Below are 72089 nucleotides of genomic sequence, written 5' to 3' on the forward strand. Positions count from 1 at the left end.
GTAGACCTGATATCACTTGTCTTTGTGCAAGATTTCATGCTGATCCAAGAGAACCTCATTTAAGAGCCGTGAAGAGAATTTTCAAGTACCTTAAGGGTACAGCTGATCTGGGATTGTGGTATCCTAGAAAATCAGATTTTAAGCTAATAGGTTACTCTGATGCATATTTTGCAGGATGCAAAATAGACAGGAAAAGCACTAGTGGAAGCTGCCAATTTCTTAGAGGCATATTGGTTTCTTGGTTTAGCAAGAAACATAAGTCAATTTTCACATCAACTGCAGAAGTAGAATATATTGCTGCAGGAAGCTATTGTGCACAGATTCTTTGGATGAAGAATCAGTTACTGGATTATGGGTTAGAATTTTCTAAAATCCCTATTTACTGTGATAATCAAAGTGCTATTGCTATGACAGGTAATCCAATTCAACACTCAATAACAATGCAATCAGCATTAGGTACCATTTCATAAGGGAATATGTGATGGAAGGTACAGTGGGATTGCATTTTGTTCCAACAGATCAACAACTAGCAGATATCTTCACAAAACCACTATGTGAAGCTACTTTTACAAGACTGGTAAATGAACTTGGAATGGTTTCAGGTTCTTTCTCTAAATCTGCTTAGTTTCTGTTCTCATGCATCAGACTTTATGATCAGTGTTTACTGATTGTTTTATTTTCATATAATCTGTGCTTAAATTGAGAATTCATTAAATGCTAATTGTTATCTGATATGGATCTTTAAACTTTGATAGTGTTTTGAATGTTCTGTGACTATTCAATCCAATGAGAATAACTGTGCTAGAAGCTGACCTAGTAGTCTTTAACATACTAAAAATCCCATGTTTGAATTAGTTGTTTATGTGGAAACTCATTAACACAAGTAAATTCTGATTTTGAGTTTAGTCAAGTTTACTTTGTGTATCTTATTACTAAGTCACAAACTAGATTATTGCTTCTTATCTGTCAGATTCTGATGTCAGTAAATCTTAAGGATGAACTAAATGCTGATAAGCCTCAATTATCAAAAGAAAAGAAAAGAAAATAAAAAGTCAGGTGCTCCTTTGAGATCTAGAGTAAACATGTGGAAGGGAAGACTCAAGTGCATTGCTGGTTTTAAGTAATATGCATTAGAAAAGCAAATAAATTTTCTTGGTGACTTTTCACATTCTCTGATTACTGGAGAAATGACAACAATATAAATTCTGATAAGCAGTCGTGACTCACTTACACTGAGAAGCCACTATAAAAAGGAATTTCAAAAGATGCATAAAATGAGCACAAACAGTTGAGGTGGACTCTTGCATAAATTTGTTCTTGAGTAGACTTCATTATTGATGACAGATTTTAAGCACTTTTCTTAGTTATGCCTTATTTCTAAGATGTACTGAAGTTTATCAGACTTTAATCTTTATCTGATATTCTGTTGTATGCACACACTTTCACTCCATATAAATAATGAAAATTACTGTGGTGATTAAGTTGTTTTTGACAAACAGTTACGTGTCATTTGCATAAATTCTGAGGACAAGTTCTGATGAAAGTTCTGATGATTAAACTATGAAGAATCAAGTCAGTATTTGTATGAAGAATCACAGAAAAAGATACTCACTTTTTGAGTTCAGAAGCCATATTCTGATGACTGTTAAAATCTGATATAAGTTTAAATTCTGATATTAAATCATGATGGAATCCTTGATGCTTACGTGGCATTATTCTTTACTTTACTTATTTGTGGTAAAAACTGAAACAGTCATATTTAATCAGAATATATTTGGGTAAGATAAAAACAGTCATAATCATTATGGGTTAGTGGTAAACGTGTTTGTATTGAAAAACTACATGTGCACAGTAATTGTTAATTATTTCCCGTGCCCATTAACTCCTGCTTTAACTTTTTACTGACTATTATTATTACACATCGGTCTAGGGAGACGAGGCATCATTATTTTTACTCTTAATCGTTAAACAGTCCTTGCATCCCTTGGTATTCCATTGGCTATTTAAATGTCTGATCATCCTTCGGTAAAATCACATCTTTTCAATTCTCTCTAACAATGGCACATATTAGTTGTTTTACTGCTATGACACAGACACTGTGACCATTTTTAGAAATGGAATTCCAACTTCATATCCTATCAACAACATTCCATATGACATCTGGATTCAACTTCCAGACAACATTAAAAATGATCTGTTGTCTTTCCAAAGAGAAGTTCATCTCCGTATTCTTAAACAGCAGGAGAAAATCATTCGTCTTGCTGTTCTCTTTGTTGAAAGTAGGAAGAAGAATTAAATGTCATCCATCCGTATCTCTTCACCATCAGCTTTGTCAGGCTTCTTAGATCAAGGCTGTTGATGTTAAGCATCTTAGAATAGGACTATCTTGTAATTTTTGCATGTAATCTATAAATTTCATGAAATGTACTCGTTTGATATATTAATGAAATTTCCTTTAATTGCAAGATTTAGTCTATGTTTCTCTCATATTATGTGACTGTGAATGTTCTAATTGTAATTTGTTAATCTTTACTTCATCTTTTTGAACTATATCTTTTGATGAATGTTTTGATTAAAATTATGGTCAATAATAAATTGTGATGATTTGAAAAACAGTTGAAGCACGGGTTCATGCATCAAAACCTATGATAGTTGGAGCTGAGAATATTACTTCTCAGAAAGAAACTGCAACTCAAGTTCTGATACTTTGAAGAGGAAATCTGTAAGTTCTGAAGCTGTTAAAGCAACGCCTTCACTGGCAAGGAGACTAAAGAAAATGAGGGTAGAAAGGTACAAGGCCAAGCCTGTATCTGAGGATTCAACTGAAGCTGAGGAAGGGGATCGGGAATCTCGGATCTCATCAGAACCTGTGGTAATTGAAGCTCTGCCATTCCCTACTCAAGCTCAGGATACTGTGTCAACACCTCCTGTCTCTCCTATTAAAGCTACAGATGATGCTGGAAAACAAACTACAACTTCTGAAATAGATATTCATAATTTGAATACACCAAATATTCTTTATCTGGAAGCTCCATCTACAGAAGCTCAGCAATCTCCAACTCATTCTCCAATTTTAAATGCTGAGATACCATCTACATCAACCACACCAGCTCTGGAGATAAATTCTGATGCTCAGAATTTAGATAATGTTATTCCTGAATCTCCAGTTGCTTCACACACTCTTGTGCTGTCAGAACATAATGAGTCTTCCTCAACATCTGAAGACAGTATTTCTGTTGAGACTCCAGTTCCCATTCTAGGCAAGGAAGCATTGGTGAAGAAATTTGTTGAAAAGGAAACACCTATTCCTTGGGAGGATACTCACAGAGGTGTGGAGTACCAAGAAGTGGAATGACACTGATTTTATTCCAAGTTCTAATGTTTTGATAGAGCATATTGCTAAAGCTGATGAGTTGCTCACAAATGCTGATTTAAAGACACAATTCAAGATCACTGCTCTATCTACCAAACATCTTCAAGGTCTACATTCTTCTACTCATGAGAAGGTTGATACACTAAAGGAAAAATCTGATAAGCTAGATCTACAGATCAAGCTTGATAAGAACAGGTATGTCAGACCTACTCTTGAGAAAATTGAAGCCATTGAGAAGATTCAAGAGAAGCAACATGCCCAAATTGCTGAAGTCCTGGCTAACCAAGTTTCTCAGAAAGCTTAATTGGATGAAATCCAATCTTCAGTAGAACTTCTTCTATCTCTCTTACTTCCTGATGATGCCGAAAAAAGGGGAGAAGGTAGTTAAGTCCAGTAGTTAAGTCCAAATGCTCACCTACTCAAATACTGAAGAAGAAGGATTATAAAGGTAATGATCAGGGAAACTCTGATAAGAGTAGAGGTCAAGGAAAAGTTCAAGGAAAATCTTCTACACAGAACAAGTCAAGTTCTGATGCTGTGAATGCTAAAAGTCTGAAGTCAAGTTCTGATAAATAAGGTCTGATGTCAAGTTCTGATATTCTGATTCAGTCAGGATCTAAAGACTCACAGAAGTTTTTACAAACTATGAAGCTAAATGGGAAGCAAACTACTGTTTATTACAAAGATCCTAAAATCCAGACACTTGATGAGGAGATAGCTAGAAGATGTCCAATACTAGATCATAAACTAAGATTGATCCTAAGTCAAAAGGAAAAGAAAAGGTTAGTGAACCTTTAAAGATTGAGAAAAAGATAAGTTCTTCCATTCCAGTCTATCAAACTACAATGCATGATGATGATTTGATAGAAGATGAAACTGTTCAAATTCTGAAAAGAAGAAAGTTAATTGAAGAATCTAAAACAACCTCTAACACTGCTCAAGTTTTTCAGAATGAAGAACAGCAAACTATAGAAGAAACAACAAATTCTAATCAAGTTAATTTGGAAAAGATGACAATTGCTCATAAGAAGAAGCTGTTATGGAAGAAAGCTACTCCAGTTGAACCAAAATCCAATCTTATGATGAATCAACTCGCAACATTTGGATTGAGATCCAAGCAACCTAGAGATAAAGTTGGATTAGGTTTTGATGAAGAGAGGATACAGACAGGAGTAGAAGTTACTCTAAGAGATCCTTTCATGTTGACAGACAAACCATATGAACAAATTAAACAAAAGCACCTTGACAAAGTATTGTCTGCCCAAATTATAATAGATGCTCATGATAAGGATAATCTAATGGAGAAATTGATTATATTTCTCAATGATAGATTAACTTATAGACTAGCTGATACTGATGTGCTAAAGAAGTCTGTCAGAGAACTTCAACATATTCACTATCTTCTGGAAGTAAAATCTAATGTTACAAGAAGATGGCCAGAATACATTTTGAAGGCTATAAGAGATCTATTTAGAATCTCTGGTACAAAGACTTTTCAGTATATACCAATGAATAATGAAGGTGATGGAAAAGAAATTCCTATGCTGAAGAATTCTGCTAAGGTGGAAGTTATTCTGAAAAGAAGATGCTTATGTTATAATGAAAACTCTTCACATTCTAGAGTTATCAGACTTGGTGATGGACTTGAAAGAACATCAATTCAAGCTCTCAGAACAACCATTTATCAAATTGGTGATAGTAAAGATGAAGAACTGATGCAGGTCAAAGCACAGTTAGTTGAAGTTCTGAGGAAAGCTGAAGAGAAGCTGGTAAGAGATTTTGTTAAGAATCATTATGGATTTAGATTAATCCAGTGAAGTTGGTACTGGATTAAATAGGAATTTCTTTTCCATCTTTTCCATCATTATTAACAAAATCTCTCCATAAGATAGTGAATCTCCAAAGGTAACCACTGGGCCAGCTTTCTCAACCATATTTGATAGCAGGGCTCTATCTCCGGTCATATGTCTTGACGATCCGCTGTCAAGAATCCACACGACCGGTTGTACCTGTTTAATGCCCTGCAATACAAATGGATTAGACCTTCTTCGGAACCCAAGCTTGGTTGGGTCCGGCATACTTGTAAAATTGGCCTTTATCAGGCAAAACAACATTCTTAACTTTAATGTTCTCAACTTTCTCAATGACTGGACATTTGACCTTGTGAACAGCCTTGACAAATTTCTGTTTAGGCTTAGGCACAAATGTCTCCTTTCTAGCTTTAGGAGGACTAGCAGTCTTAGACCTATCATGCTTCCTATTATTCACATGCTGACGAGGAGTAGTCTTATCATTAGAAACATGCTTACCATTAAAATAAGCATACATCTAATTAAAAGCACAAGACATACAATCAGGAACACCACATGCTTTATGAGAGGGATTTATAATAGGCAACTTATGCATGGTAGACATGGCATTTGTGTTATCCAACTCATGTGTATCTGAGTTAGTCTCAGTTGCTTTCACAACTTTGACTGGAACCTTTGACACACTTGACTTGGAAACAGCTTTCTCATTAGCAAGATCTTCAGCACGTATTTCTTCTTGAATAATAAATGAGGTCTCATCAAATGGTTCAACAATTGATTCTTTATAGAGGGGTTCATCAACACCCTTAAGCACATGTGGTACTTCCCTGCCTTTAGCACAGACATGAGGAGGGGAGTTTATGCCTAATTTTCTAATAGTAACATTGTAATTATAACCTATTCCAGATGTTTGATTAACAGCTTGCTTATTGTAAAACTCTTTGGACTTTGAACAAGAATTAAAGTAAGCTTTAACCTTAGCCTCAAGACCGGTGATCTTGTCGTCGCGAATAGTTTCGAGTTGTCTATAACAGTCAACTCTATTCTCTAGAAAAGATACTTGTTCTTTTAATTTATCTTGATTAATGTGCACAAGTCTTAATTCATTGACCTCTTTCTCAAGGTCTTTGATTTGTTGATTTAACATTTCATTATCACGACGAGCACAATCTAAGGAACCTCCTAGATGATAAACTAATTCAGCATCAGTAAATTTTACCTCTTTTCTTGACGATGAGGTGTTTGCATCACTAGCCATGAGAGCAAGATTCCCAACTTCTTCATCTTCACTGTCAGTATCATCCCAGCTTCTTCCCTTTGCCAGGTAAGCCCTTTCAGATTTACTCTTCTGATTAGAATCATAAGAGTTCTTCCTAACTTGTTTTGGTTTTCTGCATTCTGTGGCAAAGTGTCCCAACTCATTGCAGTTGAAGCATCGAATGGTGCTTCGATCAACCATCCCTGTTTTGTACCCACCACTGCTGGTGTTAGAGGATGAAGATCCACCTTTCTGGAATCTGTTGTATTTGGACTTGTACTTGAACTTGGGATTCCTCTTGAATCTGACATTGGAGAATCTCTCGACAATCAGGGCCATTGACTCATCTTCCAATTGCTCCAGTTCTTCCAAGGAATAAAAATCATCTCCTGATTGATTTGTAGTAGGAGGATTAAATTCTGCTACTATCACATTTTCTTCAGCCTTGGAAGACTGTACCATTCTTTCTGACTGTTGAGATTGTTATTGTTGTTGTGGTTGTTGTTGTTGTCCTTAGAGCAGTAGACGTGCTGACCACTCTTCCTTTCCCGTAGACTTCCTTCTGCTGAATCTGCTCCAACTCATAGGTTTTTAACACACCATAGAGTCTTTCCAAAGAAATCTCACTCAGATCTCTTACTTCTCTTATGGCAGTGATTCTATGTTCGAGATGAGTTGGCAGTGTTAAAAGGAACTTTTTGTTGACCTCCCTGATTGAATAGTATTTACCATTTATGTTCAGGTTGTTGATCAATGCATTGTACCTCTCAAACACTTCAGTGATTCCTTCTCCTGGATTGGATTTAAAGTATTCATACTCAGAGGTTAGGATCTCTAACTTATTTTCCCTAACTTCCTCCGTGCCTTCATTAATCACCTCAATAGTTTCCCAGATGTGTTTGGAATCTTTACAGTTCATCACATTTCTATTAATCAAGGGATCAAGGGAATCAACTAAAATTAATTGAAGGCTAGCATCCAGGGAGGCTTCTTCTTTTTCAGCAGGAGAAAAATCCTCAGGATTCTTTACATAAGTTCTAGCTTTGGTAATCACCACATCATCTTCTATTACCTCTGGTTCAATAACCATCGGAATTTTTGGACCCTTCTTTAACACTTCCAGATATTTGGAATTAGCAACTTGTAAAAACAATAACATCTTCTTCTTCCACATAACATAATTTTCTTTATCGAATAGTGGAAGTTTAACGGTTCCAACTTTTTGTGTAGTCATTATGAATTTTTGAGTAAATAAAAATTCAAGGAGTGAAAGAATCACAAAAGTCTAGGATCTTGATTTGTTCGTTAATCAAAAGGCTCTGATACCAATTGTTAGGTCCCAATATGTTTGTAGAAGGGGGGGGGTTGAATACAAACTATACCGTTTAATCGAATTTAATGCGGAATAAAAAGTGAAACATAATTCAAGTTAAATAAAACTATTATTAAACTTGAAAGGTGTTACAACAACGGTATCTATTACAAGGGATTAATCTCAAATTAATTATCACAAATCTAGAATAAATTCGACATGAACTTTTTCTATTTTTGCAATAAAAAGATCAAATGCTAAAAGCGATTTGATTAAGTTCTAGGGATTTCGATCCGCTAGATAGTTACACAAGAACAAGAGAATGATTTCTAGTGGTTAAGATTTAACAATAAATACTAGAAATGAATGTCCTGAGATATTGCAGTAGAGAATAATAAGTTCACTGCTTTCTATTTTTCTTTCTGTGTTCTTGAGTAGTTGGCTGTATTCAATTCATACTGTTGAAAAATCAGCTGTTGTTGTTAAGTAAACAAAACAATCCACTTGATCCAGAATGACTTTCGGCAAGACAATTCATTTGAACTAGAAAGACTTTCGGCAAGACAATCCATTTGAACTGGCAAGACAACCAAATGAACTGGCATGACTTTCGGTATGACTATTGATTGTCATACCGATTGTCTTGCTAATACAAAAGATAGTCTTGCTGAATTAATATAGAATATTAATTCAAAATCAATTCTGAAAATACATAATATTAATTCAGAAATAATTAATCAATTAATTCAATTAATCAATAAATTAATCTTTGCAGATATAATTTATTTTCTTAATTAAATTATATGACTTAATTAATTAATAGAGAATTAATACTACTCTTGAACATCAACCATTCTTCTGAAAATCTTCTGACAATTATGAATCAATTCCACACTTCAATGTTGACACTCGATGTACAGTCTGGTTCATGAGTGACTAACTTCCGTGACGTTTCTTCATGCCTTGACTTTGATACTCTTGATTTAATAAATATACAGGCAAGACACAACCAGGTCAAGGCAATTCTATCAAAACATTTAATAGGTGCCAGGGTAACGCCGTCAAAACCCTCGACTGACTATAAAGGTTTGCTCCTCTATATGAGTTGCTGACTCACACTTAAAGACTTACGTTATCACCTACTTGACACAATCCCTAACCTGAATCAGGGACTTGAACCTGTACCTCTGATACCAAATGTGACGGCCTCAACCCCGGGGTCAGGAGTTGACGTCACTAAACACAATTACCAAAAATATAAACAACAGAATTATTATTAAAATATACTAACTTGACCCTGAACCAAGATCCGATCCAGGTTCAAGTAAAATTCAGGTTCTCATTATTACAACTCTTTATTCAATATCTACGACACACTAACTTTATCCAGCAACTCTTCAGACCTCATGGTCTGATACAAACTACCTCAGAGGAGCCGGGTCCAGTAGGGGCGGGAACACGGTTCGGTCTGACTGATCTTCTAGGCATCTGCGAAATATACATAACAGTTTGCAAGGGTGAGCATAATCGCTCAGCAGTACCAAATATGAACAACAGATCAAAACAGTATTGTAACAATAATGGGAACAGAGCTGTAATCATGATATCAACATTATACAACAAAATTTAGAGAAAAGCTGGATATCGCTAACTAGCATGCTTCATTAAAACAACGTAGCAGTGTGTTGTAAAAACACCAGAGTCCAATTTTAGCACGCTAATCATTTTATAAAACCGCTGTATCAATCAATCATGCTTTCATATAATTCACAAATCCCAATCAGATACATAGCGGATATGTGAAGACAGCTGATCAGGCTATCAACACCAGACGGCTCTAACTGCCATCCCATTTACCTATTCCGGAACTCAGAGACTGGCTAGGTCTCTGACCTGCTGGACTAATCGGTTTTATAATGCGTGCAACCGAATTAGCCTCTTACGCCACCTCAATAGGTCGACTCTGGCCCCAAATGTATCCCATATCTGACCGTTTTATCCAGTTTTCAAAACACTTATACCTATCTCATTTTCAAAATCATTTATTTAGACAACACACATATAAAATTCGTTTCGCGAATCATTTCTTTTGAGACAGGTACCTTTTGAAGTTACGTTTCCCCAAAACAATTCGAAAACAGTGATTTATAATTACAGGGGATACGTAACTTAAAACGTTTCTGTTCCATTACGAGAATAAACATTTAGCTATTCATATACACTGAACCATAAAAGAATGGTCAGGGGTACTTGCCTTGCTACACTTTACAAACCCTAATATCTTTCACGCTGACTTTGATCCTGGAACAACTCGACTGGGATCTACAATTACAGAATACCCTAATTAGTTATACCGACATGCTTGATATCCTCAAATCCTAATAACCCGAATCCGACAACCCGACTCGTATTATTATTATACACATAATCATGTAATCACATCTCTCGAACGTAAATAGGGGTAACACGTAACACATAATTATATACGATTACAAATATATTTTTAGAAAATTTTGGCAGCAACTTCTTTATTTATCAGACTACCCGTCGATTATAATCGACGTCAACAATTCTCAACCATCCACAATATTATTCTGTACAACCCAACACCAAAAAAAATTAATTATTCAAATCCAAAACATATTTTACATAATTATTTATTTTATATATTTATAGAATTTAGGACTCAGAACATCGTCATCACCGTCCACCGTCCGCTCGTAACAAGTCATCGCGGTACGACGGCAAAATTCTCGGGGTACCCGGTAACTCGGATTCCAACCAAAAATTTCGCCGATTAATTATTAATAATTTTCTGCACATAATTAATATTCATCTCACGAAATCACTCGAATAAAATCCTGCAGAAATCATTAAAATTATTATTTCAATACTTTATTTTATAATCTGCAAAAACTGGACAGGATTGAAACAAAGGTCACACAGCCACAACACGCGCGGACGTGCCGCACTCACCCACGGACACAACCAACACACACCTGCACACACAGAGACACACACAACACAATCGAGCACAAAGCACACACATATACCCGAGTATACACATATGCATATCAACGGAATAATGATAGAACCAAGCCAAACCGAAAAACAGTGGCGGCTCACCAGAATTAAGCCGGAAAACAAGAACAACACTGACCGGAAACACCAAGAGGAAGAAACAGGAGGATGTATATAAATATAAGTGTATATATTTGTTCTTATGGAGAAGAAATGGATGAAGAGTAGAGAGGCTGAGAAGAGAGATTGATATGCAGCCGAGTAAACACAGGGAAGAAGGAAAAAAAAAGAAATGAGTCACCTCCCCCCATTCTCTATAGCACAGCCGCGTGTCCAATTAAGGGACACGTGGTGTTTATTTATTCCCGGTAGCCCTCTGCTCGATTCTGATACGCGGTATTACCGATTATTCCCGCGAACAAAACTAATCAGAAAAACTCCTAAATAGTTTTAAAATATTACAAATAATTAGAAGGTGCTAATATAAATTTTTTTAAATTTTTTAAGTCGTATTTGAAATACAACTGTACCCGCATTTAACGAAATAAACGAAGTAACGTGCATGCGAGATTAATCCCGAAAATTGCTAAAATAATTTTAAAATTCTCAGAATAATATGAATTTAATAAAATATAAATTTCATAATTTTTAAAGATTCCCATAATTAAATATGGATTTTACACATAAACACAATCAGAAAAACATTTAAAAATAAATAATTAATGAAATATTGATTTCTCAATTTTATAAAGTCCTAAAAATAATTATTGAAATTATAAAATTAGAAAACTTTTAAAGACCACCCCAAATATTTATGGAATTAAAATTACAATAAAATCTCTTTTACAAACGAAATAAAATCATATAACTCACCAATAAATCACATAATTCCAATCCCACATATCAACAAATCATAAATAATTAAATAACATTTAGTAACCGCTGCCAAAATCAATACACAACTTTTATTTATTTACTTAAACTTTTATTACACCTCCGAGTACAAAATAATAAATAAAATACACGAGTCGTTATACTAAATCCTTGTAATTAATTGATACCCTGACGAGATCTCTGTCACTTAATTAAATCCACAATCTTGATTTATATCACTGAGGCTTGATCAATTTCTTGAGCTTCTTCCAGTGAATTAAGTCATCAAGTCTGTAGAAGAACAATGTTGCTTAATCCTTTGACATATGTTACTTTGAGAGATCTCTATGACGATAGAACCACTATTTACTAGTTGCATCCTTATTTGAGTTGAGTTAAATCCTCGAATAAACAAATAGGCTATGATATATGCCTGTAACAGCCCGCGCTTCCGGACCATTAACTCTAAAACAGAAACTAAAAGCAAATACAATTTCTTGATTAAAAAGTCTATTACAGAGGTCACTATTACAAAAGCGCAGCTAACGGAAGCGTTCCAAAAGTCAATCTACTCCAAAACTAATGTCCTCGAACACCAATGCTATCCAAGTCGAAATCTTAGACGAAACCTGAAATTGAAAGTAATGAGCTATACAGCCCAGCAAGAGACCAATCGATCCAACTAGCAGGCCAAGTAACATGAACACATATAACAAAATACGATAATCGATACGATACGATATACGATACAAACACTTTTGATACACTTTCTTATTCTTATTCTTATTCGATACACACAATACACATAGCACATAGACAACAATAATTCCAAAATCAATAACTCATGCCAAGACCACTACAACCCGGTGATAACGGTCCTAAATTTTCTGAAAACTGTCACTACAATCCGGTGACTGCGGTCCTAAGTTCTTATTCGATATTTTCACAAACCATGGCACAAATCAAAGATCTCAAATTATCGTCCAGACATCACATATATATAATAATACATATACTATAACACATAATACTTTCAAATATATCATCACTTAGCCCATATTTTGATAATCAAATATACACGCATAATACACAATTTTGAAAACACTAGTAAGATCGATCAAAAACTTACCTTAAAATCTGACCAGATCTGAATATAGCCTTTTTGACCTACTAAACGACGTTATATTAGAAAATACGAAACACGAAAGTTGAAGATAACGAAAAGACCTCTCCGAAAAGTCCAGAATCACTGAATTCCGACTTACGATGAATTTTCTACGAATTTTACAAGACTGCTGATTTTTGCTGAGAAGAGCCCTACGAATTCTTATATAAAAAACGAGAAAGACGAATATGGTGTATTTATAACGATACAAAACCCCATATCTTAACCTACAAGTTATCCATATTAGAATTGGATCCAAATTTTAGGCCCTTTAGTCTAATTCAATTTTAAATCCTAGTCCTTATCTAATTTTAATCCTTTTTATTCTATTATTCTTTTATTAATCGAATTCTAAAAAAATTACGGGATATTACATACTACCCTCCTTAAAAAGAATTTGGTCCCCAAATTCATAACAAACCTATACGTCTACTCTCGCTAATCTCCTATAGGACAAACTTAAACTATGGTCCACAAGATCGAATCCTAGGGAATGTACTAGTCCCATAACTAACACACACCGAAGAACAGCCTGCTCTTGATACCAACTGTAATGACCCACACTCCCGGACTATTAAATCTAAATCAAAACTAAAACAAAATACAATTTACTAATACGAAAATCTATTACAGAGGTCACTATTACAAAAGCGCAGCTAACGGAAGCGTTCCAAAAGTCAATCTACTCCAAAACTAATGTCCTCGAACACCAATGCTATCCAAGTCGAAATCTTAGACGAAACCTGAAATTGAAAGTAATGAGCTATACAGCCCAGCAAGAGACCAATCGATCCAACTAGCAGGCCAAGTAACATGAACACATATAACAAAATACGATAATCGATACGATACGATATACGATACAAACACTTTTGATACACTTTCTTATTCTTATTCTTATTCGATACACACAATACACATAGCACATAGACAACAATAATTCCAAAATCAATAACTCATGCCAAGACCACTACAACCCGGTGATAACGGTCCTAAATTTTCTGAAAACTGTCACTACAATCCGGTGACTGCGGTCCTAAGTTCTTATTCGATATTTTCACAAACCATGGCACAAATCAAAGATCTCAAATTATCGTCCAGACATCACATATATATAATAATACATATACTATAACACATAATACTTTCAAATATATCATCATTTAGCCCATATTTTGATAATCAAATATACACGCATAATACACAATTTTGAAAACACTAGTAAGATCGATCAAAAACTTACCTTAAAATCTGACCAGATCTGAATATAGCCTTTTTGCCCTATTAAACGACGTTATATTAGAAAATACGAAACACGAAAGTTGAAGATAACGAAAAGACCTCTCCGAAAAGTCCAGAATCACTGAATTCCGACTTACGATGAATTTTCTACGAATTTTACAAGACTGCTGATTTTTGCTGAGAAGAGCCCTACGAATTCTTATATAAAAAACGAGAAAGACGAATATGGTGTATTTATAACGATACAAAACCCCATATCTTAACCTACAAGTTATCCATATTAGAATTGGATCCAAATTTTAGGCCCTTTAGTCTAATTCAATTTTAAATCCTAGTCCTTATCTAATTTTAATCCTTTTTATTCTATTATTCTTTTATTAATCGAATTCTAAAAAAATTACGGGATATTACAATGCCTTTTAGAGACTAATACAAAAGAAGATATGCATGGAAAGAGTTAGAGGACTGAAAGAATTGTATAAGATATCTGATTGATATATTTTAGGAGACAGAATTATATTCCATATCAATTAGATGTTATCTTATAACTGTGTACTATATAAACACAGACATAGGTTTACACTATATGTGTTATCATTATCGAGAAGATCATACATTGTAACCTAGCAACTCTCATGATATTTGTTCATCACTGAGAGAGAACAGTTCCATTATAACAGAGTTTATTATATTGAATATATATGTATAGTGTAACTTGTGTTCGAAATCGATTTGATTATATTCTACACTGTATTCAACCCCCTTCTATAGTGTTGTGTGACCTAACAGGGAATATTATTTAAATAATAATATTCAGATATTTTCTAACATATCGGGAATGATTTATTTTATTAAATCATCATTACTCTAAACATATTTTAAAATGTTTTCGAGTCTTCAAAATGATTTTAAAAGTTAGAGCGGATCCCAAAACTCATTTTCAGATTTAAGATCTTCCTTTCGAAGGGGATTTAAATACTCGCTCAAAACCTGAGGGATCCGGCTCTATGGTGTATTTTATATTCACAACAAGGTTGCTGTTTTGAGAAAACATTTTGATTACTTGCCCAACATTCGGGAAGTAAGTCCATCTATTTGAGTCGGCATAAGCAACATGGGCTCAGTGGGCGTCCATGAAAGTGTAAGTGGCTCAGTGGGAGTCTGTCAATGCGTAAGTGGCTGAGTGGCAGTCCAGCATAGGTCCTAATGCATCCAGGGTGATGACCAGTGGGGAATTCGTCCATCTACTAGTAGAAAATGTTACTTATTGGTATCTTTTCCTGATCAGCAAGATATCAGGTTTATGCCAAAATTCTCTTCTTTCCAAATTCATTGGATAAGACAACTCTGTTTATACTTTTTATGATAGAGGTTTTCAGGGAATGTATGATATATATATATATGTGTATATATATATTCGGGACTGAATGAAGTATCTCGTAACTTCATTTCTTTTGAATGATATTTCAAAGATTGAATTTATTCAAATCTTATCTTGTAGTCTCATCTATATGATGAACTTTTGAAACTGATTATACCTTGAACGGTGATAGTTCAAGTCGTATTCGGAAAAGATATAAGTATATTGGAGTATCTAGTAACTTCATCTTTTCAACTTATATCTAGTAAATGATTATCTTATGCATGACAAAAATTTCCATAAAAACGTTGAGACAAGGTTAGATATATGAGATCACCTTGCAACGATATTTTTATACAGTTATAAACTGGAACTCTGTGTATATTATGCATGGAAGAGGATTTCCAATATTTTGAAAAGTATTTATACATATATACTAAATATTTTGTGACTTGGTCGCGTTAAGATATCAAACTTGGTTCATATCTGCTTGACCAAGACTTTCATGAGTATTATGATGAGAATGCTCATATATTGTTAATCATTATACATATTATTTTGGTGGGCTTATTGCTCACCCTTGCTTTCTTCTTTTATCACACAACAACAGATAGACAAAATGAACAGGACTAAGCTCCCAATTCGCAAGCGGATAGGAAACGTTCTGCAGTTTCCTGTAGGCGTTGATGACGCTGTAGCTGAGGTAGGAACTATCAATAGGCCAGGTTTTCAACTGTTGATGTACCAGAATGATGTATATTTATGAACTGTAATAATGGCAAGGAAAAATGTAAATTTATTCAGAAACCCTTTTAAGGTGTAATGGTTTATAATTGTGGAATAAAATGACTTGTGTTATTTTTGGTATTCATCTCTGAGACTATAACTTGTGGTGTGTGTGTATATTATGGGGTCACAGTACGCAGTAGTTGGTTGCTTATTAAGATTGAGTGTTATTAAGGGTAATGGAACTCGTGACGACCCGGATCCCCGACCCCGGATTTGAGGGTGTTACAGTTACTAGCAATTCATGAAGCAAGCAGAGAATGTATTTGGCTAAGGTCGGTCATTCAACATATTCGAGAATCATGTAGATCATCAAGTATTTCAGACAGTCCTACAGTTTTATTCGAGGATAACTCGGCCTGCATCAAACAACTTAAGGAATGATATATTAAAGGGGATCGAACAAAACATATATTGCAAAAATTCTTCTACACTCATGAACTTCAAGAAAATGGTGATATTGATGTACAACAAGTTCGCTCATGCGATAATCTGGCGGATATACTTACAAAGTCACTACCTACATCGACATTTGAGAAACTGAGAAATAATATGGGTATGCGGAGGTTAAAAAGTTTGCTACATCAAAATGTCAAAATGTGAGACATTTTATTCAGGGGGAGGTTGTACTCTTTTTCCTTCGTCAAGGTTTTTATCCCACTGGGTTTTTCCTTGCAAGGTTTTAACGAGGCAATCAATCTTTGCAATAACTCGCATTTGACAATCAAGGGGGAGTGTTAAAATATTTGAATAAATATAAAGTGATTGTCAAAGCATATCGAGAAAGTCTCTCAAATCTTACTGAGGAAGACTTGCACAGCTTCTTAAGAAAGAAACTTAATCAGAAAGACTTGTAAAGCTTATCGAGGAAGACTTGTAAAGCTTATCGAGGAAATTTTATAATACTTAATGAAGAAGATTTGAATAGATTACTTAGTAAGACTTGTAAACCAACTACTATAAATAGCTCATTTAGCTAATGAAATGAGATACAACTTTCTCTGCATATCTTCTATTCTCCTACACTTCCTCTACATTAAACATAACTAATATTTTTAGTTAAGGTTTATAACAGGTCGGACATTTTGTCCCACAAGGTTATATGAGTGGAGTTAAGTGGCACGAGCTTGGTAATCTGATTGGGGGTGTCATTTTAGTTTTTGGGATGTGGGGTCAAGTTGTACCGGTCGCAGTCCCCATGTATACGTGGTCGTCGGGCTAATATTGTAATTAGGGATTGGTGATAGGGAAGAATATTATAATTAAAAATGAATCAGTAAAATATTATATCATTATTCAGCATCACACAACATACTTATTTACTCGGAGTCTATTATATATAAATTATAATATGTGAAGAGAAATTTATGGTTAGCAAGTAATTAATAATATCATGTAAATAAAGTTATTTGAATAAAAAAATAATAGTACTTTTTGATAAAATATATTGATATTAAAAATTAAATAAACCAACTCATTTTGCCAAAAAAAATCTTATATAAAAAATGGTTATAGTTTGATCGTCGGGACTATAATATTGTAATTAGAATTTAGTGATTAGGATTAATATTATAATTAGTAATTAAACACTAAAATATAATATCATTATCCAGCGTCACACAATCACCCTTATGTTCAGTCTGTTGCTATTATATTATATTATTATTATTATGTATAGAATGTAGTCTGTACAGAGAAATTTATGTTTAACAAATCATATTATCATCATCATCATCGTCATCATATAAATAAAGTTATTAGAATAAAAATAATAATAGTACTTTTGGTAAAAGATATTCATATCAAAAAATAAAAAAGTCAACTCATTTTGTCAAAAAACAACTCTTATGTAAGGTGTAAATTTAACTTTTAATATTATTAAATAATGAAAATATTTACGATATGTTTGGTTATGAGTGTCACAAATTCTATAAATAACAAATTTTGAAAATAATAATAATAAATATATAGAATTAATACAATTTAAAATAAAATACATATTTAATAAAACAAAAAAATACCCTAACAATAGATTGTAAAGTATGTTTTTTAAATGTTATCACAAAATCTGAAAATTTATAAAATATTATTAAAAACACCCTTGAAAAAGTAGTAAGGTACAAAGTGCAACCAGTTTTTCAATTTCTGCTCAAACTGCTTTAATTATGTGTTACAATCAAATTTAAAAATGTAAAAACAACTAAATGAACAAGTTTGAAAAATAAAATTCTTTTGAAAAATAAAATTCTTTTGAAAAATAAATCATTTAAAAATAAATATATACAAATATATATAACATGTTATTAGAATGTCAAAATATTTAAATAAAATACAAGAATAATTATGCATAATTGTGAAATACAATTATACAGATTAGTAACACTTAAAAGACGTAATATTTTTTTAAAATAGTAATATATTATACAAACGCTGTCATGATGAAATATAAAAATGTAATAATAACTAAATGTATAAGTACAAAATACTTAAGAAATATGAAAATTTAAGAAATAAAATTTTTGTATTGAAATTTGGTAAAGTAAAGAATAGTTATTGACTTCACAGTTTTTATAAAAAATATTTATAATCATCCCGTGCATCGCACGAGCATAAAGCTAGTATATGTAAAGGGGATTATGGGTTGATTTGAACGGTTTTGAAGATTCATATCGGACCAAATTAAAATTATCATTTTTTTTTAATTTTCAATATGAATTCAAGCCGTTATGCTTGAAAATCAAATCAATTTGATTAATTTGGTTCGATTTCGATTTATACCGTATTTTATATGTCAACAAAATTAGAAATTAATGTAAACTTTAACCTGAGAAAAAAGAAGGGAAAGTTGAAATTATAGATATTGAAAATATATAACCTTTGACAAATAAAAAAGATTAGGAAGAAAATTGAAAAATATGATTCGTATACTTTTATTAAAATAAAATAAAAAGAAAGAAAACATTATACATGTATTTAAATTAATATTGTTAGATATATTTGAGATGACATGTCTAATCTGTTGTGTTTAGTTTCAGAACTTAATATCAGGACTTACTGGAAATCAGAACTTATTGAAGTCAGAACTTATATCAGAACTTAAGGCCGTCAGGATTTATATCAGGACTTAAGTGCAGATACTTCAGATAAGGAAAACAACTGATTTAAAGGAAAGGATCGTGACTAAAACAATAGAAGATATGCATGAAGAGTTAGAAGACTAGAAGACTTGTAGAAAATAATTTCTGATTGATATATTTTAGGAGACAAAATTATATTCCATATCAATTAGAAGATATCTTGTAACTGTGTACTATATAAACACAGCTTAGGGTTTACACTATATGTGTTATCATTCACGAGGAAGAATATACATTGTAACCTGGCAGCTCTTAGTGATATTGTTCATCACTGAGAGAGAACAACTGTTCTATTATAATAGATTTTATTATATTGAATATACTTGATTACTGTTACATACTTGTGTTGATAAATCGATTTGATTGTATAAACACTATATTCAACCCCCTTCCATTGTGTTGTGTGACCTAAAAATTGGTATCAGAGCATCTCTGTTGATATACAAACAGTGAGATCCAGTTTACAATCATGTCTGAAGAAACACAAACCCCACCAAAGCCCACCAAAACTCAGGATACTCAAAACAATCAAACTCACAATCGATATGAGAGTATTAGGGTTCCCAAACTGAGAGCATCTGAGTATCCTATATGGAAGGTAAAGATGGCTATGTTTCTGGAAGCCACAGATCCAGAATACCTTGATAGAATTAATGATGGACCATATAAGCCTACCAAGCTTTCTGTTGCAATTGCTGATCAACTAGCAAAGATGATTCCAAAGGAGAAAAGTGAGTACACAACTGAAGACATCTCATATATTGCCAAGGATACAAGGGTAAGGCATCTGCTTCATAGTGCAATTGACAATGTTATGTCAAACAGGGTAATTAGATGCAAGACTGCAAAGGAGATATGGGATGCTTTGGAGACAAGATGCCAGGGAACTGATGCAATCAAAAAGAACAGGAAGACTATACTCACACAAGAGTATGAGCACTTTGTCTAAAAAGCTGATGAGTCATTAACTGATTTATATGACAGGTTTGCCAAACTCTTGAATGATTTATCACTGGTGGATAAGGAATATGATCTTGAAGATTCAAATCTAAAATTCCTTTTAGCTCTTCTTGAAAATTGGGATTTGAAGTTTACTACCATAAGAGACAACTATGACCTTGCTGAAACTACTCTTGATGAAATTTATGGTATGCTCAAGGCTCATGAACTTCAGATGGATCAAAGGAGCAAAAGGCATGGAAGAAAGTCAAAGACAGTTGCTCTTAAAGTTGAGGAGGAATCTCCTAAAGTGGTTGTCTCAAAGAGGGGCAAAGGAAAGGCTCTCATCATACAGTCTGATTCAGAGTCATCATATTCTGATTATGATGATTTAGAATCTGAAAATTTATCTGAAGTTGATGTTGATGCAGAGATGATGCAACTGTATGCTCTTATGGTGAAGGGTATCACAAAGATAGCCTACAAGAAATTCAGAAAGGGCAAGAAGTTTTCAAGGAAAGGTGGAAGTTCTGAAAAGAAAGGGTTCAGAAAGTCTGAAGGCAGAGGAGGAAAGTCTGACAGAGGAGACAACTCAAATGTCAAATGCTATAATTATGGTGAAAGAGGCCACATCTCTCCTGACTACAAGAAATGAAAAAGTGATAAAGGACAGACACTTATCACAAAGAAGAAAAATTGGGCATACACTTCAGATTCTGAATATGAGGTGAACTATGCCTTGATGGTAAATGATGATAGCAGTACTGATGCTACTGAATTAAAGGTACCTCAATCAACTCTTACTTTTCATACTGATGATATTTCTGAGCTAAGATTATATCTGAAAACCATGTTCATTAGTTTTAGAGATCAGACTTTAACAAATGAAAGATTAATATCTGAAAGTCTTGCTCTTAGAAACAGAAATGACTATTTAGAAAAAGAGTTAGTTATGTTCCATCAAACTCAGAAAGAAAGAGATGAGGCTTTGTATGTTAGAGATGAAGTGCTAAAATTGAATAAATCTCTTAAACCTGAACTGGAAAAGGAAAAGGAGATAATCAAAACTTGGACTAACTCTGGAAGAACAACTCAGGAAATCTTAGAAAATAGAAATTGGAAAGAAGGTCTGGGTTACCTAGATCATAAGGAAGAAAAGGAAACCGTGTCATCTAAACCAAACTTTACCAAGAAAGCTAAAAAGCCTAAAGTTAATCATGTTAAATTTGTAGCAAAAACTGATGTGTCAAAGTCTGATTCTAAAACAGAAGTCAAAGAAAAGTCAACTTCTGACAAATTAAAATAGGACAAACCAGCTTCAGTAAACATAGGTTTAATGACAAAGAAGCAGCTTAAGCATAAGCTGAAAGAGATTAGAAATGTGAACAAGGTAAAGAAAGCTAGGAAAAATAGGAATAAAAAGGAAGCTGTGAATAAAAGCAATAATTATATGCCTGTTCCTAATGCTCTTAGAAAGAAATGCTATAACTGTGGAAACTCTAACCATCTTGCTTCTTTTTGCAGGAAAAATAACGATATAAACTCTTTACCTCCTAGATCAGGAGTTAAGAGTCAGTCTGTTAGGTTTAAACCACAAAATCCTTGTTTTCATTGTGGTAGTTTATGGCATTCTATTTATACTTGTAAGGAATATCATAGTTTATACTATGATTATTATCAAATAAAACCTTCTTTGAAGAAAGTTAGTGTAATTCCTTCTAGTGTATATTCTGATGCAAAGTCTGATATAAAATCTGATAAGAAGCATGTTAGTATAAACTCTGAAACTAAATCCGCTGCAAATGCTAACAAACTTAAAAAGGCCAAAGGATCCAAGCAAGTCTGGGTCCTTAAAACTAACCAATAGTGGTCTTTGTGATTGCAGGGTAACAGAAAAAACATCCTAATTCTGGACAGTGGATGTTTAGGACATATGATTGGAAATAAAGCCCTGCTATCAGACTTTATGGAGAAAGCTGGCCCAGGAGTTTCTTATGGAGATGGCAACATGGGAAAAAGTCTGGGATATGGAAATATCAATCTTGGGAATGTCATCATTAAATCAGTAGCTCTTGTCTCAGGACTTAAACACAATCTGCTAAGTGTGAGTCAAATCTGTGACAGAGGTTATCATGTGGATTTCTATGAAGAACACTGTGAAGTTGTAAGTAATTCTACAGGAAAAGTGGTTCTGAAAGGTTACAGTCATGGTAACATATATGAAGCCAGACTTTCAACAAACTCTGATGGTTCTGCAATCTGTCTATTAAGCAGAGCATCAATTAAAAAAAGTTGGAATTGGCACAAGAGACTCTCTCATTTAAATTTCAACAACATAAATGAGCTAGTAAAGAAAGATCTTGTGAGAGTACTGCCAAAATCAGTATTTGCTCCTGATGGCCTTTGTGATTCATGTCAAAAGGTAAAACAAAGAAAATCTTCATTCAAGAGCAAAACTGAATCCTCAATTCTTGAGCCATCATTTGCTGCATGTTGATCTATTTGGTCCAGTCAATGTCATGTCCATTGCAAAGAAGAAATATGCTATGGTTATAGTGAATGAGTTCACAAGATACACTTGGATGTATTTCTTGCACAAGAAGAATGAAACTGCATCTACTCTAACTGATCATGTCAGACAGCTGGATAAGTTAGTCAAAGATTCTGTTAAAATAATAAGAAGTGATAATGGCACTGAGTTCAAGAATTCAATCATGCAAGAGTTCTGCAAAGAGCATGGAATAAAGCAGGAATTTTCTGCACCTGGAACTCCACAGCAAAATGGAGTTGTAGAAAGAAGGAACAGGACTCTCATTGAAGCTGCACGAACTATGCTTGATGAAGCAAAGCTACCAACCTACTTTTGGGCTGAAACTGTGCAGACTGCTTGTTTTACACAGAATGCTACAGTCATAAACAAGCATGGAAAAACACCATATGAGATGGTGAAGAAAAAGAAGCCAAACCTAAAATATTTTCATGTATTTGGATGCAAGTATTTTATTCTTAAGACTCGTCCTGAACAGCTGTCAAAATTTGATCTAAAAGCTGATGAAGGAATTTTTGTTGGATATCCACTTTCCACAAAAGCCTTCAGAGTCTATAATTTAAGAACAAGGGTTATCATGGAATCTATCAATGTATCTTTTGATGAATTAAAAGATTACTGGACTTGAAGATTTCAATGATCATGATCAGCTGAGATTTGAAAATGAAGGTTTAAATTCTGATTCTATAAATTCTGATGACCTAAATCCTGATCCTATAAGTTCTGACGGGTTCAATTCTGATGTCATTGAAACTGTGGTAACTACTCCAAGGGAAAATGCACCTGTTCAGGGGGAGCAAGCTAATGATCCTACCATATCTCAAGACTCACAAGATGTATAATCCGGGATATCGCGTGTAATTATTTTTATCAATAAATAATTTTTATATAATTATTATGTGATTTTCGGTGAATTATCTGATGATTGGTGTGAATATGTGAATGTTTATATGTGATACAGTATAAGTTTGTTAATTTTATTATGACCATAATAAAATATAGATAATTACGGTATTTTTCTGGTAATTTTTGGGCTGTTAAATGATTTTATATTGATTTATGAATTTATTAATTATTTTCTGAATAATTACAAAATTATTTTATAAAGCCGGGAATCGTCCGATTTCAATCGTTTTTACGTTTTTACAACCCGAAACTCTTCCGAAAACTCCTTTCTAACCTAATATGGTAATTCCGGACACTTTCCGTGTTTTGACTTTTTCAATCCGGATTACAGTTTGACCCGTGTGCGTCCCGGCGCAAAATTTTCTATACGATAATCATTTCGGTGAATCAACAAAACCCGTATTCTCAAAGGACGGGATAATATTACGTTATTTTCATATAAAGTATTTTATAAGAAGCCCGGTTTGGATAATTATCCAGTACGGGTATCAAATCGGGTCGTTTTTGCAGTTACTTAGCGGCTAAGTAACTAATTTAACGATGCAAAACGATCCAGAATGAACCAAAATTCTCGTAAATATAAATAGCATATTTCTTATTTCATTTTAATCGTTTATTCATTTACAACCAGTAAAAATACAGTAAATACAGAGAAAAACCCTAGAAACCGATATGTTCCTGAGAATCAAACGCACAAACGAAGGCGTTACCGAACTCTGACTCAAGCGTGCGATATATCAAAACGAAGCTCTCGAAATATAGAATCATAATCAATCATCAGTTTTTACCCAGAAATCAAGGTATTTTTTTGATTTAATTATTTTAATTCGAATTAATTATAGATTAAATTATGAATTTTTGTTCTTGATGTTTTTGATATGATTTGATGGCATAATCTTGTAGATCTTTTCTTCCTGATCAATTTGGTATATTTTATGTCAAAAATAGAGTTCAATAACATGTAGAAAAAGTTGGTTTGCTCTTTGGATTGAATGTTCTTGGTGTTCTTGAATAAAGTCACCGGAAAACTTTATATTTTGGTCGGATTTTTGATTGTTGAATTATGGGATGGAACTGAGTATACCAGAGTATGTATCTTATTGAAAAGAATCTATTCGTGTATTTAGATCGAATAACCGGCCCCGATTTTACTCGCCGAATTCTGGAAACGAAGTTCGCCGCCGGCGAACTTTGCTTGCGAATCACGGCAGGATATCACGCTGTTTGCTGAAACGGACTGCAGAAATGAATCCTGGGAAGTTATTCTTTAATTCTGCACTTTCCTGTGCATTTATGGGCAGAGGAACGAAGTCCGGCGACGTCGCGGGCGGCGGCTCGTCGGAACAGGCGGCAGGAGGGTGGGGAAGACAGCAAAATTGCTGTTTGACCCCCCTTACTTATTCGGTTTTGTAAAACGGTACCTGGCTTTTCCTGAAAATCCAAAACTTGTATTCCTGTTTTAGTTATTTACAAAAATGATATTTTCTTTTTTTAATTATTTTCAGAAAATGGTTTTATTTATTTAAAAATCCAAAAATCAATATTTTCAATTCTGAAAATTATTTTTATTCTAAAATAAATCTTAATTATTTATTTAATTAATTTTAGTTGATAATTAATTATTTAATTAGTCAATTAATTTAAATATTAATTGATTAATTAATTAATTAATTTATTAATTAATTTTTATTGATTATTTAATTGGATTAATTATTTAAAATTGATTTAAAAATTCGAAAAATAGTTTCGAGCTTCAAAATATTATTTTAAATATTTTTAAGGCTCGATAATTATTATAAAATTATTTTAAAGTCGGATTCGGGTGTTCGAACCCTATTATTTAATTAAAAATTGATTCGTTTAATTCCGAAAAATGTTCAAAAATTCGTAGTAAATACTTGGAAAATTATTTTAACCCCGAATCTTCTTTGAAAAATTATTTTGATCAAATACCTTACGTGTTATGTGATAAGTGTTCACTGATTGATGCGTTATATGCCTATGTGGTTATGGTTTGACTGTTGTATTCATAACTTTTAATCCGTACGTCGGATTTGGGTTAAATGAAGGGTAGATAAAAGGTTACGACATCTATGTGACGATTAGAATTATACGAGTATGAATAATTGATAGCTATTTATGATGCCTAGCAGAGTCAGCAAGGCATTGAAAAGGAAACCAGTGATCCATAAATAGACTCGAAACGTTGAAGGAGAAGGAAAGTGATTGATAAATAAAAGAAAGGCATAGAAAGAGAAAGAAAGTGGTTGATGAGTAAAACTATGAGATGAGTACAAGTAAAGTGGAAATCTTCGGTGATAAGGCAAGTACTTCTGAACCTTTTTCAAGATATATTGCAAATATTTTCGAACTGTTTCATAACATGTCGCTATTATTCAAAATAACTCATGTTTTATATTGCAAGTGCTTTAAACTATTTAACCTTGAACCCTGATTCTTCTTGATCTTGAGCCATAAGCCTTGTTCTTCACAAACCATTGATTATTGAATTCCCAGATACGATCCAAACACATACGATACTACTCCATAAATACATATATACCACGTACTGATTCTGATATTGAGTTTCCTAACATACCAACCCTTATTCCTTTTTTAACAGAAGACCAATTCTTGGAACCCTTGAACCTTTGGTCTTCTACTTTATGATTCTTTCCTTGATTGAAAGTCAATCTTTTGAATTCCTTGTTATACCTATAGGGTATTATGAATCATCCAATGCTTCAAGATAAATGTTGTTTATGATTCAGCTTATTGATTACATTGGTTATCATTTTGAACTATTTTAGAATTGAATGGTTTTATAAATATGGACCAGATTCGTGGTCGGACCAGATTCGTGGTCATAGTAGGCCAATGCGTGCCTTGGATCCAGTATATAGAGTAAAGCTGGGAGCCTTGCTCGGAGTTAGTGCGTGACTGATCAGCAGCCTAACCTTGGTTTTTAAAATGAAAAATGAATATCCAATTCTAATCATTTCTTATTTAGAAACTTGATTCTCCTGAATCATTTCAATTAGTGATTGTTTAACCTCAATTGCTGCTATTATTACTTGTTGAGCTAGTAAGCTCACTCTTGCAAAAAAATTTATGTTTTCAACAGCTGAAAAGGAAATTGTTGGTAACGAGGATTCCCTGTCCAGTGTACGAGCTAGGATTTCCGGTTAAGTTGGATCGAGATAGCAGGAGCTTTATATTATAGATGAGTTATGTAAGATTGTAAGTACGAAATCATTAACCACTGTAAGTTGAATTAGTTGGGGTATTGGTACGATATAATAAAAGTTAAGATTGTGGCTTGTTTTCATACTTTAATCTGTTGCGATCCATGGTTGTGTAAAGAAGGGTCAATGCATATAATACTTTATATACAGGTTTAAATATTACGGTGTGAGCCCCAAACTTCTGACCCGGGTTTGGAGGGCGTCACACAAGAAGCATCGGAACCTGTCAATGGTTTTTCAAGTTCTGATTCATCAAGTTCTGATGAGCTAAACTCTGATAATTCTGGAAACTCTGATTCTTCAATTCCTGAAGAATCCAACTCAAATTCTGAAATTTTAGAAAGCATAACTTCAGGGGGAGCATCAGAAAATGCTGACGGAGACAACATGGATCATGTGGGAGGATCCAGTTATAGAGATCAACTTCCATCTGCAAGGAAGTGGACTAAAGCACATACACCTGACTTAATAATTGGAGATCCTGAAGCAGGTGTCAGAACTAGAACTGCAACATCAAATGAATGTCTCTATAATTCCTTTCTATCTCAGACTGAACCAAAGAAAGTGGATGAAGTTCTTCAAGATGCTGATTGGGTGCAAGCAATGCAGGAAGAGTTAAATGAATTTGAAAGAAATAAAGTCTGGACCCTAGTGTCAAGACCAAATAACAGATCCATTGTGGGCCCAAAATGGGTGTTCAGAAACAAAACTGACAGTGATGGCATAATTACAAGGAACAAAGCAAGGCTGGTTGCTAAAGGGTACTCTCAATAGGAGGGTATTTACTATGATGAAACATTTGCTCCAGTTGCTAGATTAGAAGCCATAAGAATCTTTTTGGCTTATGTTGCTTACAAGAAGTCTAAAGTCTTTCAAATGGATGTGAAAAGTGCTTTTCTCAATGGAGAACTGGAAGAAGAGGTTTATTGGAAGAAGAGGTTTATGTTGAACAACCTCCAGTCTTTGTAGATCAAAAATTTCCAAATCATGTCTACAGGCTTGACAAAGCACTTTATGGCCTTAAGCAAGCTCCAAGAGTATGGTATGAGACTTTAGCTCAATTTCTTCTGCAAAGTGGATTTACCAGAGGCACAATTGATAAAACTCTGTTCTACCTCAACCATGGAAAGGACTTACTTTTGGTACAGATTTATGTTGATGATATCATCTTTGGCTCTACAAATACAAAGCTTTGTGAAAGATTTTCCAAGCTAATGCAGTCAAGATATCAAATGAGTATGATGGGAGAACTTAGCTATTTTCTGGGACTTCAAGTCAAGAAAAATGAAGAAGGTACTTTCATAAATTAATCCAAGTATACCAGAAATTTACTCAAGAAATTTGGAATGCAAGACAGTTCAACTGCATCCACTCCCATGGCCACTGCAACAAAGTTACATAAAGATACTGGAGCATCAGTAGATATTACTAACTATAGAGGTATGATTGGATCTTTACTCTATTTAACTGCAAGTAGACCTGATATCATATATGATACCTGTCTTTGTGCAAGATTTCAGGCTGATCCAAGAGAACCTCATCTAATAGCTGTGAAAAGAATTTTCAAGTACCTCAAGGGTATAACTGATCTAGGATTGTGGTATCCTAGGGAATCAGATTTTAAGCTAATAGGTTACTCAGATGCAGATTTTGCAGGATGCAAAATAGACAGGAAAAGCACTAGTGGAAGCTGCCAATTTCTTGGAGGCAGATTAGTTTCTTGGTTTAGCAAGAAATAAAAATCAATAGCAAAATATATTGCTGCAGGAAGTTGTTGTGCATAAATTCTTTGGATGAAGAATCAGCTACTGGACTATGGGTTAGAATTTTTCTAAAATACCCATTTACTGTGATAATCAAAGTGTTATTGCTATGACAGGATATCCAGTTCAACACTCAATGATAAAGCACATCAGCATTAGGTACCATTTTATAAGGGAACATGTGATGGAAGGTACAGTGGAATTGCATTTTGTACCAACAGATCAACAACTAGCAGATATCTTCACAAAACCACTATATGAAGCTACTTTTACAAGACCGGTAAATGAACCTGGAATGGTTTTAGGTTCTTTCTCAAAATATGTTTAGTTTTTGTTCTCATGTATCATACTTTATGATCAGTGTTTACAGATTATCTTATCTCCATGTAATATGTGCTTAAATTTTAAGATATTAAATACTGATTGTTATCTGATATTATTCTATATACTCTGATAGTGTTTTGAATGTTCTGTGACTATTCAATCCAATGAGGATTATTTGTTAGATGTTGACTTAGTAATCTTTAACAAACTGTGTATCCCATATTTGAATTAGTTGTTTATATGGAAATCCATAACACAAGCAAACTCTGATTTTGATCTTAGTTAAATTTATTTCTTGTATCTTATTACTAAGTCTCAAACTAGATTATTGTTTCTTATCTGTCAAATTCTGATGTCAGTAAATCTTAAGGATGAACTACATGCTTGATAAGCCTCACTTATCTGAAGAAACAAAAGAAAAGAAAAATTGAAATCAGCTACTCCTTTGAGATCTAGAGTAAATATGTGAAAGGGAAGACCCAAGTGCATTGCTGGTATTAAGTTATATGCATTAGAAAAGCAAATAAATTTTTCTTGGTGACTTTTCACATTCTCTGATTACTGGAGAAATACTTTGATAATAGCAAAAATTTTGATAGCAGTTGTGACTCATTTACACTGAGAAGCCACTGTAAAAAGAATGTCAAAAGATGCATACAATGAGCATAAACAGTTGAGGTGGACTCTTGCATAAATTTGTTCTATAGTAGGCTTCTAATTAAAGACAGATTTTAAGCATTTTTCTTAGTTATGCCTTATTTCTAAGATATTTGAAGTTTATCAGAATTTAATCTTTATTTGATCATTTTCAAATGCACACACACTCTCACTCCATATGAATAATGAAAATTACTGTGGTGATTAATTGTTTTTGACAAACAGTTAAGTATTATTTGCATAAATTCTGAGGACAAGTTCTGATGAAAGTTCCGATGATTAAACTCTGAAGAAACCAGTCAGTATTTGTGTCAAGAATCACTGAAACAGACATTCACTTTTTGAGTACAGAAGCCATGTTCTGATGACCATTAAATTATGATAATAGTCAAGTTCTTATGCAAATCCTGATGGAAACTCTGATGCTTACGTGACATTATTTAATTACTTGGCTTATTTTTATTATTTACTTTAACGGTTATATTTTGTCAGAAAATAATTAAGTGAGATAAAACAGTGATAATTATTTGGTTTATGGGTTGCGTGTTTGTTTTGGTAACAATATGTGAGCAATAATTACTGCACGTTTATCGTGCCCACTCATTACTTTTTGACTGTTTCTATGCTGCCAGGTGTAAAAAGTCTGTTCTGCTACACAAAATTAGCCGTTGTCACGTGGGGTGTATAAATAAGAGAGTTAAAAGATTTTATAATCTTTTACCTACTATTTTTACTTTCTAATCTCTCTTATTCTCTCTCTCTCACTCTCTAATATTCTCTGAAGCTTTTTCTTACAGGCATTTTATCAAACACCTTTCGTACACACAACTTTCACTTAATTTTTTACAGAAATGGCACCCAAGGACATCATCTTTAATGGAGCCAAGTTCATTCCCAACAACTACATGGCTATTCTTAGCAAGGATGATGCTCCATCAGATCTTCATTTTGTTCAAGACTTTCGGGCTCGAAGTGAGATTGGGTATGCTCTGACCCAACCACAAGTATCATTTTTATAAAAAATGAGGTGAGGCTGGGTCCCCAAGTATCATTTTCATAAAAGGGGAAGAAGAGCATCTGGTAACATTATTAACAGTTCGACAGGCTTTGGACTTACCAGAAAATTGCACTTTCAATGCTCAGATAGGGGAGCCACTTCTACAGGGTATGATGGCCAATCTTGGATATGAGAAAGGTTTGTCCAAGCTGGGACAACTGAAGAGGCCATACATTAGAAGAGAGTGGAGTTTCTTCTTTGACTACATCACCAGAGCTTTTACCAACAAATGCTCCAACTTTGATGCCATTCTTATTCTCAGTCAGCAAATAGGGTATGCACTTCTAAATCAAACTCACTTAGATTATGCTACTGCTATTCTTGGTTTTATTGGGGATAGAATGAATGAGGACCCAAATACTGTGTACCTTGCTTGATTTTTTCAATTAATTTATAATTTTTGTTGTCCTGATAAGCCTCAAAACTATAGTGAGACAATTTAACCAATTAAGCTTGCTAAAAGGGCCTTCACAGACTTATTATCTACTGATAATAAGAAGACTATACTAAGACCCCTCCAAATTCCTCAATCAGTCAAATAGTTCTTAGTAAATTCTGATCATCTCACATACAGTACCATATATCCTGATGTAGCAACATCTCAACCTTCATCAGTACCTACAAACAATACACAACCAGCTCAATCCTCTCAACCTCAACCACAGCCTACCATCAGAACTTATTTCCAACATGTACAATCTTCTCAACCTCAACCATCTGCTACAATATCTAGACCCAAACCTTCAAGAGCAAAATCTGTTCATAATTTTCCACCAAGAAAAAGAAGGATGATTCTTAGGGATGAATCAGATGAAGAGGAGCAAGTCCAGGTTCATGCATCAGAACCTGTGACAGTAGAAGCTGAAAAAGAAATTTTTCAGAATGAGGTAGCAGCTGAAAAGGTAACTCCTCAGAAGGAAACTAAAGTTGAGGGTTCTGATATTTTAAAGAGGAAAATAACTACAAGTTCTGATGCTGCTCAAGCAACTCCTCCACCATCCAGGAGATCAAAGAAAATGAGAGCAGGAAGGCATATGGCACATCCTCACTCTAAGGATGCTCGAGAAGCTGAGGAAGGGGATCAGGAATCTCTGATCTCATCAGGACCAATAGTGATTGAAGCTTTGCCACCTCCACCTTAATTTAAAGACATTGTTCCAGACACAGTGATCACACCTCATGTCTCTCCTATCAAAGAAAATGTTCAAGTTGAAGATTCAGGATTAAGTCCTGAAATTGACCTTCATAGGCTGATCATTCCATCTGTCCTGTTTCTGGAAGCACCAAAAGGACAAGTGACAATTCCACCTATTTCTCCACTAAATGCTGAAGTTCCTAACACACCAATTCTGGATGTGGAAACAGATGAAGTTGTACCAGAATCTCCAACAGCCACATGCACACTTGCGTTGTCAGAAGAAGATGAGTTTCTTGCAAGTTCTGGAGAGTCAGCTCCAGTAAATACTCCAGCTCAAGTTCTTGTAAAGGAGGCACTGATTAAAAAGTTTGTTGAACAAGATGCTCCTATTCCTTGGGAAGAAACTCATAGACGAGTTGAATGGACCAAGAAGTGGAATGAATCTGACTTCATTCCAAGCTCCAAAGTTCTGTCAGATCATATTGCTAAAGCTAATGAGTTGATGACAAATTCTGACTTTAAAGCTCAACTTAAAGTCACAGCTCTCAGTACTAAAAGCCTTCAAGGTCAACACTTCATTACTCATGCCAAGGTTGATAAACTACAGGAAAATGTTGATAAGCTGGACCTGATGATCAAGCTAGACAAGAACAAGTTTATCAGACCTATTCATGAGAAAGTAGAGGCTATTGAGAAGGTTCAAGAAAAGCAACAGGCCCAACTGACTGAGGTTCTGCAGAATCAAGCCTCTCAACAAGCTCAACTGAATGAAATTCAATCTTCAGTAGAACTTCTTCTATCTCTACTCCAACCAGATGATGCCAAAAAGGGGGAGAAGGTAGTGAAGTCCAAATTCTCTACTAGTCAAGTACTGAAGAAGAAGGATGACAAAGAAGATGACTAGGGAAACCCTAGTAAGGGTCAAGGTCAAGGGCAAAGCAGCAAAGTTTCTTCAAGGAAACCAAATTCTGAATCTAGCAAATCTTCTACACAGAAGAAGACAAGTTCTGAAGCTGTAAATGCTCAAACTCTGAAAGTAAGTTCTGATGATCAAAATCTAATATCAAGTTCTGATGTTCTGATTCAAGATGAAAGTAAAGACTCTCATAAGTTTTTGCAAACTCTGAAGCTCAAGGGAAGGGAGACTACAGTCTATTATAAAGATCCCAAGATTCAGATACTTGATGAGGAAATTGCTAGAAGACTATTTCTCAAGCATAATCTTGGAATGGATTTAGAGACTTTAAAGGAGGAAGAAGCTAGATTTGCAGCTGAGAAGACAAATCTTAAGTCTAAAGCTTCTGATTCAAAGAAACCTCCAAGACCTAAGGTAAAAGGCATTGTGATCAAGGAAAGCTCTGAGGCTTCAAAGCCCAAGACAAGATCACAAGTTGAAATTGATCCCAAGGATAAAGGGAAAGGAAATATTGATGAACCAACAAAGACACAGGAGATGAAGATTCCTCAAATCCTGACGAAACCAGTGTGCAAAATGGTTCAAGTTTTTGATGATACAGCTGTTGAAGATGAAACTGTTGAAACTCTGAAAAGAAGGAAGATAACTGAAGAATCTAAGACAACCTCTGATATAGCTCAAGTTGTTCAGAGTGAAGAACAGCAAGCTATAAAAGAAATAGCAAATTCTGATCAAGTCATCAAGACATCAACCTCTAACAGTGCTCAAGTTGATTTGAACAAATTGATAGTTACTGATAAGAGAAAACTCATATGGAAGAATGTTAATCCATCAGATCCTAAGAAAAGTCAATTGTTATCTGATTTCATGACTATTGGATTGAAAGCCAGAGAAGCAAGAGTCAGGGCTGGATTAGGTTCTGAAGAAGCCAATATCAAGACATGAGTTGAAGTACTTACTAGAGATCCATTCTTATTGACTGACAAACCTCTTGAAGAAGTTACACAGAAACACCTTGATAAGGTTATATCTGTTCAAGTGGTACTGGATGCTCATGATAAGAGTAATGTCAAAGAAAAGCTGATTCTGTTTCTTGAAGATGGAAGAACATACATAATGTCAGAATCAGATGTGCTGAACAAATCTCTGAAATAACTTCAATTCTTTCATTATCTTTTGGAGATAAAGTCTGAGATTATCAGGAGATGGACAAATTTCATCATGAAGACTATAAGGGATAAAGCGAGAATTTCTGGATCAAGGGTTACAGAATTTATTCCAAATATAGTTGAAGATGATGGAAGTGATATTCCATGAAGAAGGATTCTGCTAAACTTGAAGTTATTCTGAAAGAGAAATGTTTATGCTATAATGAAGATTCATCTCATCCAAGAGTAATCAGGCTTGGTGATGGATTAGAAAGAAATTATATCTCAGCACTTAGGACTGCAATCTATCATATTGGAAGTCAAGATGAAGAGATGAAGCAAGTCAAAGCTACATTAGATCAAGTTTTGAGGAATGCAGAAGAGAAGCTGATATCAAGCTTTGTCAAGAATCACTTTGGATTCAGATTGACTCAGTAAAATTGGTAAAAGCTACAAGGACTGTAAGTTGTAGTTAGTTGTCTAATTAAACTCTCATTGTATTTGTACTTAAATGTTTTTGACATCATCAAATCTATTAACTTGTATATTTTTCATAATTTACAAGTTGGGGGAGATTGTTAGATATGTTTGAGAGGTCATGTCTAATCTGTTGTGTTTAGTTTCAGAACTTAATATCAGGACTTACTGGAAATCAGAACTTACTGAAGTCAGAACTTATATCAGAACTTAAGGCCGTCAGGATTTATATCAGGACTTACGTGCAGATACTTCAGATATAAACACAACTTAAGGTTTACAATATATGTGTTATCATTCACGAGGAAGAATATACATTGTAACCTAGCAGCTGATTTACAGGAAATGATCGTGACTAAAACAATAGAAGATATGCATGAAGAGTTAGAAGACTAGAAGACTTGTAGACGATAATATCTGATTGATATATTTTAGGAGACAGAATTATATTCCATATCAATTAAAAGATATCTTGTAACTGTGTACTATATAAACACAATTTAGGGTTTACAATATATGTGTTATCATTCACGAGGAAGAATATACATTGTAACCTAGCAGCTCTTAGTGATATTGTTCATCACTGAGAGAGAACAATTGTTCTATTATAATAGAATTTATTATATTGAATATACTTGATTATTGTTACATACTTGTGTTGATAAATCGATTTGATTGTATAAACACTATATTCAACCCCATTCCATAGTCTTGTGTGACCTAACAAATATCTTAAAAATATAATATATTAATCTTTTAAAAAAAATCTTTGTGATTATATTTTTTATGTTTAATATTTTACAATTATATTATTATTATTATTTGTACATAACACATACACACAGATATATATATATATATTCATATTCGGTTCGGTTCAGTTATTTCAGTCGGTTTGGAGGTAAAAATCAAAACCAAACTAAAATAATTTGGTTTTTAAAATGTCAAATCTTAACCAAACCAATTTGTTAATAAATTGTATAATTTGGTTGGACCGTTTAGATCGACTGGTTTACGCTAGTTTGGAGAATTTTTGCACACTCTTATGTATATGTATGCATATATAATCACATCATATTATAATATTTAGGTATCTCCAATACATTATACTGTTTTTGTTTAATTTTTACACTAAAATGGTTCAAGTTTCACCCTAACCTGTTATACTAAATTTTACACTATTCCCATACTAGATCGATTTATTATGTATTTTATTTCTAAATACAATTATAAAGTAATAGAGTTGGTTGGATATAGATGAAACAAATTTGTTGTAGATAACAGGTATAAAGCCAATGTTGAAATATACAAAATCTATTGATTTAATTTTTAGTGCGATACTAAAATGGCGTGAGTACTATTTTTGAATTGAAGATAAATTTAATAATAAATTAATATAAGTGTATTTTTTAATTGGATTAAAGATGATCTTATTAGAAAAATTTACCAAATGTTATAGATAACCATTGCTCAGTTAAATATTTGGTCAAAGGCTATGTGAATTAACAAGTTCAGATGTTCTCAACTAGTTGTGAACGTGGGGAGGGGAGGGTAAATATTACGAGTATATATATTTATTTTGGAAAATTATGAGTTTTGAAAAATGTTCTCGAATGATGAATTATTATCAAATTATTAAATTTTGTCTCATAAATGAACAAAACCTCTCCGCTATTAATATAAATTTCACGAATAAATATATGACATGCGTTATTTTAAAAATAAATTGGAATATTTTAGCATTACTCTTTTTTCTTGTGTCTGAAAATAGTAGAAATATGTGAAAACTAAATTAGTTATTAATCAATTCCAGTTAATATATTTTTTTATTTGAAAGTAGTAGGTAGTTCAAAAAATAAATTGTTTTAAAAATATATCAAAGAAAAGGCACATATTTATATAATCAAATAAAAATAATTTATTACGTATGCAACATGCCATTTAAATGTCTTTGGTATAGTATAAAATACGCATACTCATTCACAGTAAGTTGTCATATTTTGCAAGGCGGCATATTACAACTTCTTAAGGACCACTTTATTCTTCCATATGCTCCTCATATTTTGCCGTGTGTTTCTTCTTTTCTTTCTCTCCAATTTAACCGTAGACTTGACATATTTTCATGGACCACCTCCATGCACAATATGTTGTGTGATTCCGCTTCTTCAATTCTGGTAATATGTACCTTCATTTGTCTTGTTGTAAATGACTTAGTAAAGATATTGTAAACTCTGCTTTTACTTGACTTCACTATACGTTTCACTTTGGACTTCTCGATTTATAATAACTATGAACTTCACGATATAGCATCTTTCTTAACTTCACGGTGTAACATAAAATTAGACTTCACGATGTAGTACAAAATTTAGACTTTCACGATCTTCAACAAATATGGACTTCTCAACCTAGACCAAATTTGAATTTCACGATATAATTGTGAACTGGACTTACTACTTGTCTTTGATGGACTTCACTATATAACTAATCTAAACTTCACGGTATTGGACTTAAAGAAATTTCTGAAACTTATTGACTTCAATAAATAAATTATCCATATTTATATAATAACTAAAATTAAAATAAATATATTATTAAGTAGCCAAAAGCATTATACGACACAAGCTGACATGTTGAGTAAAATTTAAGATACATTAGTAGCATAATATTTAGTATTACATTATAAATGATTTTTTTGTATATATATAAAATGTACATCTTAAATAATAAAAGTTGAGATAAAAAAGTTATAATTCCGTAAATAAGTCTTAACAATCTTGATATTAATTAATTACTACTAATATAATAAAATAAAAATATAATAATTATATGTCTTACATCTAAAATATCATATATAATACATTATGGAAACATTGTATACTATTTTATGTATCAAGTTTTTATTGGATTTCGGGTTTGGACCGGGTTTGGGTTGAGTTTCGGATTTCGTATCGGATATCGGATCGGTACCGTTGAAATCCAAATCCAAATCAAAATTTAAAACTCCGGGTTCGGTATATTTAAAATCTTGGATTTCGGATCGGGTATCCATCAGATCAGATTAATTTGACATCCTGTAAAATTTGAACCTCAGACTTATTTTCATATATTTATAAATTATAACATAAAAGTTTATCGTAAGTGGATTCAAACTTGTTAGCTTGGTTATGCATTATTTAATAGTTGGATATCATTTGATTATGATGATTTTACGATTGTAATTGAAAAGGATAAAAAAATGAGGGTTGAATCAAATTATACCCGAGTCCGTTATTATAGTTTCAAAAATTAAATTTTTGAAATTTTATTTATTGATTCATTAATAAATTTAAGATATTTATGTATAATTGTAATACTTATAGATTTATAATAAATATAATAGAAATACTTAGGACAAGTGGGGGTCGTAGTATAACAAAGACTATATTTAATAGTTCAATTTTTCTATGGGGTTCTCGTGGGCACAAATTAAGACATCATGTGTCATTTTATGTTTAGTCATTGCCTTATTAATAATTATGGACTCTTAGTATGTAAAAAAATTATCACCAATAAAATCAGTTAACTCATACAAAGTGCAATGATTTTAGTGCCTAGAGTGTGCCAGTTTGCACATAATAGAAAAACCATTAGTTGTTTAACAATTTAGCTTAAAAGTTTTTGTAAGGTCCCGTACGAGGTCTATATTAAGCTAGAAGGGGGATTGAATAACTTAATTACCAATTTAAAAATTATTATGGCGTTTTAAAATAATTTATCCCTTTTTAAAATTTTATTGAATAGTTATGAAGTTTATATGTGTGGAAAATAAAGTGCAAGGAAAGAAAATACCACACGGTGATTTTAAGCAATCTTCTCACAAATTGGGGGAGATTGTTGTAAAAGACTTGCCTGCACTTCAACAAGACTAAAACATTTTTCCAACCCTAACTAAGTTGTATTGTTATCTTAATCTGTATTTTGTACTTGTAACATTTAAAGTCTGTAAAAATGTCAAAGGAGCAGACTGGAGCCTTTTTCTATAAACAGTGTCAAGCCTAAGAATTCTATCTGGAAGAAAATCATGCCTCAGAAGAATTATGAAGAAGCTTGGAGTTGAATAAATCTGTTTTGGAGAAAAATACTCTAAGTCAAGATCTCTACAAGTCACAGATTTAATGTTATAGAAAAGTCATTCGAGAACTCCAGAATGGCTTATCGAGAAGTCAGGAAAGCTACTAGAGAACTCAGGAAGATATCAATAAGCCAAATTGAAGACATGAAGATTGGAGATATCGACAAGTCATTTCTTCACTAGAGAACTCAGATTTATCGACAAGTCTACATTCATTAGAGAACTCTGAGTTATCGATAAATATAAGTCTACTAGAGAACTCAGAGATATCGATAAGTCAAAATTCACTAGAGAACTCAGAGACATCGACAAGTTAAATTTTGACTAGAGAACTCTGAGATATCGACAAGTTAAATTTGACTAGAGAACTCTGAGATATCGACAAGTCAAGAAGCTACTAGAGAACTAACAGTTATCGATAAGTCAAAGTGAAGATGTGAAGACTAGAGATCTCAACAAGCCAAATTCTCTTATAGAGAACTAAAGACCTCTACAAGCCAAACTAAATATAGAGTACTAGAGATCTCGATAAGCCAATATACTTATCGAGATGTCAAGTGTTCTATAGACCTAAACTGGAGATCTCGAGGTACAATCTCAAAGTACAAAGTTGCAGATCAGTTTAATATTCAAGATAAACAATCAACAAACAATCCAACAGCTGGATTGACAAGTCTACAAAAAGCAGCTTGAAAAATGTGCAAGATCAATGGTAAAGATTAACTGACAGAGGAAGATCAAAGTGAACACGGGATGCTAAAGATATGCTAAGCCAAAAATGGAAGATCTACTTTTCTATAAATAGAAATGACAAGTGACAGTTTAGAAAAGCTAATAGCATGTCTTATTACACACTGTGTAAACCAGCAGTTAACTGAGTTATAAAGTTAACACTGGTCCTTAGTCAGTTGTAACAATTTAGATCAAATTTCTTGTAACACTCTCAAGAAGAAGCTAAGCTCTTTATCAACAAAGAGCCTAGAAATTTTGTAGCAAAACAGTCTTAGTTATAATATAAAATTAAGTGAGTTTTGAAGATCTGTGTTCTTTATTTTCTGCAAGATTAAATTCTGCATGAACACATTTCATTACAAGATTTAGTGTACTTTGTTCAATCATAAACAGTCAAGAAAAGCACAAAAACAGTAAAACACATTCACCCCCCCCCTCTCTGTGTTATTCATTTCCTAACAAGTGGTATCAGAGCAAAATCTGAAAGTAAACAAATTCAAGATCTTGGAAGAATGAATACATAGAAAATCAGTAGCATCAAAATTCCTACTTTTGACAAAACTAACTACACTATTTTGAAAAAGAAAATGATGTTGTTTATCAGGATGGCCAATCCACTACATTCAGATCCTCAAGAATGGACCCTTCACTCCTATGGAAAGAGTTGAGGAATCTATAGATGGAGACATGGTTATCCCAGCTCATTATGCTCCAAAAGATCCTTCTGAGTATACTGAGCCTGAGAAGGAAAAAGTTTCCCTGGATAGCAGCTTGCAATTGATATTGATTGAGTCACTTGACAATGTGATGTACAACAACATTGTCAACTGTGACACTGCCAAGCAAATATGGGAAAAGATTGAGATACTCTATGAGGGAACTGAGGAAGTTAGATCAAATCAAAGAAGGATACTGATTTCACAGTATGAGGGTTTTATGGCTAAGCCAAAGGAAAGCATTACTGATGTGTTTGAAAGATTCAATAAGCTAAGAAATGACTTGCAGCTTCATGACAAATACTATGAAGCTAAATAAGTGAATCTAAAGTTCTTGCTTACTCTCCCTGATCATTTGGAACAAAAAATCTGAGTAATCAGGGAAGGGAGAGACTTGAGCAGAATACCTCTGGAAGTTCTATATGGAATTCTCAAAACATATGAACTAGAGATGATTCAAATGTAATCGTTGAGATCTGGTCAAGGACATGTTATAGATGGCTCAAGTGCTTTAATTGTAAATGAGAGCCAAACATCCAATGATGAACCAAGATCTCAAACTCCAGTTCCCTCAACAAGTGAGCAGACTAAAAATGATTCACAGGAGCAAGTCACTCTGGAATTGGAAAACGATGAGTTCTATACTCTTGAAGAATTGGATGAGCTAGATCAGTCAATGGCCTATTTGGCTAGAAAATTCTCTAACATTAGAGTAAAGAATCCAAGGTACCTCAAGAGTAAAGGACAATTTTTCAAAAAAGAAAGCAGCTGGAAAGAAAAAGGGAAGTACAATTCTAATAGCAAGAATGGTTACAAAACTGGATCTGTTGACAGATTTAATATAAGGTGCTTCAATTATGATGAACTAGGCCACTTTGCTACAGAATGCAGGAAACCCAAGAAGGCAAAGAAAGATAAAGCTTATCTTGAACTGGAAGCAAAGTATGAAGCTCTTCTGAAAAAGCAGTAAAGCAAAGCTTACATTACAGATGGAAGGAGTTGGGATGATTCGAATAATGATGAAGATGAGAAAGTTGGAAACTATGTTATAATGGCTTTGGAGCAAGGTGAATCATCCTCATCAAAAGCACAGACACCAACTCTTACCACTATTGATTTAAATATGAATCAATATAAGGAAACTGTTGAAAAGATGAGCACAGAAATGTTTCACATTCACACAAACATGGTTGCTGCTAATGAAGAAGTTAGTAGATTAACAAAGATAAATGAGAAGCTTGAAAGTGAGAAGCATGAAACTGAATTATTGTTGGTGGAGCTTGAAGCTTTAAAATAAGAAAATGTTTATCTAAAGAACAAGCTCAAGTGTGCAAATGAAATTGAAGCAGTGCTAAGGGAGAAGCTGGAAAAGAATAAAGTAAAGATGAAATCTTTCAGAAATGCATATGAACTGGTCAGACAATATCATGAGAAGAATAAGCCATGTGCAAACATTGCTATTGGCCTTGACTATGATGCCATGAATGACAAAAAGAAGACTATAGGTGATAAAGGGAAATCAAAGAAAACTGAGAATGCTCCAACCTTTTTGAAAGAGGTTAATGCACCTATATTCAAAGCATATGAAGTCAACTTCAGTGAAGAAGAATTGATTATCAAGCAAGAAATTGCTGATGAAGATAAAGAGAAGAAAACTGAAGAATCAGTTCAGCCTTCCAATACTGAAGAGAATCTTATGAACAAATAAAGTCCCAAGACTCCTGTTAAAGAAACCAAAACTGAAGATGCAAGAAAGAAAAATAAATATAGAAATGGGAAAATAGGGATAAAAAAAAGCAATAATTTCGCTTATGTTGCAAATGCTCCTAGAAAGAAGTGTGAAAAATGTGGCTCAGCAAATCATCTAACTCACCTTTATAAAAGGTTGTTTACAAGCCAGCTGAAGGAACTTGCAAATATAATAAAGCAAATTCAAATGATCCCTATTCATTCGGTGACAAGTTTGATTGCATTCCTTGCAACTTGAAAGTAATGAAGAGTTACCACAAACTGAGAGTAGACCTTAAAGAAACAAGAAATGAGTCCACATCAAAAGGAAAACATGCACAACAGTCGCTGAATTCTATTTTTTTCTAAAACAACTCATTCTACTTCTGCTAAACAAGTTACCAAGAAGAAACCACCCAACGCTGCTTGGGTTTCCAAACACACTTAAGACTCATTATGTGCAGGGCATAGTGTAGAGAGTCATCTGGATCATAGACAGTGGATGTTTCAGGCATATGACAAGTGGTAAAGCCCTGCTATCACAATTCAAGGGAGAGGCAGACCCTTTGGTGACATTTGGAGACAACAACAAAGGATTCACAATGGGATATGGCAAGATTATTTCTGAAAATGTTGTCTTTGATGATGTAGCACTAGTAGTTGGTCTTGAAGTGAATCTTTTCAGAGTTAGTAAATTTGCAGACAAAGGCCTTAAGTATTATTCAACAAAGAAGAATGCATTGATATCAGCAAGAAAACATGTGAAGTTGCTCTAATAAGAGCAAGGAAAGGAAGCTTGTTTGTTGCAGATTTGACTCAATAAATAAGGATGGTGTTTGTTGCTCCTACACCGAGGCATCAGAAGAAGTAAACAAGCTCTGACATAAAAATCTGTCTCACTTGAATTTCAAGAAAATTAACACCTTGTCAAAAAGGAGTTGGTAAGTGACATGCCTAAGCTGGAGTTTGCTCAAGTTGAAGTTTGTGAAGTCTGTTAGCATAGAAAAATGAAGAAACTACTCAACAAGAAAATCATGAAAATGGAAGCTCATCTCAGTCATCTGAATTTAATTGCACAAACTCAGGAGGAGAAAGAGGATTTTCAGATACTTGAAGGATACTCCAAACTTGGGATTACGGTATCCTAAGGGAACTGGTTTTGAAGCTGTTGGTTACACAGATGCAGATTTTGATGGATGCAGGGTTGACAGAAAGAGTACCAGTGGAAGCTGTTAATTTCTTGGACAAAGACTTATCTCTTGGTATAGCAAGAAACAACAACCTGTATCAACTTCTACAGCTGAAGTTGAATATTGTACCAACAGAAAAACAATTAGCTGACATTTTTACTAAACCTTTGGATGAAGCAACTTTCACTAGACTTGTTGGTGATATTGGAATGCTTAACTCTTCATCCTAAGGCAAGAACTCGGCTAATGTTTTGTAGCAGATTAATATCCAGTAAATCAAAATTAATTTGATTGAATTGGAAATTAACTGAAATATGAATTATAAATATTTCAGAAATTTCTGCATATTTATTTTTCAAATTCAAATTCAACTTGGAATTTTTTAAATTTTAAGTAAACTGCTCAGTTGCTAATTTACATTCTTAATATGTAAAATTAACACAAAGCAGAATTACAAAAACCAAAAGTATATAGAGAACCGAGTTCTCGATAAGTTAAAATTGACTTCTCGACAAGTCATTTTAGGACTTCTAGAGTGAGTCCTCAATAAGTCAATTTACTGACTTTTCGAGTGACTTCTTGATAGGCTTAAAAATGACTTATCGATAAGTCCTTGAAGAGTTCTCTAATAGTGTTTATTTACAGAGTTTTCTACAAGTACAATTTTTGACTTATCAATAATTCAAAACTGAGATCATTTAAATTAATAATTTATTTTAGTAAAATACTTTTGGAAAATATATCATAATTTTATTTTGAATTTATTCAAATAAAAGTTAGAATTAGTTCAGTCCACCTTTTGGACAAACTGGGCATTTATTTGACATCTCGATAAGTCAAGTTTGAGTTCTCTAAAAGAGTAATTTCAAATAACTTCTCAATATGTACTTTATTTCTCAAAATGACTTCTCGATAGACAAACTCCAAATGTCTATTTTTGAGTTCTCGACAAGTCATTTACTTTCTCTATAAATACCCAGACTTCTCGATATATACACTTACTTACAACTTTCGAGATCTAACGTGACCTAGCTTTCAATCCAAAGCCGATATCTCTCTCATTTTCCATCCTTTCTCAAAAACATTTCTTACCCACTCATTCTCATCAATCAATAATGGCTCTAAATGTTGCAAGGACATCTATCCCAGAAAAAGGAACCAATTATCTTGCTTTTACTGATGCAAACCAAGCCCCTGATAGTTTCAAGGGGTTTGTGAAACTGCTGGCTGAATCCTATCTTGCAGGTGCTTTGACTGCAAATCTAGTACTGTATCTAGATCTGCTATATGAATTCTGGACTACAACTGTAGTGAGGACTGATGTAAATAACAACTTTCTTTCTATGGTGGTGACATGCACAATTGGAGGCCAAGTAATAGAATTTAATGACCAAGATGTGAATAGAGCTTTGGGGCTGCCAACTGAGAATCTGGTGGAGGTACCAACTCCTGATGAGCTGAATGAGTTCATGGACTTCATCAATTATGGTGGGAGAATCAACCTATCAAGCTTAAACATGACCAATCTAAGGAAGGAGTGGTCTTTCATCTTTAACTCTGTGGTAAGGGCCTTTACCTGCAGAAAAACAGGATATGACAACATCTCAAGTGTTGTGCAAAAACTGGTGTATTCAATTGCTCACAACAGACATTTGATTGTTGGTCTGCTGATCCTGGAAGAACTTGCAACCAGGCTAACTATGCCTCTGACAGCTAGAGGTAAGGAAATTTTCTTTCCTAGATTTATTATGTCCACTTTAAATAATAAAGTATCTAACATACACCTACTGAATGGTATAGATAGTACTAAAATAGGCAATTGTAAGTAAGTGTCCAAAATAATATTTGGCTCACTTACTACAAAGAATAAGGTCAATGTAAGTCTGAAAATCACTCCATTTATGTTGGAGAGGTTTAGGACTTACCCTTATCCTATGCCTGACATGAGATCTAATATACAATCTAGCACAACTATGATTCCTGAACCTGTGGAAGTACAAACACGAACACCAACAGGGATATTACCTAGTTGCAACCATTTTTTCACAACCTTTTGAAGCTGGGAAACCAACTACCTCATCTTCTCAAAAGGATGAGGTCAGTAAAAAGAAGAGAAATGGGGAAACCTTAACTGTGGTAACTGAGAGTGGTGAGGAGATAGCTGAATAAGAGACACCTCTGGTCAAAAGATCCAAAAGGAGTAAATAAACTGAGCTGACCACTCTAGCCACCTCTGTATCCTCCCAACAGGATGCAGTTGTAAAAACAATTAGAAGTAAGTCTGCACAGCCTGCACAAGAAGCAATTCAAGTGTATGGTAGGAGAAATAGGGAAGGCACACATTGTGAGGATACATCCCTTGAAGCTCCCTCATCTACTCAGGGGGTAGCTGTCAACACTCACAACTGAGCAACAATCTCTTCTATCTAAAATTTCTTCTCTTCCAATTCCACTTGAATCCACTTCTCAAGTGCACCAAAAATCAAGTGACTTAGCTCAAGAAGCTTTGCTCACCACCCAGACACTTCAATTATATGGTGAGAGGCTTCAACTGAGCAAATGGAGAAAATTGTCAATGATGCTAAGCCAGATAGAAATGTGGATGCATGGCTATCTGATGATTTTGCCTTGGAGATGAATCAAGTTATGGCCAGATTCAGAGAAGAGTATGTTACTATTCTGGGCAGCAATGTAAAAGACTTGAGTCCAGAGGCTGTCTATGATGCCATTTCAGATGTATACAAAGCTCAGCTAAAAGCTTTTCATCTATTTGGTAAGGCTCTTGAAATCAAGCTTATTGGCCACGAAGACAGAATCAGAAAACTGGTGAATGAGAAAATGGACAAGATCATACCATCTCAAGAGCAGATCTCTTCTAAATTCAAGCATTATACTGAGCACATGGCAAGGATGGATCTTGCCTCTATTGAGAAGGAAGTCAAAAACCTCAAACTATCCTTCGCCAATCTCCATACAGTGATCCAGCAACAAATTACTCAGTCAAATGAGACCAAAATCCAGCTGGATCAACTTCACCAGAGCAGATATAAGCCTTCAGCTTTGCTAATGGAAGGGATCAAACAGGCTGTAGAAGAACACTCTGGCACATCTAGTAGCTCTTATCAGCATGGATCCACTTCAACAAATCTGCAAATTTAGTCTCTACAAGGCCAAGTCACAGCATTGCAAGTTTCTAACTCCTCTCTCACTGCCCAAGTTCAAGCCTTGACATCTTTTGTCAAGAACCAACAAACAGATATCCAAACCCTGGTGGACTCCCATAAGCATCTTCAAATGCAGAATTCTATAGCTTTGGGAGCCATTATGGGTAAACTCAACATACCACTACCTTCTCTTCCTGAACAAGTAAGGCATGAAATTCCTACTCCTCTTCTAATGACTGTCAACAAGATTAAGGGGGAGATATAGGCTACGTTGACACGATCAAGATCATCTCAACAGCAAGTCCATGGTGATGAAAAGAAATCTAAAGAAGTTGATCTTAACATGGAGAGACTTATTAGGTCTGCTGAAGGACCTGGTCTGAGCAGAATGTCTGAAGAACTACTCAAAGCCTTAAAAGCTTCTCTCAACAACAATCACTTCACATATAAAAAGGCCCTGGACAAGAGAATCAATTTTATACGAGTTATCAAGGTTAATAAGGACAACTTTTTGGAAGAGAAGATAGTGGTTAATGCAAATGACTCAGGGACAAACAGATGTATGCTGGTGTCTCTCAATTGCCTTGTCTCAAGGAGGGCATCTGAGTTAGATATCTTTATCAGCAAAGTTAAAGTTATAACTCATGAAGATATCATGCTATTAACTACACTGAGAGATGCTCAAGTAGCTGCCTTCCCTGAAGCATATCTACAGCCAAGCAAGGGTATAACATACATCTGTCCAACAACCAGACAATTCAGACATTTCAATATCACCAAACACTGTGTTATGAGCAACAAGAAGCTTATCATGATCCTAGGAACTAGCTTAAAAGCTAAAAAAAACAAGAACAATGATGATATGGAAATGATAAAGCTACTGAGGAGATATCTGGAAAATGAAGAAGTCAACTTGCCCAAAACACATGTTAGGTCACACACACATTGTAGAGGGGGTGAATACAGTGTAAAGTATAATCAAATTGAACTTTAATAACTTAAGTAACAAAAAACAAACTTTATTGAAACAATAAACTCTGTTACAGTATGGAACTGTTACCTCTCAGTGATGAACAAATATCACGAGATCTGCTAGGTTTACAATGAATAATCTTCTCGAATATGATAACACTTATAGTGTAAACCCTATGTCTGTGTTTATATACTACAAAGTTACAAGATAATTGCTAATTGATATGGAATATAATTTTGCTTCCTAAAATATATCAATCAGATATCTTTTCTTCCAAGTATTCTATTCTTCATAGAATTCCTTCTTCATGCATATCTCTTCTTATGTTTATCTCGATCTTCTTTCCTTTAATCAGCTGTTGTCCTTATCTGAACGTCCTTCAGTACTTAAGTTCTGATATCCATCTTCTGATGATTATCTCCTGATAATATAAGTACTGATATCCTTAAGTCCTGATTCCAGTAAGTACTGATTTATCCTGTTTAAGTAAGATCTGAAAACTAAACATAAATCATATTAGCCATGACATTATCAAATATATCTAACAATCTCCCCCAACTTGTAAATTAGCATAATATACAAGTTTAACAGATATTTGATGATGTCAAAAACATTAAGTACAAATGCATGAGAATTAGACTAGATAACTACAACTTACAGTCCTTAAAGCTTTACCAATTTTTAATTTCTGATAACAACTTCAATATGTACAAATATCAGAATTTAAGCAGTTGTAGATCTTGACTTGGCTTCATCTTCTGATCTCTCTGATGTCAGCAGTTGTTCTGAGATAGTTCTTCAACAAACATTTCTCAGCATATCTGAGTTCATCAATCATCCTCCTTTTAGCATCTTTAAGCTCTGCAGTATCTTCACCAATTTGAAGATTGCAGCCCTGAGATCATTAATCTTAGCTTTTCTTATATCCTGATCCAGTCTGATCAAATATGCTTTATCAGACTCAAGATTGAATTCCACAGCCCTGTAACCCAGAAAGGTAGTTATAATCTTAGCAGTGTTGGGCTTCATTTCAACTATATCACCCTTGTGATCTCTGTACTTTGGAAGATATGTGCTGTCAGACTTAACAGAATAAAGTCTTTTCTGTCCCTGAATCTGATCCTTCAAATAGTTTGCAGCACTTTCTGTTAATCTGTCATTCACTTGAAGTAAGAATAGTACATGCTCCAGTTCTTCAAAATACTTCAATGGAATGGCATTTTGCCTTATATGATAAACCCTACCATCTGTCATGAAGTACAACAAGATGTGTTCTTTTAAGTAGGTATAGTAAACCATTTGTACAGATTCCAGTTGATTCAATCTCTCAGGAGTTGCTCCAATACCTGGTTCACTCAAGGAAGTTGGATCATTGGTAGTGTTCTGTATTCTTCTTTCATCAGCACTTCCCAATCCAGTTTTATCTCTTGCTTCCTTTCCAGTAACTACTCTTGCTTCAAAACCACTTGCAGCAGTCTTCAAAGGTTGAGTCTGTTTTGCTTTAGTGAATCCTGGTAGGAGTGTCTTTGATTTATCTTCTGATATCAAGTTAACTAGAGCTATGTCAGAGGTTACTTGCTTCTTCGAAATATTAGAACTTACTATCTCTTGACTCTGAACAACTTGAGCCATGTCAGAGGTTGTCTTAAAAACTTTTCTTGAAGTCAGAGCAAGATCATCCTTTTCATCAGTGATTTCTTCATTCTCAGGAGGCACATAAACCTTGATAGGTTCACCAAGTTTTTCTTTACCCTTGGATCTTGGATCTATCTGCGGTTGTGATTTAGCCAATGTTGCTTCAGTATTTGTCCTTTCTTTTATCACAATGCCTTTGAGTTTTGGAAGTGTCTTTTTACCAGAAGCTTCAGATTTAGATGTTACTGTCTCTGATTTAAGTCTGGCTTCTTCTTCCATTAAACTCTCCAAGTCCATTCCTGGATTTTTCTAAAGAAATAACTGTCTTGACATTTCTTCATCAAGATCTAAAAGTTCATCAGAACTTATCCTTTAACCAGTAGCAGAACTAATTCTTTTTCCAGTATCAGAACTTGTCATGTGACTTGTGATTTCAGCTTTTCTTGATGAGAAACCTCTACCTTGACTATGACCTCTACCCATTCCAGAGTTTCCTTGGTCATCCTTTTCATCATCCTTCCTCTTCAATGTCTTATCAGTTTTGCATTTGGACTTAATTACTTTCTCCCCCTTTTTGGCATCAGCAGGTAAGAGAAGAGAGACAAGCAATTCCACTGAGGCTTGGATTTCATTAAGTTGAGATTGCTGAGAAGCTTGATTTTTCAGAATATCATCAATTTGAGCTTGTTGTTTCTCTTGAGTCTTCTCAATATAAGCAACTCTGTCAAAGGTAGGTTGGAAGAATTTTTTTCTTGTCAATCTTCTGAACTTGTTCTTGCTTAATGAATTCTTCCTGAATCTTATGTAACTCTGCATGAGTAGTTGAATGAAGACCTTGTAGATGTTTAGTACTCAATGCAGTGACTCTAAGTTGTGTTTTGAAATCATCATTAATTAACATCTCATCAGCTTTAGTCAAGTGCTCAGCAAGATGCTGTGCAGATGGAGCACAGGTAACTGAGTTCCATTCCTTGGTCCACTCCTGACCTGCAGGAGTTTCACTCCAAGGCACTGGTGCTTCTTTTGTAACAAACTTCTTAATAAGTTCATATTTAAGAACAGTTTGTTAAGGAGCATGTCCTGAAGGACCTGCTTCATCAGCATCTGCAGTTAGAGCAGCATCACCAGTATCTCCAGCATTTTCAGCATCAGAATTTACAAAATCAGTATCTTCTGATAAAACAACAGTATGAGTAGCAATGGAGGCTTCAGGATCATCCTCTAATTGCTGATCTGGTTCCAAGTTCTGATCAACAGCCATATCCTGATGCTCACCTATATTCTGATCATCAGCATCTAGATGCAGAGAAGGTGTAGTAGATAATTCTGGAGTTTGAACAGCATCAGTAACAGGTGTAGTTGATGGATTAGTTGCTACTGGAGCTTCTAAGTAAAGTACTTCAGACACAACCAAGTTCTGGATATCAATATCAGTACTTGTGCCTGAATTAACAGGAGATACAGTCTTAGGAGACACAGATGGTGTGTTGACCTTTTCAGTAGCAGCTTCCTTAGTTGGAGTTAATGGAGAAGCAGTGGCTTTAGCAGATTCTGGTTCTTGTGAGATCAGAGATTCCTGATCTCCTTTCTTAGCTGCTGTTTCCTCATCATCTGAAACTGGCCTTTTTGCCCTCTGTTTCTTGTATCTCTTTGAAGATATGGATTCCTTAGGAGTTTCATCAACAGTCATTCTTCTAAGCCTTTTGAGAAGCCTAGATCCCCCAATTGTAGAATCCTTCTGAGAAGGAACTTTCTCAGCTTCTTTATTAACAGGTTCTGAAGTAGAAACCTGTTCCTCACTATCAGATTCATCTCTCAAAACAAACCTCCTTCTCTTTTGAGGTGTTTGAGAAACAGTCTTTGTCCTCTTAGCCTTGGAAGATGAAGGCTTCACAGTGGGTGTTGAGGATGAAGGTTGAACTGTCTGTGAAGTGGAGAGATATGATTTGAGATATTGTCTGAGGGTAGGTTGAGTAGTATGAGTGGTATGTTCTGATGGTTGTTGTGGACTTTGAGATGTGGTGGTTGGTTGGACATCAAAATAAACAGATATGTAGGTATCAGGATCAGCATTTACTAAGATCTGTTTTACAGATTGAGGAATCTGTAAGGGTCTAACCACCTTTTTCTTAACATCAGCATTAACCAAATCATTAAAGGCTCGTTTTGCAATTTTGAAAGATGGAGTTAAGTCAGTGGTAGGTTGAGGGTCATCAGCACAACAATGGTTAAAAATAAGCTGACAAAATCTAGCAAAGTAGACAACATTCCTATCTTCTGTCATCATATCCCCAATAAAACCTATCACAGCAGTTGCAAAATCAAAATGAGTTTGGTTAATGATAGCATACTCGATGTGCTGACTCATTATAGGAATAGCATCAAAGTTTGAACATTTATTCCCAAAAGCTTTAGTTATGCAGTCAAAGAAAAAGCTCCATTCTTTTCTGATATGAGCCCGTTTCAACTACCCAAGCTTTGCCAAACTCTGCTCATACCCCAAACTAGCCATGAACTCTTTAAGAGCTGATTCCTCCGGGGTTGAAAAGTACATCCTTCTGGTAGATGTAGGGCCTTGCGAATTGTACCAGGAGTTACCCCATATGTAGAATCACCCACTTCGAAAACAATACTAGGAGTACCATTTTGACCACCATTATCAAAGTTTCCAGTCCTCCAAAATGTCAGAACTTGTTGGCTCGAAAAGGTTGAAGGTTAGGTCAATGCATACCCGATTTCACTGTGTGCAAGAAGATCTTGCACAAAATGCAACTCAGACGGAGCTTCAGCATTATCAAGAATTGCAGCATAGTTATTTGGAACAAATTTAGCTCCATCAATGATTAAATCCTTAGGTGCCATGAAAATAATCGAGATTTAAGAGTGCCTGTTAGGTGTTTGATAGAATGTCTATATGAAAAACCAACGTTAGGAGAAGAAAGAGAGTAAAAGCAAATAGAGAGATAAAGTATAAAAGTGAATAAAAGATTAAAAAATCCTCTCTCTGTCTTACTTATACTTTGAAAAAAAATATAACCGTTGGACACCTGTTAGACATGCAGTAATAATGAATAGTTAATGGGCACGAGAAAACAGTAATCATTACTTACCCACTTGCAGTTTTTCAAGGAAAAACCGTTCCACTTACCCAGTAATTCCATTAATCAAGGTAAATCAGTTTTAATTCAAAATTGAAACTGTTTCCACTTATTCAATTATGTTTCACTGCAACACCAATATTCTGAAAAAAAATTCGAGTGAGAATGACCAAAATAAATCAAGGGAACAAGTACTGATAACATAAAATCAGAACTTAATTTAAATTTAAATTGTAATGGTCATCAGAATATGAATATTTATCAGGATTCATCAATGCATTATAAAACACCTCAGAGACAAGAACTTGCAAAAAAAAGGAAATTTCATTAACATATTAAGAGAATACATTCATGAAATTTAAATTACATCAGAACTTTTACAAGATTGTCCTAAGCTACTAAACCTAACATCAACAGCCTTAGTCCTAGCTCAAGAAGCAGGGCAAGGATGACGATGAAGAAAAATAGGAAGAAGAAAATAAATCATTTCTTTTTCCTACTCTCGACAAACAGAATAGTGAGTCGGATGATTCGCTCTTGCTGGCGGAGAGCTTCCAACCTTTCCTCCTTCAATCGCTCCAGATGGCGATGGTAATCCATGTAGAAGAACAGGAGGTGAGTGAGTACCTCCTAGGGAACTGAGTCCCATATCTCATTAGGAATGACAGTGACGTGCCATTCCTGCTGCCAGGCTTCACAGCTCAGCTCCATGTTGAATGTTTCATAGTTCAAAAACATATTGTAATTGACCATGGTGTTTTTGATATAAAGAAAATGGAGATGAGTTTTGTGATAAAAGAGTTGATGTGAAGGCTAATGTGAAGTGGTTGTTTTTATAGGCAAAAGAAGGCCAGGAGACGCAAAGAAATTTAATGCTGACAGGTAGAATTAATTCTACCTCATCTCCCTAGACTGGGAAGACGAAAAACAGTCATTAGAAGTGTAAGTTATGGTTAATGCACATAAGTAACAAGTAAAAATTACTGTACGTGTTGTGAACCACTTTCCCTAATGATATTGACTATTAATATTCTACCCAAACATAGTCTGATTTAAAATGAAACTGTTTTTAGATTTTATCCACAAATAAGTCAAGTAAAGAATCAGAATTTAATATCAGAACTTAGACTTATATCAGAACTTAACAGTTATCAGAACATAATTTCTTAACTCAAAAAATGAATGCCTATCTTAGTAAGTCCTCACACAAATTCTGATATAGTTTCTTCCGAACTTAATCATCAGAACATGCAATCAGAACGTGTCCTCAGAATTTGTGCAATGTGACACAGAAACTGTTCATCTAAAATAACATAGATCACCACAGTTATTTTCATCATTAATATGGAGTGTTTAGTGTGTGCATTAAGCTAAATATCAGACAAAGAGTAAAGTCTGATTCACTTTAGTATATCTTAGAAATAAGGCATAACTAAAATTTTACCAAAAACCTGTCATTATTCTGAAACCTACTATTGAATGAGTTCATGCTTGAGTCCACCTCAACTATTTTGTGCTAATTTTGTGCATCTTTTTAAATTCCATTTTACAGTGGCTTCTCAGTGTAAGTGAGTCATGACTGCTTATCAGAATTTATGCTATTATCAGAGTATTTCTCCAGCAATCATAGAGTGTGAAAAGTCACCAAGAAAATATTTTGCTTTTCTGATGCATATTTACTTAATACCAGCAATGCACTTGGGTCGTCCCTTCCACATTTGTACTCTAGATCTCAAAGGAGTACCTGAATTTTAATCCTTGATTCTTTTCTTTTTCTTTTGATAAGAGAGGTTTATCAGCACTTAGTACATTCAACAGATTTACTAGCGTCAGAACTTAACAGATGAGAAGCGTTATTCCAGTTTGTGACTTAGGAATAAGATAGACAAAGTAAACTCAACTAAGCTCAATATCAGAATTTGCTTGTGTCAATAGATTTCCACAGAAATAATTACTTCTAACATGGGATCCCTAGTTTATTGAAGACTACTAGGTCAGCATCTAGCACAGGTATCCTCATAGGATTGAGTAGTTACATTAACAGACATATCACTATCAGAGTTTAGAAACTTACATCAGACAACCGTTAGTACTTAAGCAAATTTTCAATTAAGCACAGAATACACAAAGAGAGTAATTTCTGTAAATACTGATCATAAAGTCTGATGCATCAGAACAAAACTAAGCAGATTTAGAGAAAGAACCTGAAACCATTCCAAGTTCATTTACCAATCTTGTAAAAGTAGCTTCACACAGTGGTTTTGTGAAGATATCTGCTAGTTGTTGATCTGTTGGAACAAAGTGCAATTCCACTATACCTTCAGCCACATGTTCCCTGATGAAGTGGTACCTGATGCTGATGTGCTTTGTCATTGAGTGTTGAACTGGATTACCTGTCATAGCAATAGCACTTTGATTATCACAGTAAATAGGGACTTTGAAATATATTAACCCGTAATCCAGTAACTGATTCTTCATCCAAAGAATCTGTGCACAACAGCTTCCTACAGCAATGTACTCTGCTTCTGCAGTTGATGTGGAGATTGACTTTTGTTTCTTGCTAAACCAAGAAACCAATTTGCCTCCAAGAAATTGGCAGCTTCCACTTGTGCTTTTCCTGTCAATTTTGCAACCTGCAAAATCTGCATCTGAGTAAGCTATTAGTTTAAAATCTGATTCTCTGGGATACCACAATCCCAGATCAGTTGTTCCCTTAAGATACTTGAAAATTCTTTTCACAGCTGTTAAGTGAGGTTCTCTTGGATCTGCTTGAAATCTTGCACAAAGACAGGTAGCATACATGATATCAGGTCTACTAGAAGTTAGATAGAGTAGAGAGCCAATCATACCTCTGTAATCAGTAATATCTACTGATTTACCAGTATCATTGTCCAGTTTTGTTGCAGTGGCCATGGGAGTGGATGCACTTGAACAATCTTGCATTCCAAATTTCTTCAGCAAGTTTTTGGTATACTTAGTTTGACAAATAAATGTGCCTTCCTCATTCTGCTTGACTTAAAGGCCCAGAAAATAGCTAAGTTCCCCCATCATACTCATCTGATACCTTGACTACATCAGTTTGGCAAACATTTTGCAAAGTCTGTCATTTGTAGACCCAAAAATGATATCATCAACATAAATCTGGACCAGAAGTAAGTCATTTCCATGGTTGAGGTAGAACAGTGTTTTGTCTATTGTTCCTCTGTTAAATTCACTTTCCAGAAGAAACTGAGCTAAAGTCTCATACCATGCTCTAGGAGTTTGCTTAAGTCCATAAAGTGCTTTATCAAGCCTGTAGACATAATCTGGATATTTGGAATCTACAAAGCCTGGAGGTTGTTCAACATATACTTCTTCCTCCAATTCTCCATTGAGAAAAGCACTTTTCACATCCATTTGAAAGACAGTAAACTTTTTGTGAGCAGCATAAGCCAAAAATATCCTTATGGCTTCTAACCTAACAACTGGTGCAAATGTTTCATCATAATCAATTCCCTCCTGTTGAGAATATCCTTTTGCAACCAGCCTTGCCTTATTCCTTGTAATTATGCCATTACTGTCAGTTTTGTTTTTGAATACCCACTTTGTACCAACAACAGATCTATTCTTTGGTCTTGGCACTGGGGTCCAGACTTTGTTTCTTTCAAATTCATTTAACTCTTCCTGCATTGCTTGCACCCAATCAGCATCTTGAAGAGCTTCTTCCACTTTCTTTGGCTCAGTCTGAGAAAGAAAAGAATTGTAAAGACATTCATTTGAAGTAGTTGTTCTAGTTCTGACACCTGCATCAGGATTTCCAATTATCAAATCAGGTGTATGTGATTTAGTCCACTTCCTTGCAGATGGAAGGTTTTCTCTAGAACTGGATGCTCCCCATGATCCATGTTGTCTTCATTTTCATTTTCTGATGCTCCCCCTAAAACTAAACTCTCTGAGTTGGATTCTTCAGAATTTAGATTTTCAGAATTATCAGAACTTGGCTTATCAGAACTTGACGAATCAGAACTTAAAGAGCCAAATGTATGTTCTGATGCTTCTTGAGATGTGGTAAGATCTTGTGTATGCTCCCCCTTCATAGGTGCATCTTCCTTTGGCGTAGTCACCATAGTTTCAATAACATCAGAGTTTAATCCATCAGAGTTTGCAGTATCAGGACTTAGATTGTCAGGATTTTCAGTATCAGAATTTGAGTTTTCATTTTCAAATCTCAGCTGATCATGATAAATAAAATCTTCAAGTCCAGTAATCTTCTTGTCATCAAAAGAGACATTGATAGATTCCATGACCACTCTTGTTCTCAAATTATAGACTCTGAAGGCTTTTGTGGAAAGTGGATATCCAACAAAAATTCCTTCATCAAATTTGGATAGCTGTTCAGGATGAGTCTTGAGAATAAAACACTTGCATCCAAATACATGAAAATACTTCAGATTTGGCTTCTTTTTCTTCACCATCTCATATGGTGTCTTTCCTTGCTTGTTAATGAGTGTTGCATTTTGAGTAAAACAAGCAGTCTGCACAGCTTCAGCCCAGAAATAGGTTGGAAGCTTTGCTTCTTCAAGCATTGTACGTACAGCTTCAATGAGAGTTCTATTCTTTCTTTCAACAACTCTATTTTGCTGTGGAGTTCCAGGAGCATAGAATTCCTGCTTGATTCCATGATTTTTACAGAACTCTTCCATTATCAGATTCTTGAACTCAGTGCCATTATCACTCCTTATTGTCTTCACAGAATCTTTGACCAATTTATCCAGTTGTTTGACATGATCAATCAAGATAGATGCAGTTTCACTTTTTGTGTGCAAGAAATACACCCATGTGTATCTGGTGAACTCATCCACTATGACCATAGCATATTTCTTCTTTGCAATAGACAGGACATTTACTGGACCAAATAGATCAACATGTAGTAGGTAATAAGGCTCAAGAATTGATGATTCAGTCTTGCTCTTGAATGAAGATTTTCTTTGTTTGGCCTTCTGACAAGAATCACAAAGGCCATCAGGAGCAAATACTGACTTTGGCAGTCCTCTCACAAGATCTTTCTTGACCAACTCATTTATATTGTTGAAATTTAAATGTGAGAGTTTCTTGTGCCAATTCTAGCTTTCTTCAATTGATGCTCTACTCATCAGACAGATTGCAGAACCATCAGTACTTGTTGAAAGCTTAGCTTCATAAATGTTACCACGCCTGTATCCTTTCAGAATAACTTTACCTTTAAATTTACTCACAACTTCACAGTGTTCTTCAAAGAAATCAACATGATAACCTCTGTCACAGATTTGACTTATACTCAGCAGATTATGTTTAAGTCCTGAGACCAGAGCTACTTCTTTAATGATGACATTCCCAAGATTGATATTGCCATATCCCAATGTTTTTCCAATGTTGCCATCTCCATAAGAAACACTTGGGCCAGCTTTCTCCTCAAAGTCTGATAGCAGGGCTTTATTTCCAGTCATATGTCCTAAACATCCACTGTCCAGAACCAGGATGTTTTTCCTGTTGCCCTGCAATCACAAAGACCACTAATGATTAGTTTTAAGGACCCAGACTTGCTTGGATCCTTTGGTCTTATCAAGTTTGTTAACATTTGCAGCAGATTTAGCATCAGAGTTTATGTTAACATTTTTCTTATCAGAACTTGCACTATCAGACTTTGAATCAGAATTTACACTAGAAGGAACAATGGAAACTTTCTTTAAAGAAGGTTTTATTTGATAATAATCATAGTACAAACTATGATATTCCTTACAAATATAAATGGAATGCCATAAAATACCACAATGAAAACAAGAATTTTGTGGCTTATATCTAACAGACTGACTCTTAACTCCTGACTTTGAAGGTAAGGAGTTTATGTTCTTATTCTTCCTGCAAAAAGAGGCCAGATGGTTAGAACTTCCACAGTTATGACACATTTTCCTAGGAGCTTTAGGAACAGGCTTATAATTATTTTTTTATTCACACCTTCCTTTCCATTCCAATTTTTCCTAGGTGATTTTACCTTGTTTGCGTTCTTAACATCTTTCAGCTTATGCTTAAGCTGCTTCTTAGTCATTAAGCCTATGTTTACTTCAGCTGTCTTTTCCTGTTTTAGTTTGTCAGAAGTTAATCCCTTTTTAACTTCTGATTTCTCATTATCAGACTTTACAGTTACAAACTTAACAGGTTTTAACTTAGGCTTTTGCTTAACAACAACAGGCTTAATTTCTACAATTCCTTTATCATTCTTATCCTCTCCATAACCTAAGCCCTCTTTCCAGTTTTCACTACTTAACAAATTTTGAGTTGTTCTGCCAAAGTTAGTCCAAGTCCTGATAACCTCTCTTTCCTTCTCTAACTCGGTTTTTAGAGATTCATTCATTTTTAGCACTTCATCCCTAACATAAAAGGCATCATCTCTATCTTTCTGAGTTTGATGGAACATAACTAACTCTTTTTTTAAGAAGTCATTTCTTTTCTTAAAAGCAAGGTTTTCAGAAGTTAATCTTTCACATGTTAAAGTTTGATCTCTATAACTAACAAACATGGTTTTAAGATATCTTCTCAACTCATTAATATCATCAGTATGAAAAGCATAAGTAGTCTGAGGTACCTTTGATTCAGCAGCTTCAGAACTCCTTTCAGCACTTGCTTTATCAGCATTTACCATCAAAGCATAATTCTCCTCACTTTCAGAGTCTGAGGTGTCTGTCCAGCTTTTCTTCTTTATGACAAGAGCCTTGCCTTTGTCACTCTTCACTTTCTTGCAATCAGGAGATATGTGGCCTTTCTCACCACAGTTATAGCATTTGACATTGGTGTAATCTCCTCTGTCAGACTTTCCTCCTCTGCCCTCAGATCTTCTGAAATTCTTCTTATCAGAACTTGTGCCTTTCCTGGAAAACTTCTTTCCCTTCCTGAACTTCCTGTATGCAATCTTTGTGATCCCTTTCATCATAAGAGCACACAGCTTCATCATCTCCTCATCAGCATCAGTCTCAGGCAAGCTTTCAGATTCTAGGTCATCATCACTTTCAGAACTTGATGACTCAGTATCAGACTTTGTGAAAAGAGCTTTACTCTTGTCTTTCTTTGAGGTAGCTGCCTTGGGGGATTCTTCTTCAGCCTTAAGAGCAACTGTCCTTGACTTTCCTCCTTTCCTCTTGCTTCTTTGTTCCATCTCAAGTTCATGAGTCTTGAGCATTCCATAAATTTCATCAAGAGTTGTTTCATCAAGATTGTAGTTGTCTCTTATTGTTGTTGCCTTCAAATCCCAGCATTCAGGAAGAGCTAACAGGAATTTAAGGTTTGAATCTTCAAGATCATACTCCTAATTAACCAGTGACAAGTCATTCAAGAGTTTGACAAATCTATCATATAAATCAGTCAATGACTCATTAGCCTTTGAGTCAAAGTGTTCATACTCTTGAGTGAGTATTGTCTTCCTGTTCTTTTTAATTGTATCAGTTCCCTGACACCTTGTTTCCAGAGCATCCCATATCTCCTTTGCAGTCTTGCAGTTAATTACCCTATTTGACATTACATTATTAATGGCACTATGCAGTAAGTGTCGTACCTTAGCATCCTTAGCAATTGATGCGATATCTTCAGCAGTATAATCACTCTTCTCCTTTGGTACAGTCTTTGGTGCTTCACCTGCAACTGCAACTGCGAGCTTGGTTGGTTTGTGAGGTCCTTCCTTGACTCTATCAAGATATTCTGGATATGTAGCTTCCAGAAACATGGTCATCCTCACCTTCCATATGGCAAATTCAGATGGTCTCAGTATGGGAACTCTGATGGTCTCATACCGACTTTGAATTTGTGTCTTTAGAGGTTCTTCAGTTTTGGTAGGCTTAGTTGGAGTTTCTCTGTCAGACATGATTGTGTTTGGATCTTAAACTATTTGTGCGTTAACAGATAGGCTCTGATACCACTTGTTAGGTCACACACACACTGTAGAGGGGGTGAATACAGTGTAAAGTACAATCAAATCAAACTTTAATAACTTAAGTAACAGAAAACAAACTTTATTGAAACAATAAACTCTGTTACAGTATGGAACTGTTACCTCTCAGTGATGAACAAATATCACGAGAGCTGCTAGGGTTACAATGAATAATCTTCTCGAATATGATAACACTTATAGTGTAAACCCTATGTCTATGTTTATATACTACACAGTTACAAGATAATCGCTAATTGATATGGAATATAATTCTGCTTCCTAAAATATATCAATCAGATATCTTTTCTTCCAAGTATTCTATTCTTCATAGAATTCCTTCTTCATGCATATCTCTTCTTATGTTTGTCTCGATCTTCTTTTCTTTAATCAGCTGCTGTCCTTATCTGAATGTCCTTCAGTACTTAAGTTCTGATATCCATCTTCTGATGATTATCTCCTTATAATATAAGTACTGATATCCTTAAGTCCTGACTTCCAGTAAGTACTAATTTATCCTGTTTAATTAAGATCTGAAAACTAAACATAAATCATATTAGCCATGACATTATCAAATATATCTAACAACACAGTTCAACAAGGATGACTTGGATGATGATGAGCAGAAGAAGAATGACCAAAATCCTTCTGGCTCAAATCCTAGTCAGTTCAGTAAGCCATCTAGGAGCAAGGGTGGAGAGAAGAAGGAGAATGACAAGAAGATGAAGAAAAGAAGAGAAGAGGTGAGAGGAAGAGTAGAAAGCCTAATGATGAATCAAAAACTCAAACAACCCTAAAAATCCAAACACAACCAACTCAAACCTCAGCTCAACCTACAACATCAACTATCTCAAACATCAAACCTTCCCAATCATCTAAGCCAAAATTTCTATACAAACAAACAACCAACTCTTTCCTAAAAATTCCAATCACCTCAAACCACATCAATCTCAAGAAAATGACAACCCTAACTTTAGCCAAGCCTTCACTAAAATTCAAGCTCAAATCTGTTGGGAGAAAACCTAAGAAAGTCAAGCCTACAAAGAAAAAAGAAGTCACTGAAAGGGCCATCTATAATTGCTTTAAGGAATCTGACTTTCTACCTCTAAATTGGTGCACCTTAGATGAAGACCATTTCCAATATCTAGCTGAGGAAATTGTTAGAGTTTGGATTGTATCCTTGAGAGAAGTCAGAATTTATTTTGAAGATGGTACATTCACTCTTCTTAACAAAAGCTTAATGGATTCTTTGGCCCCTACATAAATTAAGAGAGTGATAAGTTTGTTAAAAGGCAAGGATACTGCTACAAGGGCATGGAGATCATCTCTAGCTGAATGGTTGATTGAAAGGGATGAAACAAAGAAAAGAAATAAGGCTGAAGCTGAAGAAAAAAGAAGGAGACATGATGAAGAAATAGACATGTACATAAAAAGATCAGAAGAGTTGAAAGCAAAAGGAATGAGCAGAATTTCTAAAGATGGGAGATTTCTAAACATCAGAGCTGGTGGATTCTCAAGATTCTGCCTAGAGGTTCTGGACCAAGGTTATCCTAAGGCATCAAGACAAAAACTTGTAGAAGCTCTAACTGGAACACTTATCATAGAAGAACTTGAAATTCTTGACCATTTGAAGGATAAACTTAGAGAAGAAACAGATGTAAAAACTGTCTTTACCTGAGTCTTGTAATCATTGAACCTTGTGAATCTTATGTTGTACAAGTTGTAATTCTATCAAGCTCTATGTATTAATTTTATTCTCCATCATTTCAAACTTAGGGTTAGTCTTGTTAACTGGCATGAATTTGTGTTAAGCAATCTTCTCACATATTGGGGGAGATTGTTATAAAAGACATGCCTACACTTTTACAAGACTAAGACATTTTGTCAACCCTAAGTAAGATGTATTGTTATCTTAATCTGTATTTTGTACTTGTAACATTTAAAGTCTGTAAAAATATCAAAGGAGCAGACTGGAGCCTTTTTCTATAAACAGTGTCAAGCCTAAGAATTCTATCTGGAAGAAGATCAAGAAGATCATGTCTCAGAAGAATTATGAAGAAGATTAGAGTTGAATAAATCTGTTTGGAGAAAAATATTCTAAGTCAAGATCTCTACAAGTCACAGATTTAATGTTATAGAGAAGTCATTTGAGAACTCCAGAATGGCTTCTCGAGAAGTCAGGAAACCTACTAGAGAACTCAGGAAGATATCGACAAGCCAAATTGAAGACATGAAGATTGGAGATATCGACAAGTCATTTCTTCACTAGATAACTCAGAGTTATCGACAAGTCTACATTCATTAAAGAACTCTGAGTTATCGATAAGTCTAAGTCTACTAGAGAACTCAGAGATATCGATAAGTCAAAATTCACTAGAGAACTCAGAGACATCGACAAGTTAAATTTTGACTAGAGAACTCTTTGATATCGACAAGTTAAATTTGACTAGAGAACTCTGAGATATCGACAAGTCAAGAAGCTACTAGAGAACTAAGAGTTATCGATAAGTCAAAGTGAAGATGTGAAGACTAGAGATCTCGACAAGCCAAATTCTCTTATATAGAACTGAAGACCTCTACAAGCCAAACTAAATATAGAGTACTAGAGATCTCGATAAGCCAATATACTTATCGAGATGTCAAGTGTTCTATAGACCTAAACTGGAGATCTCGAGGTACAATCTCAAAGTACAAAGTTGCAGATCAGTTTAATATTCAAGATAAACAATCAACAAACAATCCAACAGCTGGATTGACAAGTCTATAAAAAGCAGCTTGAAGAATGTGCAAGATCAATGGTAAAGATTAACTGACAGAGGAAGATCAAACTGAACACGGGATGCTAAAGATATGCTAAGCCAAAAATGGAAGATCTACTTTTCTATAAATAGAAATGACAAGTGACAGTTTAGAAAAAGCTAATAGCATGTCTTATTACACACTGTGTAAACCAGCAGTTAACTGAGTTATAAAGTTAACATTGGTCCTTAGTCAGTTGTAACAATTTAGATCAAATTTCTTATAACACTCTCAAGAAGAAGCTAAGCTCTTTATCAACAAAGAGCCTAGAAATTTTGTAGCAAAACGGTCTTAATTTTAATATAAAATTAAGTGAGTTTTGAAGATCTGTGTTCTTTATTTTCTGCAAGATTAAATTCTGCATGAACACATTTCATTACAAGATTTAGTTTACTTTGTTCAACCATAAACAATTAAGAAAAGCACAAAAATAGTAAAACGCATTCACCCCCCTCTATGTGTTATTTATTTCCTAACAAGTGGTATCAGAGCAAAATATGAAAGTAAACAGATTCAAGGTCTTGGAAGAATGAATACACTGAAAATCAGTAGCATCAAAATTCCTACTTTTGACAAAACTAACTACACTATTTGGAAAAAGAAAATGATATTGTTTATCAGGTGGCCAATCCACTCTACATTCAGATCCTCAAGAATGGACCTTTCACTCCTATGGAAAGAGTTGAGGAATCCACAGATGGAGACATGGTTATTCCAACTCATTATGCTCCAAAAGATCCTTCTGAGTATACTGAGCCTGAGAAGAAAATTTTTCCCTAGATAGCAGCTTGCAATTGATATTGATTGAGTCACTTGACAATGTGATGTACAACAACATTGTCAATTGTGACATTGCCAAGCAAATATGGGAAAAGATTGAGATACTCTGTGAGGAAACTGAGGAAGTTAGATCAAATCAAAGAAGGATATTAATTTCACAATATGAGGGTTTCATGGTTAAGCCAAAGGAAAGCATTACTGATGTGTTTGAAAGATTTAATAAGCTGAGAAATGACTTGCAGCTTCATGAAAAATACTATGAAGCTAAATATGTGAATCTAAAGTTCTTGCTTACTCTCCCTGATCATTTGGAAAAAAAATCTCAGCAATCAGGGAAGGGAGAGACTTGAGCAGATGAACTCTAGAAGTTCTATATGGAATTCTCAAAATATATGAACTAGAGATGATTCAAAGGCAATCGTTGAGATCTGGTCAAGGACATGTTGTGGATGGATCAAGTGCTTTAATTGGAAATGAGAGCCAAACATCCAATAATGAACCAAGATCTCAAACTCCAGTTGCCTCAACAAGTGGGCAGAGAACAAATGATTCACAGTAGCAAGTCATTTTGGAATTGGAAAAGGATGAGTTCTATACTCTTAAAGAACTGGATGAGCTAGATCAGTCAATGGCAAGAATGGTTACAGAACTGGATCTCATGAAAGATTTAATATAAGGTGCTTCAATTGTGATGAACTAGGCCACTTTGCTATAGAATGTAGGAAACCTAATAAGGCAAAGAAAGATAAAGCTTATCTTGAATTGGAAGCAAAGTATGAAGCTCTTCTGAAAAAACAGCAAAGCAAAGCTTACATTGTAGAGGGAAAGAGTTAGGACGATTTAGATAATAATGAAGATGGGGAAGTTGGAAACTATGCTATAATGGCTTTGGAGCAAGGTGAATCATCCTCGTCAAAAGCACAGACACCAAATCTTACCACTATTGATTTAAATATGAATCAATATAAGTAAACTATTGAAAAGATGAGCACGAAAATGGTTCACATTCACACAAGCATGGTTACTGCTAATGAAGAAGTTAGCTGATTAATAAAGATAAATGAGAAGCTTAAAAGTGAGAAGCAAGAAACTGAATTGTTATTGGTGGAGCTTGAAGCTTTAAAACAAGAAAATGCTTATCTAAAGAACAAGCTCAAGTGGGCAAATAAAATTGAAGCAGTGCTAAGGGAGAAGCTGTAAAAGAATGAAGTGAAGATGAAATCTTTCAGAAATGCATTTGAACTGGTCGGACAATATCATGAGAAGAATAAGCCATGGCAAACATTGCTATTGGCCTTGACTATGATTCCATGAATGACAAAAAGAAGACTGTAGGTGACAAAGGGAAAGCAAAGAAAACTGAGAATGCTCCAACCTTTTTAAAAGAGGTTAATGCACCTATGTTCAAAGCATGTGAAGTCAAATTCAGTGAAGAAGAATTGATTATCAAGCAAGAAATTGCTGATGAAGATAAAGAGAAGAAAACTGAAGAACCAGTTCAGTATTCCAATACTGAAGAGAAGCTTATGAACAAACAAAGTCCCAAGACTCCTGTTAAAGAAACCAAAACTAAAGATGCAAGAAAGAAAAAGAAAAATAGAAATGGGAAAATAGGGATAAACAAAAGCAATAATTTCGCTTATATTGTAAATGCTCCTAGAAAGAAGTGTGAAAAATGTGGCTCTGCAAATCATCTAACTCACCTTTTTAAAAAGGTTGTTAGCAAGCCAGCTGAAGGAACTTGCAAATACAATGAAGTAAATTTAAATGATCCCTATTCATTCGGTGACAAGTTTGATTGCATTCCTTGCAACTTAAAAGTAATGAAGAGTTGCCACAAACTGAGAGTAGACCTTAAAGAAACAAGAAATGAGTCTACATCAGAAGGAAAACATGCACAACAGTCACTGAATTCTATTTTTTCTAAAATAACTCATTTTACTTCTGCTGAACAAGTTATCAAGAAGAAACCACCCAACGCTGTTTGGGTTTCCAAACACACTTAAGACTCATTGTGTGCAGGCATAGTGTAGAGAGTCATCTGGATCATAGACAGTGGATGTTCCAGGCATATGACAAGTGGTAAAGCCCTGCTATCACAATTCAAGAGAGATGTTGGCCCTTTGGTGACCTTTGGAAACAACAACAAAGGATTCACAATGGGATATGGCAAGATTGTTTCTGAAAATGTTGTCTTTGATGATGTAGCACTATTAGCTGGTCTTGAAGTGAATCTTTTCAGAGTTAGCAAATTTACAGACAAAGGTCTTAAGTATTATTCAACAAAGAAGAATGCACTGATATCAGCAAGAAAACAGGTGAAGTTGCTCTGAAAGGAGCAAGGAAAGGAAGCTTGTTTGTTGCAGATTTTGACTCAACAAATAAGGATGGTGTTTTTTGCTTCTAAACCAAGGCATCAGAAGAAGTAAACAAGCTCTGGCATAAAAATCTATCTCACTTGAATTTCAAGGAAATTAACACCTTGTCAAAAAGGAGTTGGTAAGTGACATGCTTAAGTTGGAATTTGCTCAAGTTGAAGTTTGTGAAGTCTGTGAGAATAGAAAAATGAAGAAACTAATCAACAAAAAAATCATAAAAATGGAAGCTCATCTCATTCACCTGAATTTAATTGCACAAACTCAGGGGGAGAAAGAGGATTTTCAAATACTTGAAGGAAACTCCAAACTTGGGATTATGGTATCCTAAGGGAACTGGTTTTGAAGCTGTTGGTTACACAGATGCAGATTTTGCTGGATGCAGGGTTGACAGAAAGAGTACCAGTGGAAGCTGTCAATTTCTTTGGACAAAGACTTGTCTCTTGGTATAGCAAGAAACAACTATTGGATATATTTGAGATGTCATGTCTAATATGTTTCATGTTTAGTTTTCAGATCTTAACTAATAGGAAATATCAGTACTTACTGGAATCAGGACTTACTGGAAGTCAGGACTTAAGGATATCAGAACTTAGATTATCAGAAGATAATATCAGAATATGGATATCAGAACTTAAGTACTGGAGGACTAACAGTTAAGGAAGAAAGCTAATTTACAGGAAAGAATATCGATACTAATACAAGAAGAAGAAATACATGGAAAGAGTTCAAGGACTAGAAGAATTATATAAGATATCTGGTTGATATATTTTAAGAGACAGAATTATATTCCATATCAACTAGAAGTTATCTTGTAATTGTGTGTCTATATAAACACAGATATAGGTTTACTCTATAAGAGTTACGATCATCGAGAAGATCATATATTGTAACCAAGCAGCTCTCGTGATATTTGTTCATCACTGAGAGAGAACAGTTCCATTGTAACAGAGTTTGTTATATCGAATACATTTGTTTTCTATTACTTGTGCTTTAAATCGATTTGATTGTATTCTACACTGTATTCAACCCCCTTCTACAGTGTTGTGTGACCTAACAAGTGGTATCAGAGCACATCTGTTAACACACATACAGTAAAGATCCAAAACAATCATGTCTGAAGAAGCAAAAAATCCAACCAAGCCCGCTAAAACTGAAGAAACTCCAAAAACTCAAACCCATAGTCGATATGAGACTATCAGGGTTCTCATGCTGAGACCGTCTGAATATGCCATATGGAAAGTGAAGATGGCTATGTTTCTGGAAGCTACAGAGCCAGAATACCTTGACAGAACTAATGAAGGACCACATAAGCCAACCAAGCTCTCTGTTGTAGTTGCATATCAGCCAGCAAAAATCGTACCAAAGGAGAAAAGTGAATACACAGCTGAAGATATCTCATCTATTGCCATTGATGCAAAGGTAAGGCATTTGCTGCATAGTGCCATTGATAATATCATGTCAAATAGGGTAATTCACTGCAAGACTGCAAAGGAGATATGGGATGCTTTAGAGACAAGGTGTCAGGGAACTAATGCAATCAAGAAAAATAAGAGGACTATACTCATTCAAGAGTACGAACACTTTGACTAAAAAGTGATGAGTCATTAACTAACTTATATGACAGGTTTGTCAAACTCTTGAATGATCTGTCACTAGTATACAAGTAATATGACATTGAAGATTCAAATCTAAAATTCCTTTTAGCTCTTCCTGAAAGTTGGGATTTGAAAGCTACTAATATAAGAGATAACTCTGCTCTTGATGAAACTACTCTTGATGAAATTTATGGAATGCTCAAGACTTATGAACTTGAGATGGATCAAAGAAGCAAGAGACATGGGAGAAAATCAAGAACAGTTGCTCTTAATGCTGAGGAGGAATCCCCAAAAGTGGCTGTCTCGAAGAAAGGAAAAGGAAAGGCTTTCATCATAAAGTCTGATTCAGAATCATCAAGTTCTGATGACGATGATTCAGAAACTGAAAGTCTACCTGAAGTAGATGCTGATGAAGAGATGATGAAGCTGTGTGCTCTTATGGTGAAGGGTATCACAAAGATAGCCTATAGGAAATTCAGAAGAGGAAAGAAGCTTTCGAGGAAAGGTAGAAGTTCTGATAAGAAGAGTTTCAGAAAATCTGAAGGCAAAGGAGGAAAGTCTGACAGAGGAGATTACTCAAATGTCAAATGCTACAACTATGGTGACAAAGGCCACATATCTCCTGACTGCAAGAAAGTGAAGAGTGACAAACTCAAGGCTCTTGTCACAAACAAGACAATTTGGACAGACACTTTAGATTCTGAAAGTGAGGTGAACTATGACTTGATGGCAAATGCTGATAGCAGTTCTGAAGCTGCTGAGTTAAAGGTACCTCAAACAACCTATACTTTTCATACTGATGATATTACTGAGTTGAGATTATATCTTAAAACCGTTTTTATTAGCTATAGAGATCAAACTTTAATATGTGAAAGATTAACTTCCGAAAATCTTGCTTTTAAAAAGAGGAATGATTATTTAGAAAAAGAGTTAGTTATGTTCCATCAAACTCAGAAGGATAGAGATGATGATTTCTATGTTAGAGATGAAGTTCTAAATATGAATAAATCTCTAAAAACTGAGTTAGAAAAGGAGAGAGAGAGATTATCAGGACTTGGACTAACTCTATCAGAGCAACTCAGGATATACTAAGTAGTGGAAACTGGAAAGAGAGCTTAGGTTATGGAGATGAGAAAAGTGAAAACGGAAATGAACAAGTTAAGCCAAGTATTGTTAAACAGACTACTAAGCCAAAGATAAATCCTGTTAAATTTGTTGCTAAAACTATAAAGTCTGATTCTGAAAAGATGAAAGATATTGAGACAGAAGTGATAGCAGAGTAAACTTCTGACAAATTAGAACAGGATAAACCAACTGAAGGTAACATAGGCTTAATAACAAAGAAGCAGCTTAAACATAAGCTGAAAGAGCTTACCAGTGTAAACAAGGTAAAGGCAGCTAGAGAAAATAGGAATGGAAAGGAAGTTATGAATAAAAGCAATAATTATATGCCTGTTCCTAATGCTCCTAGAAAGAAATGCTATAACTGTGGAAATTCTAACCATTTCGCTTCTTTTTGCGAGAAGAATAAGAATATAAACTCCTTACCTTCTAAGTCAGGAGTTAAGAGTCATTCTGTTAGGTTTAAGCCACAAAATCCTTGTTTATATTGTGGTAGTGTGTGGCATTCCATTTATACTTGTAAGGAATATCATAGTGTGTACTATGATTATTATCAGATAAAACCTTCTTTGAAGATAGTTACTTTAATTCCTTCTAGTGTAAAGTATGATGCAAAGTTTGATAATGTTAATACTGATAAGAAAATTGTTAGCATAAACTCTGATGTTAAATCCGCTGTAAATGTTAACAAACTTAAAAAGGCCAAAGGATCCAAGCAAGTCTGGGTCCTTAAAACTAACCTTTAGTGGTCTTTGTGATTGCAGGGCAACAAGAAGAACATATGACTGGACATATGAATGTTCAGGACATATGACTGGAAATAAAGCCCTGCTATCAGACTTTGTGGAGAAAGCTGGCCCATGAGTTTCTTATGGAGATGGCAATATTGGGAAAACTCTGGGATATGGCAAGATCAATCTAGGAAATGTTATCATTGAATCAGTAGCTCTTGTCTCAGGACTTACACACAATCTGTTGAGTATAAGTCAAATCTGTGATAGAGGTTATCATGTGGATTTCTTTGAAGAACACTGTGAAGTATTAAGTAATTTAACAGGCAAAGTGGTTCTGAAAGGATACAGACATGGTAACATTTATGAAGCCAGACTTTCAACAAATACTGATGGTTCTGCAATATGTCTGTTGAGTAGAGCATCAATTGAAGAAAGCTAGAATTGGCACAAGAAACTCTCTCATTTAAATTTCAACAATATAAATGAGCTTTTAAAGAAAGATCTTGTGAGAGGACTGCCAAAAACAGTATTTGCTCCTGATGGCCTTTGTGATTCATGTCAGAAGGAAAAACAAAGAAAATCTTCTTTCAAGAGCAAAACTGAGTCATCAATTCTTGAGCCTTATCACCTACTGCATGTTGATATATTTGGTCCAGTCAATGTCATGTCTATTGCAAAGAAGAAATATGTTATGGTTATAGTGGATGAGTTCACAAGGTACACATGGGTGTACTTCTTGCACAAGAAGATTGAAACTGCATCTACCCTAACTGATCATGTCAGACAGCTGGATAAATTGATCAAAGATTCTGTTAAAATCATAAGGAGTGATAATGGCACTGAGTTCAAGAATTCAGTCATGGAAGAGTTCTGCAAAGATCATGGAATCAAACAGGAATTTTCTACACCAGGAACTCCACAGCAAAATGGAGTTGTAGGAAGAAAGAACAGTACTCTCATTGAAGCTGCACGAACAATGCTTGATGAAGCAAAGCTTCCAGCCTATTTTTGGGCTGAATCTGTGTAGACTGCTTGTTTTACACAAAATGCTACATTATAAACAAGCATGGAAAAACACCATATGAGATGGTGAAGAAGAAGAAGCCAAATCTGAAATACTTTCATGTATTTGGTTGCAAGTGTTTTGTTCGTAAGACTCATCCTGAACAACTGTCCAAATTTGATCTAAAAGCTGATGAAGGAATTTTTGTTGGATATCCACTTTCCATAAAAGCCTTCAGAGTCTACAATTTGAGAACAAGAGTTGTCATAGAATCTATCAATGTCTCTTTTGATGATAAAAAAGATTACTGGACTTGAAGATTTCGATGATCATGGTCAGTTGAGATTTGAGAATGAAGATTTAAATTATGATTCTCAAAATTCTGATCCTATAAGTTCTGATGGATTAAGTTCTGATGTCGTTGAAGCTGTGGTAATAACTCCAAAGTAAAATGCACCTGTCTAGGGGGAGCAAGCTAAAGAAACTACCACATCTCAAGACTCTCAAGAAGCATCAGAACCTGTCACTGGCTCTTCAAGTTCTGATTCATCTAGTTCTGATGAGCCAAATTCTGATAATTCTGGAAGCTCTGATTCTTCAACTCCTGAAAAATCAAACTCATATTCTGAAGTCTCAGAGAGCATAACTACAGGGGGAGCATCAGAAAATACTGATGGAGACAACATGGATCATGGGGGAGGATCCAGTTTTAGAGATCAACTTCCATCTGCAAGGAAGTGGACTAAAGTACATGCACCTGATTTAATCATTGGAGATCCTGAAGCAGGTGTCAGAACTAGAACTGCAACTTCAAATCAATGTCTCTATCATTCTTTTCTATCTCAGACTGAACCAAAGAAAGTGGAAGAAGCTCTTCAAGATGCTGATTGGGTGCAAGCAATGCAGGAATAGTTAAATGAATTTGAAAGAAATAAATTCTGGACCCTAGTGCCAAGTCCAAAGAACAGATCAGTTGTTTGTACAAAATGGGTGTTCAGAAATAAAACTGACAGTGATGGCATAATTACAAGGAATAAAGAAAGACCGGCCAAAGGTTACTCTCAGCATGAGGGTATTGATTATGATGAAACATTTGTACCAGTTGCTAGATTAGAAGCCATAAGGATTTTTTTGGCTTATGTTGCTCACAAGAAGTTTAAATTCTTTCAAATGGATGTGAAAAGTGCTTTTCTCAATGGAAAATTGGAAGAAGAGGTATATGTTGAACAACCTCCAGGCTTTGTAGATCCTAAATTTTCCAATCATGTCTACAAGCTTGACAAAGCACTTTATGGCCTTAAGCAAGCTCCAAGAGCATGGTATGAGACTTTAGCTCAATTCCTTCTGGAAAGTGGATTTCACAGAGGCACAATTGACAAGACTTTATTCTACCTCAACCATGGAAAGGACTTACTTTTGGTACAGATATATGTTGATGATATCATATTTGGTTCTACTAATTCCAAACTATGTGAGAAATTTGCAAAGCTAATGCAGTCAAGATATCAATTAGTATGATCAGAGAACTCAACTATTTTATGGGCCTTCAAGTCAAGCAAACTGAAGAAGGCACTTTTATCTGTCAATCCAAGTATACCAGAAATTTACTGAAGAAATTTGGAATGCAAGATTGTTCAACTGCATCCACTCCAATGGCCACTACAACCAAGTTAGATAATGATACTGGTTAATCAGTAAATATTACTAACTACAGAGGTATGATTGGCTCATTACTCTATCTAACTACAAGTAGACCTGATATCATGTATGCTACCTGTCTTTGCATAAAATTTCAGGCTGATCCAAGAGAACCTCACTTATTAGCTGTGAGAAGAATTTTCAAGTACCTTAAGGGTACAGCTGATCTAGTATTGTGGTATTCTAGGTAATCAGATTTTAAGCTAATTGGTTACTCAGATGCAGATTTTGCAGGATGCAAAAT

This window comes from Apium graveolens, chromosome 11, assembly GCF_009905375.1.
Source record: "Apium graveolens cultivar Ventura chromosome 11, ASM990537v1, whole genome shotgun sequence".
Lineage (NCBI taxonomy): Eukaryota > Viridiplantae > Streptophyta > Magnoliopsida > Apiales > Apiaceae > Apium > Apium graveolens.